General features: G+C 25.1%; 3 protein-coding genes across 3 annotated transcripts; 1 reads left to right on the top strand and 2 right to left on the bottom strand.

The window, feature by feature from the left end:
* The first annotated feature begins 15,003 nt into the window (after positions 1 to 15,003).
* LOC114123452 (uncharacterized) lies at positions 15,004 to 29,594 on the top strand. Its single transcript, XM_050204277.1, has 3 exons — positions 15,004 to 15,152; positions 25,919 to 26,149; positions 29,335 to 29,594. The coding sequence occupies exons 2-3, from the start codon at positions 25,931 to 25,933 to the stop codon at positions 29,488 to 29,490; spliced, it is 375 nt and encodes a 124-aa protein (XP_050060234.1). The 5' UTR covers positions 15,004 to 15,152; positions 25,919 to 25,930; the 3' UTR covers positions 29,491 to 29,594.
* A 7,158-nt stretch (positions 29,595 to 36,752) lies between these two features.
* LOC114123465 (ATP synthase subunit d, mitochondrial-like) lies at positions 36,753 to 37,830 on the bottom strand. The gene is made up of 3 exons (XM_027986458.2): positions 37,601 to 37,830; positions 37,317 to 37,485; positions 36,753 to 37,234 (listed from the first exon to the last, which is right to left on the bottom strand). Exons 1-3 carry the CDS (start codon positions 37,720 to 37,722, stop codon positions 36,974 to 36,976), a joined length of 552 nt encoding a protein of 183 aa, XP_027842259.1. The 5' UTR covers positions 37,723 to 37,830; the 3' UTR covers positions 36,753 to 36,973.
* A 1,510-nt stretch (positions 37,831 to 39,340) lies between these two features.
* On the bottom strand, positions 39,341 to 52,652 carry LOC114123462 (UDP-N-acetylglucosamine--peptide N-acetylglucosaminyltransferase 110 kDa subunit-like). The gene is made up of 8 exons (XM_050204530.1): positions 52,451 to 52,652; positions 49,758 to 49,850; positions 49,169 to 49,254; positions 46,653 to 46,788; positions 46,565 to 46,586; positions 43,349 to 44,495; positions 40,733 to 41,668; positions 39,341 to 40,429 (listed from the first exon to the last, which is right to left on the bottom strand). Exons 3-8 carry the CDS (start codon positions 49,246 to 49,248, stop codon positions 39,355 to 39,357), a joined length of 3,396 nt encoding a protein of 1,131 aa, XP_050060487.1. The 5' UTR covers positions 49,249 to 49,254; positions 49,758 to 49,850; positions 52,451 to 52,652; the 3' UTR covers positions 39,341 to 39,354.
* Between the last annotated feature and the right edge of the window lie 993 nt (positions 52,653 to 53,645).

Genomic DNA, 53,645 nt, shown 5'->3' on the forward strand with positions numbered 1-53,645 from the left:
ATAATTTGAATCACATTATTATTACTCCTCAAAAAACAATGAATATTTATTTATTTACTTTGAGTATTTGACACTAATTCATATAAACTATAAGCATGTATATATAGTAGGTGTAGTGTATTCAACCTATAATATATAGTTTATAATACGTATTGAGCAATTCATATACGACCCCGAATTGTGATATGCGGTTATGAATTTTAATTATTATTTTTATTCCGTATTTTAAGAGACGTATAATATACATAATTCATTATTGGTAGCGTAAATCGTAAATCTATTGAATTTAGGAAAACCAAAAGAAAAAAAGTTGTTTTTATGACGTGCGTACGTTACAGTGTGTACACTGCATGACGCATATTACTGCCTCCAACCGAGTTTACATCGAAAAAGACTTTTCACCCATTAGCTATAAATATCCCCTGCCGATTTGATTAAAACGTCTCTCACTAACATCATCATAGAGTAATGAAATGTTCATTCATTGTTATTTAGTAAGAAAACAATTTTTCCAACTTGACCGTATGTGATATACGAGTTATACCATAACCTAGTACTACAACTCAGTATAATATTATACATTAGATTAGGTACATAGGCCATAGTCATATGAGCATGCATATATTAAAATTAAATCATAATCAATTTTATAGAACTTTTCAAAGTATACTAAATTATTCAAGGGACTGTAAAATTACTTAAAAACTTGACATGTTAAAATAAAAAATATAGGTTGGTAATATTATAATGACTAACGCTACAAGTTTCATGAAAATTATGAAGTATTAATGTATAATTACAATATATGTTACTTAGTTGGTATACTTAAGAAAGTTTTCACATTGAAAAAAAAATATTTATAATTTTTACTTTTACGTTTTCCGAAAATATTCTGTATACACATTTTTTGATCTGAAACTGTACAAGTGTAAATTTCCGTGAAAAAAAAACTGAAAGTCTCTTGAATTAAGATATATCAATGCTAACTTAAAAACCAATTTACAATATTTAATACTGTTACAAGTCATTAAATTATTATAAAAAATTAGATATCATTTTAGATTACAAACAGATGAAATTTTGGATTTCAAACCGAACACATTTCAGCATATGTTTTAAAAATTGAGCCAACAATTAAAGGTTATACTTATATATTATAATGACAACAAAAATAATATTTTCAAATTATTTTATTATATATTTTTAACTATATTATTTGAGTCGTTCTATGTGAATATATCAATTTCTTTTTATTATTATGTATATTGATAGTTTAAATTAAAAAAAAAATAAATTAGAAAAAGTGTGTTAGCTTAAACTGGACTACTCACTAGTTAAGACTATGTTTTAATGGAATAACAAAAAATAAAATAATCTTATTAATACACAGCAATGCTATGCGAATAATTCAAATAATTTTCTTGATCGTGTTATCATCTTTATAATTATGCACGTATCAATATAAAAACAATTTGATACACATTTATTAATAATTAAATAAAAATTTAAATTTTCATATATAAATGATCGCTTGAGCGACCATTATATAAAATATTTTTAATAATAAATTAAAAAATGATGATGTCCTACATTAGCTAACTTTCTTGATTAATGATTTTTAATGATATGTAAGTAGGTTATCAATCTCAAAAGTTACGTATACCACAGATTTTTGAATTTATGCCAGCCATCAACATCCACTCAAACGTCCCTCGCATCTTTTGTCTACTCATTTTTATCTTACACTGTTCAACATATTTCAGTACTAGTTCACCAGTTATGCACTCTTATTATTTGCAACTAAAACAGCAGAATCTTCTGCTGATCTCGAAGAGTTGTTACTCCAGCAGTGATAGGAACTACCTTATATACTTAAACGAATGCTACGATGACCGTGTTACAATTTTATTACTCAGCTGCTGTTGAATTAACTTGAACCGTCTTCGGTGGCTTTGAGCTTCAAGCCGTTGCAGTATTTCCGGTTGTCCCTTCCTGAACTATGTCGACCTCCAACATCTCAAATCGTGTTGACGAGGACTTCAGCTGTCCCTGAGCGTTTCCTAAACGAATTTGTGACGAATTTGGCTGTAGCCCGGAGCACTGTAACAATATCTACGGTTAGTATTATATCCGCAGGAGACTTAAACTATTTGTTCATACAATATGGGTCAAATCATTATTGTTGCTCTTTTATCAAGGAATATCAAGCGAACTCAAGCGATCAAGCCCCTTAAAATTTTTAACGCTATACCTATTATCGTCTATGGATAAAAGTTTATATTATCAAAAGGTACCAACATAACTGAATATCTCTATAATAGTCATTAATGAGGTTAAAATATTTTCATCCTAATCACAATTTTGCATTGATACAGCTTTACAAGTACCTACAAAAAGCGCCGATATCAAATCGACAACATATTATATAGTATATTACATTATATTATGCTCTAACAGTTTGTTATAATTAATTGGACAGCTAGTGACCCTAGTTTATGATATTGTATATAATGCAAATATTTTAATATAGTTTTTATTTTTAATGTAATTTAATATAGGTACTTATACATCACACATTATCACGTAGGTATTATATAACGAAATATAGGTACCATGGTTAAAGGCGGGCCATTTTCGTAGGTATATTACATTAAAACAAAAAAAAAACTACATTAAAACAGTCATACTACGTCTTAAACTAGGGTTTTAACTTTTCAACTAATTAATACACTGCAGTGTGTCTGCATAATAATATTAATAAAATTTAAAAATTCAGCATTTGTGCTAAGGCAATTGTTTATAATACTTATTTACATAGTTTGAACGAACGAAACATGCAATGCCCTCTTACAGTATACAATTCAACTAAATTTTCAATAAGTTCTTTGACGATTGATAATACTCAAAGATTACGTGATGTAGTTCTTTTTTAATAAATATGGTTATTACTTATTATTGTCGAATACGTCTCTGTGATATAGATACTTGAAACTTACCTATCATTATATTTGTGTTAATGCATCTAGGTACTATTAATAGTATAATAAACATTTAGTTTTTAAGAATATTAATTTTCTGATTTAGTGATTGTTTTTTTTTAATTTAACAAATACCTATACATACATAACCAAGCTTAGGTTAGGTTAGGTATATAGGCTACCTACTATTACATTTTAAAACAATATGAACGTTTAAATTTAATATACCTTACACTTGTTTGGTTACAATAAACATAAATTAATATAGGTACAATTTTAATATATTAACAAGTCTACATATATATTAATAATTTAATTTTCAAAAATCTACAACACTTGTCATGCACTTTAGTAGTTAAATATTTATAGTCTTAAAACACAAATGGACTACCTATAATACATATATTCCGATACTCGTAGGTATAGTATTTATAAACTATTTTTTCAATAAACTCAAAAGCTTTAATACCGCGTTAGTGTTTTTATTGTAAAGAGTATTAGGTTAGAGATATTTTTTTACTATATAGAATTTTATAAATACTCTCACACTGCTTTTTTTGTATATTTAATTTCAGGATCCTCCACTTCGTATTCTTATATGTAAATTTAACAAAAAATCCTTTGGCAGCTGAATGCATTAATATTTTATTTATACCTTTACATATTCCTAATTCCTACAGACAATATGGCAGTATAGGTACCCACTTAAATTTATGTTACGAATATTTACTTGTACAGTTGTACTGCAGGATGTAGGTAACAGAAATAAATAATAAGTGTAATTAATTAATTTATAATAACTTTCGTATTTACTCATCAATATTAAATATATAATTAACAATAATAATCGTATAATATCTGCGATTAAACCTTTTAATTAAAAAAAAACTTTAAGAATAATACAGTAATAATCTATTAAATAAAATAGTTAACTAAACGATATAATTAACTAGGTTAGGTTACCTACATCCGTTAATTTTTTAGTTATACTTATTATGATCGAATTAACACCAGGTTAGGTTATAATAGATAATAATAGATTATTCTTAATTTCAAAAATTAAGTAGTGAATAATCGTGATTCGTATTTTGTGGAATAAAATTATTTAAACTTTAGTTACGCATTTACGCTGTATTGCATGTTTGAGACTTTCGATTATAGGTACATATACGAGTACTTTATGTATGTATTACATAGATATATTTGTATTTTCAGCACATCGAGTGTTTACTATTACAACGAAATATTTAAAAACGCATTATTTTTAATAAAATTATGTATTTTAAATCATTGAATATAATGTTAAGCTAGTTTTTAAGTAATAACTAAATGCAGTCAAATAAAACTGCACCATTATTTATATATTTATTTATGATTATTCTCATTTTCTCAATTAAAATTTTTCATTAATTACGACACATAATAATATCATATAATATAATAATATTGTAAATTGACATTTTAAACATAATCTGTTAGTGTTTTAGATTCTAAAATAAAACATTGACAATTTTATATTTTTAGTATACCACAGAGTTAGGTTAAGTTTTATATTTTAAGTGTAATATACTTCTTATTGGTATTAAAACAGAATGTGTATCGCTAAGACACATTTATTTTTTAGAAGATGAAATCAGGTACTAATATTTTTATTGCAGTTAAAAAATATTAACCATAATATTAAAAATGTTATTTAAATAAAAAGGTATTTATGTTCCACACAGAAGAACTTAATTTCACTATATGAAGTCAAGGAGTAAAAGATATTTGATACTTAATATGAATTCAGTGATCAGTAAATAAGAATTTTGTGAGTATATACAATACACTATATAGTGTGATTAAGCCAATCATGTTCATTCTTCTTTAATCATATAAGAATATATTTATTTAAACTGTTTAAACTAAGTTTTTAATAGTTTGTTTTTAGTTTTTTCATACCAACTTAAAAATTCTTGAATTATTTTGTTTTAATTTTAAGGAGTGTAGTAGCGCATATCTTTTTAAAATGAGAATCACAGATTTTTTTTATTATAAAAAATTGTTAAGTGCATGATTTTTTTTAAGTTGAAGGCATTTAAATTGAAATTCAAACAAAGAGAGGAATTATTAACCTTTAATTACCAACCAACAATAATAAAAGTCCCTATTTCCTTAATAATGATTTTTCATAAAATTTTAAATATGTATAATATTAAGTACCTATAGTACTTATTATATAATTATACTCATTATTACTCGGACAATTTTTAAATAGAGAGCGAGATTACTTACTAATTTTCATGATTTTCCTTAATATTATTATCTGAATAAATTGTATTAATTTTAAGGATTGTTTTCTTGGATATCTAAATAGATAATTTAATTTAAATATTTGTATTATCAAAAAAAGGTTGCCAAAACGTTTATTTAATTTTGTAAAAATATAACTTTTCGCCCCAAAATGGGTTATGAGATAAATAGTTACATACCCTAAGTAACTACCAATATGATTTATAGGTACTTTAATTTTTAATATATATTTTTAAATAATTATGAATATAACTACTATAAAGTATAATCAAATTGAAAAAATCAAGGATGTGGATTAACAAATGTAAAATATGATTAGGTATCTAAGTCAGAAATTTTCAACTTTTTTGAGTCCATCCGACTTTAAAAACAATTAAAACGTCTCCCACGTGAATATAACGATAATATAATAAAATAAATAATTCTATATTATCTATTGCAGATAGGACTCACTTAATAATAACCGGTGACGCCCCTGGGAGTCACGATGCACAGGTTAAAAACCCCAAATCAAAGTTATAGGTAGGTACACTAGAGATGGTATGAACCACGATAAATAAGGTTTTTAGAATGTCGAACAATCTGAATAAAGGGAGATGTAGTAATCAGTCCACTCTGATAACTTCTAATAATATATGTAATATATTTAATTAATAATGAATAACAAGCCATTGTTTTAATTAAACGTTTAATTAAAACATAATTTATTGTAATTTAAAGTGCATATCGTATATACTAACTATATAGTATATAAAGAGATATACAAGCTCATTATTATATCTAAACCTAAAATCTGTGCTTCCCATATAATATAATTGATTTTCAACGCAATGGTGCGTATTTTTGTTGTGAACACACAACATAAAAAATGTTTTCTTGAAATAATTGTAATCAGAATTATTGAAAACGCTTTGGTTAAAATCCAATGTAAGAAATATAAATATTATTTAAGGAAAATTAGAATATTTGTATAATAGTTGAGTGGCATCATTAAGTCAGGCTCACAATAATATTGCTCAACTTACACTTGTAAATGTTGTTCGCTTTACACATCGTTTTACCAACTCAAAAATTACATATTTTGTATACTTGATATACGTATAATGTGTAATTTATTTTAAATATTAAAAGTACTAAAAGTGATATTTTCGCTATACATGTTTGATTTATAATCAATTCGCGCAATGGTACGAAAAATGACTACTATAAGATTTTAAATATTTCTAAGAAACTAAACACTTCAAAAATATTCTAGTTCCACTAATGCCTTCAGTGCATAAAAATATTTTATAAGTGTTCAATGAAAATTAAAAATTACCTATATTTTAAATGTAAGTAAGTTTTTGCGTGAAGCGATCATTCTTTATTTCTTATTCATATATTCATATAAAATGGGAAATTACGATGAACTTGGCGGAATAACGTCACGCGCTATTTTCCAATTTCTCATAACTCATTAAATAATGTGAGTAGATGTTAAAGCGACATAATTTTCTTAGAATTATTAAAAAAAAAACTTATTTTCTGATTTTGTGCTGCTTTAATAAGGTTAAAAACTAAACATTATGGAACTCGTAAAAAATATTTAAATGTTTTAGTAATGTTTTATGGAGCATGGAAGTATGTTAATTTATGTTATGTTAAAAAATCAAATACTAATGTATTTGATTATGTTCAAATTAAATTATATTGATAACTATTTTTTTTAATTTTTTTTTTTTTTTTGTAATTTATAATTTTATTTATTCCTGCGTACTTAAATTTTTGAACGTTTATTATTTTATTTTATGCATACAATGACATTTTCCAATGCAATGTTTTTAGCAAAAATTATGTGTTTATTTATTATGTAACAGAGCCACTTCAATTACTAATATTAAAATAAATTACTTTAATTGAAAAATAAATGTATCATAAAATACACTTAAAAATAATACGGGTTGGACAAGACAAACCGTCTTTACTCAGCATCGTGTTTTGTATTCAATGGTTTATTATTGAACTCAAAATTAACAAATACATTACAGTGACTTACTGCAGACTTACTCCTCAATGATTACATACACTTAACACCTACTATACAGCAAAACGGTTACTTACTTTCCCCCTTTTTAATCTCTATAATATGCTACGAGGGCTGAAAAATATGTAATATTTGAATATATTATCATTAATGAACATGATGCAATTATGTATTTTATACTATAAAATATACGATGTTATAGTGTATAATATACATTTACTCGTCCTCATGAGAAGAGAAAATATTGTTTAAACAATTTATATTTTTCAATAATACGCAGAAACGAGAGCACATCTATATACTATGTAAACAAATTAAATATACATATCATATATGTATATTGTGACGATACGTACACCCCACGTACATGTATTACAAGTCTTATCCGTGTACAAATTACACATAAAATAATTTTAAATTTTTGAACGAATAGAGTGCTTTGTCACCGTGCAAATATATACATACACTGGGTGATCTATTTAATGTAAAACACTTATTATTTCAAAATACATCAACGTTTTTGAAAATATTCCTTTCATAATATAATTTTAAGCTGCTATATATAAAAATTAATAAAAACATTTTTGGAAAAAATGATTTTTTTTACTAATTTTTCATCGTTACCTACATGTTATACATTTTTAATTTCATGTGCCAATGAACAGTATTATTCGAAGTATTTTGATTTATAAGAATCAAATTTTAAACAAGTAGCTTAATAGTTATAAGTATATATTTAAACTTCAGATGAGCGGATTAGTGGATCAGTACCTATATTACGGAGTACTGCATTCCACTCATTTATACTTCAAATACTTAGAAATCATAAACTACGCGTACATAATTCAATTTTTACATATTATTATATAAGTACTTCAAACAATATTCTGTTTTTGGATGAAAAAATTCATATAGTCATTAAAAAAAGGTCGTAAAAATTAAGAAAAATATTGTTTTTTAATGAACTAAAATTATTTTTAAAATAAGTATAGTTTCCAAAACGTTAATGGTTATTGGGAGTAATTAGTGTTTTACGTTAAATGTATCAGTGTATCACCCGGTATAAACAAATAGCTGACGAAAATGTAACCACTGATATTTATATAGGTACACTATATTATAATATGTCCATCATCGATATAGAGAAACACAAGTATATATTATCTTGTCAAACAATGAAATACTGCGTTGCAATATAAATATGTGGATTAAGCATGTGGCTGGCGCCTTGTCGCGATGATTTATGCAGGACCATGCCATTTTTGAATTATTTTCTTTGACAACAATATGAAAACTAAAACAGACAACAGTATAGTTGTTAATCTAGCCTATATACATACAGAGTGATTATTTTAGAGGTAACAAGCTCGTTTTATCGAAAAGTTTTAACGTTTTTGGAAATATCCATTTTTAGATAGTTTTAACAAATCATTATAAAACAATACTTTTAAACGCAAATTACAATTCACTACTACTATTTATTTATTTTATTATTTACCATCTCGGAGTATAAAAAAAAATGTACGTAGGCTTACTTTTTAAATAAATAATAATTTTTCAGTGTATTATATAGTATTTAACAGTTGTATATAAAATTATTAAAATATTATGTATTGTTACATCTTTGTGTCATAACTAAAACACTTTTGTAAGTGTGACAAATGAAATAATATGTTCACTTCACGATAATCTCCAAATTCTAACTATTTTGGAAATAATTGAAACCATTTAAAAATGGTTTATGAAAAAATTCAGTCGTTTAATCAAATTTAAATCTCAACTATCTATAATTTATAATAGTCTAATATTCTGAGTATAAATTAACTAGAATAAATAATAAATACACACGACTCCTATTTTGATTTGATTTTAAATCATTATAATAAGGGTAATAAATTTATAATTTATAAGTAGACTATAAATACTTTGAATTAAATAAATCAGAAATTATTGGTTTTAAATTTCGATTTATATACGTCGATATTTTCAAAAAAATCATCTTCTTTACAATTATAGTAAAAAAGTATTATTTTCTTTTGAAAAAAGAGTTCGTATTATTACTGCAGAATATACCTATATCCTATAGGTATATCTTAAATAGTAAATAGCACTTGGTAATATGGTCTTTCAGTTATACTTAAAAATTATAAAAATCAGAAAAATTCATCATTTATGAATTATGGATAAGTTGAGTAAGAGATACAATTTCCGTTTGTGCAATAATTTAGTAGCTGGATTTATATTTTATAAATAATTTTTACACTTTATAATACTTGCATATCATAATGCACTGTGATGTCTGTGACTGTGTTGGTTGAGACTCGAGAGAACACTATTAATCCGCTTGCATGGTTTACGTCTTACAAACTCATAACATATCAAATTTGGGTACCGTCAATTTTTCGTTGTTATGGCTTAAATATTATTTAATCAATTTAGGTATTTATTATTAAATTTATATAAATAAAAATATTATTTAAAGCGTCTCAAAGGCTTTTATTGATGTTTGTTATAAATTTAAATTGAGTATTAAATAACTATAAAACATTTCGATTTTCAAATGGTCATAACTCGATGTAAAATGTATAATATAAATAAAAGCCTACGACTTTCTTTAGATAATATGCTTACTTAAAAATGTGATGAAATATCATATCAAATTAATAACATAAAATGGATTCGGTTGAACACTAATTTTGTTATGTTGTACGTTTGTACAGCGGAAACAACAGTATTATATGTAGGCGTGACGTCCTTTTAAGAAAATTCGGTGGGTAAAATAATTTAGAAGTTTCTTCAACCATCAATTTATGCATTGTAATTTGCGTTTGCTAAAAAGTATTTTTAAATATAGATTTTTTCTTTAAATAATTGTTAAAAATACATTATGGACATTGTTTTTTAAAGTAAGCATACAAATTACTGCAAAGTTTAACTAATTAGGCAACATAAATCTATTTTGTGAACATGAAACCAGGATATTTTTTTAAGGCTTGGGGCATTTTTTGAATATATTTACCTAATTATTATAATAATTATTATACATTATACTATTATTAATATTAAAAAAATATTGTGTGGAAAGAATATTAATAGGTGTTTAGAGAGATTCTGTATTGATGGGGAAACGACAATACGACATATAGGTATTTAATGAAAAACATGACATTAAATAAGAAGGTTAGATACTTGTAAAAGGGACGTAAATACATTTAGAACGTAGAATGACAGACAAGTTTAAGGACAAAGACTCCAGTGAAAAATATGAAATTGACTTTTAAGTAATCCATGAAGAGCTTATAGACCGTATAGAAAGGATTTTTAGATTTGTTTTAATAGAATTGGTAGTTTAGGATATTAAGCCTTGAATTTTTAACTCTTATAATATTCATTACTGTGTTCAGTAAGCAGAGGTACTAAGAAAACCAATACTTTTTTTTGTTGAAACTTAAATTTTGATAAAAGACCAATAGACAATAGAGAAGGTTTTACTCAATATCGTTCTACAAATTTAATTATTTATCAAACTTTCAAATTAAATATAACAACGTAGGTACACTTCAGTGAAGACGTGCAGTTGTTGTCGCGTAATTACTAAATGGTTTTTGATATGTTATAAATATAGAGATAATATAGCACAGTATAAAAAACAGTAAAAAATGTAAAAAGAATAAAACAAATAAATAATACATCATAATTAATGAATGCGATACACTCTTTTAATTTTATCATTATTCTTCGGGATACAGCTTTTTTTGATTTCATAAACAAATTATAAAACAAAATGTTTCTTGGGAAAAAATCTATATATTTTTAAATTTAATTATGAACTTACAAACATATTTTTGAAATCAATTAATGATGTTTAAATTTAAATATTATAATTTCATTTATTTACTTTCTTCCAGTACAATACATTTACGTATAACTTTATTAAGTTGTATTTGGAATAATTATTAATAATTATAAGCATAAATTACTTATATAATAAATACGCGTTGTTAAAAAATGTGAGGACACGAATACAGAATCCGGGAACAGGGTGTTAAATATTTGTCTCATTTCGTTTACCTCGGTACAGTATAGTGTTAATGTATTGTTATAAATTTGGAAATACTTAATGATTAATCATTGTTGTCTACCGTCAACGATTCAGAGCAGATCTCAGTTTACTGTAGAATTTATGTCATTATCCAAATTTTAAGTGTTCATAAAAAGTATACTAATAACTGAAATAACGATGGCACAAAAGACCCAATTATTCTGTGTCAAATTACCAATCGATAGAACGCTGTATGAAACTTTAAGACCACATACTATTTTTTTACCCTAAGGTGCAATTATGAATAAAAAAAAATACAATTTGCTGTATAACCAAACTTCTTTGATCATGCTTAAAATTGTGATAAGTAAACGCTAATAGTAATTAATTTGAATAATATATTCATAACTATAACATAAAAATAGTAGGTCAGCGCATTTTGGTGGTGGATGTTTGTCCATCGTCCCTTCAGTCCTCGGACAGGATAGTGTAATTTTACTGAAGGTATTCGATTTGAATGTAATGATTGCATTCGATTAAAAACGATTCTGAGCTGATGAGGGGATTTTTTTATTTAATTTTATTTGTTTCTATGGTGATAAACAAAGCCGTAATTATTTAATGTTATAAAATCGTGATATTGTACATTTTTTCTCCTTTAACCGCTTTTATTTCGAGTACTGTTTCGAAAATCCAAAAATGACTTCTTTAAAGTATCAGCTCAAAAACATTACCTTTCAGAAAATATGCTACACTTGTATTTTTGAGCGAGTTTAGAGGGAGAAAAAGTGTTTACAAAATAAAAAAGAAATAAACATTATTGTAAAACCAATACATTCCTCGGCTCCGCTCAGAATCTAAAATAACTGTAATATAACACCATAAAAAATCATAGGCAATATATTTTCGATGTAATTAAAACTCATTTAAAATATTTTGTTCAGTATTTTTAAAAGTGATAAAAATATTAATTTTGTGGATACCTAATTAAATTTAAAATTATATGTACTATTATAAAAAAGTTTTTGAGCACTTTCATCCCGTTAAAAAGTATTTTATATAATAAACTTAGTAATTACCAAAAATTTCAAATATTTTATTTCTAAATTAACAAAATATATAGTGGATAATTCCGATAGTAAAAAAAAAGTATTTTATTAACTATAATAGTGCATAATCTTCAATTTTCTAGGAAATTTTAAAGTTTGATTCTTTATATTAAAATATATTCATAGAAATTGAGATTTATTTTAAAATGAACTAATCTATATTGTAACCAATAAGTTTATCAGTTTATGTAGTCATGGTAAAATGAAAAACTCAATACGTAAATATATAAAATTGAAATAAAAAAATTTAACATTGATTGAGTTTAAATTATTTTTTTTAACTGGATCTTTAAATTTGCTATCATTGATTTTTAAACTATATTAAAAATGAAAAACTTACAAAGAGAAACTACACAATAAAATATGTATATATTTAAGTTATTATCTAACATAGATGGGCACTTAATTTGTTTTTTTATTTTATTGAATAAAATTGAAAAATATAATAATAATTTTTTAAGTGGGAGATGAATTTATAACTCATAATAAATATAAATAGTTAATTAAATGTATAGTATATAAGTAAAAAATGTATTCTTATTCGCCTGATTTATAATAACTAACATTGATAAATAACGATAATACTAATTAATAAAACATAAACTGCTTTAGTCGCTTGATGAGAGACCATTAATCGTAACTTAAACATCCATCAACAGTAGGTACACCTATCCAAAGAGTTTATTATTTTATTTTTTTAATTACAATTAATAAATTTATTTTTTTTTTTTTTTTTAGGTAGAGAGTATTTTCAGAAATAATAAATTAAAATAAACATTATGTTTATTGAATTTATTAAATTGAAAATGTAGTGTCACAGTAACTGAAAATTGATTGTCATCGGCATCGAATTATATATGCATGTATGATTTGTTACACATCATCACGAAGTGTCGCTTGTAAACCTCAATATAAGCTCTAATACTTAATTGCTTGGGTAAACGTATGCGTACCTGTATGAAAGTTTAACAGAATATTTATTACTAAGATACTTGAATCCTGTACGAATTTCATGGTTGGTATTATTTATCATGTTAGTTGGACTAATTACAGATTTCAAAACACGACGAAGCATACTGCTACAGGTGGAGGCTTGTATTGATGTGATTTAGTTTTATATATATTTTATATACATATAGTAAGTAAGATTGTGAAACCTAGTTAATTTTTTAGGAAATATTAGTATATTACACACTATAAGATGAAATCTTAATATTATTGTTGAGTTATTATTTTATGGAAGAAACGGGTGGCATCATCAACCCCGTCACGGTAAGTGAAATAACTTTGACGGATTTGTCATAATTTATTTTAATTTTCTAGTTAAATGCCCTACGTGAAAATTTGGTTTAAGTATGATTGCATTTTTCAGTCATTTTTTTTTAAGATCAATTAGTCGCGGTCGTCACGTCAACAAAATGTAGGTATAGTAAGTAAAGTAGTGCTGATTGTCATCGTAGTGTGTATTTCAAGTATAATAAACTAGAAACGTAATTATTTAAGGGATTTGGAATTTTATTGAACGATAGGAATAACGTTTTTATTGGTATATAATTAATAGTTACATGATACTTTTAAAAGATTTATTTTCGATAAATTATTTTAAAAGTAGATTAAAAAAAAAAGTACGAAACATTTCAGTATAATAGATAAGGTAATGTATTATGGCTTTTGTTGTGTCGAAATTAATTAAATGCCAGATAGAACATAATATTTTGTAGAATAAAATCTTTTGGCGAAAAAAGCTATATTTTAACAGTTATTCGTTTGATTTGATTAATTTTGTTATGATTTGAGTGAATGTAAAATTAAATATGATTTTGTCGATTATTGTATTTAAAATTTAATAAAGCTAATTAATTTTAGATGTTATTTTATACGATAATAATTTACCAAAAGTGGAGAGTATACAAATCGTGAACGAATTTTGACACTATGGGGAATTTTGACAATCATAAATTATTGTTATTGTGTCTCATAATTACATAAAATACTGAATAAAGAATATTAAATTTACGAAAAATGGTGAATACTATCAATTCATATAAAAGGTGATAAATAATGAAAACACTAAACTGCACATTTTAAATTGAAAAATTGGTTATAACTTATAAAGTTATAACTATTTAATTTATGTGAGCATAGTATTTTGTTAATATTTAATTAACAATTAGCGAAGTATAATGTTAGAAAAATAAATAACCTGTATTTCTTTTAGTTTAAAAAAGAACTATTTTCTGGCACTACGTTTTATATAACATATATGGTTATGACGTGTGAATTACATTTAGTTTATAATTTATAATTTATTATTGTCTTATAGCCTACATATTTATCTTGAAATGTTTTTTTATGAACCGAAAATACTGCAGTTATCTATGTAGGTATTATATAGGTATTATGTATTATTTAATAGGTTTTCTTTTTTTTTTTGTAATATTATTAATATTTTTACAATAAGACGGTGGACAGAATTTGCATTTGGTAAATTGGTATTAATAACAGAAAATAACACGATGCCGTACATGTATATTGTCGTGTGCACCAAATTGAAAAAGGCGTATTTTAGTCGGTAGATAGTGTTTAGCTTGAAGAACATGCGCGACACCCCTATGAGGTTCCGCGCCCATTTGGTGCTTATAAAACGTCTCATCTACTCATTTTGTTTTACTTTTACACTAAACTCAGCCGCCGACTATTCATAAAAGGTACGTACGCAGCACAAGTATATAATAATAATATATTATTAGTATGATGATGAATATTTATTAAATAGGTATATAATTTAACAATGTGATTTTCTTTTACTGTTTCAATAGTACCTATACTGTATGTTTGTATTAATTTTTTTCGCACAAAGAACCAACAATTAAAATACAGGATATTATATTTTAAATTTTAGTAAATATAAAACACAAAAAAAACATTTTACGTTTAAATTATTAATACAAATAACTGTATTCGTGGAATTTTTTAACATAACAATTTTGTATCAGTTATTTAGTCATTTTTATTTTATTTCTATCTTCATAGTTAAAAATTTATTTTAACGTATATAGCTTGTATAAGTTTACTAACTAATTTTTTAGCAAAATATTTATTGCTTAATCTTCAAAGTTAAAATTTAACTACGCCCTAATAGTTTAATTTAAACTATATAATCATAAAACTTACCTATACGTAGGATATTTCTATATTTTGTGATCAGATAGGTCAGTTATGCATGTTATCATACTCAACTGTAATACTATTATAACAAAAATATAAAAATCATAGTTTTTATAAATATCGAAATATTTTTTATGTGTGTTATAACATATTATATAAGAAGAAAAGAACCTCCGCATTGCATTTGATAATATACAAAATTGTAGGGCATAGGTGTATTTATTATAAATTATAGAAATTATGAACTTAAATAAAAAAAAAAAAAAAATTGAATATATAATTTTATAATATAATATTATAACATATTATTGCATGCATAAATTAAACTTGTAGCAACTTATTTTTGTCAATAGTTGTATGATAACATTAAAATAATATTTTAATGATCCTAAATAAACTCTTTGGTTGTATGCATAATATTATGTTAGAAATAACTTAATTAATTCATTTTCTTTATTGACTTATGCGAATAAACATTACAGTTTTATGTGAAATTTATATTTCAGCGATTTCTTGTAGTTATTTATTATTATTATTATTATTATTATTATTATCATTATTCAATTATCATTATCCTCAGTTGTTGCGTAGTTTAAAATGTATTCATTTGTACACATTTAATATGTATATGTATTATATAGTTCAAATTTAAAATGGAAATGTTATTGTTATAACCGTATAATATATTATTGAAAGATAATAATTTTTTGGTATTATTTATAACATAAATGAATAATTCATTTTATTTGATTAATATCATTATTTTACTTTATTTGTAGTTGAATCGTAACAGCTAACTCAATATGTAATACTCAATAGCTAATGTTATCGAAATACGAATATACTTATTACTTATATTAGTTATAGCTTTATAAGCCAACAAAAACTTGGGTACAATAACACTTGAATCTTACTTTTTTGAAATTTCATTTTACATTATATTATCATTTCTATATCCACGAGTCTCGAAATTCAACCAGAAACCTAAGAATTAAACTAAACTAATTTTGTAATTCATAAATAGCTATATTAATAATAATTATTATGCTTTATATTCACAAGCTTCAGAGCAAGTACAATAAATCGAAAAATTAAAAAAAAATACTTGACAATATAAAAATATATGTGTAATAGACAATTAAATATTGACCTCTCTGAAAATCAGAAGTATAGATAGTATATTGATAGAGCAATACTTAAATTTATTTTGTTAATATATTACTTATATGAGACTGCTTTTGAGATCGGATTATTACAAATTGAGTTTTTTGTTTTACTTGATACTGATCGGCAAACTCCTTCGAAATTTTCTTTTCGATTTTTAACGATGACACGCTTTGTTAGAGTAACGAGAGTCTATGCCGGTTTATTTTTCGAAAATAGTTTTTGGTATGATGAAAACTATAATTGACGGTCCCGGGTCAGTATCGTATAAACGTATTAGTGTATCCACTGGCTATACACATTTTGTCGAACATCGTATATGCTTGATACAATATACCTCGGGGAACTTATTTTTATTTAGTCTCAAAAGACCGTACACGTATGTATACCACTTACGTCCTACATATTTCGGTTTACTCTTAGATTGTACCCTTCGAAATAATTTCTATTTTCTATCAAATGTTACGACACGATAAAAAAAATATATTTTTAAGAAATATTACCTTGGGTGTATTGATATAAGGTGTTTAATATATCACATTATAATACGTAAGAAGTTTGTATTCATAGGATTTATGGAAATTTATTGTTTAGCTTTTGAACTGAACGAAAAAGCTGCACATTTATTTTTACGCTCATTTTGGTTGGTCTTTCATGTGTGTACATGTAATAAAAATTATTGCAAAAGTATTTGAAAAACGAAAATTTGACAAGATAACTCAAAAAAGTTTTTTTTTTTATTGAACAAAAATTTATATATTTTCAATCTGTATTTACAAGTTATACAATAAGTAAATTGGATGGATTTTGATTGACAGGAGGGGGAAGTCACCCAGTGGTGGCACCCCAACTCAAAAAAAGTTATACTCAATTTTTTAAAAATATTTTTCACTAAAATCGTTTGAAAACATATTGTATAATCGAATCGAATTAATATATAATTGTTGATATTATTGAATTTATAGTTTATACTAAGGTAAATAAAAATATACTATAGCTAATATATAGAATATTGTCATTTTTAATTATAATTTTACAAAAAAAAATATCGATTTAATAAAAATTACACAAAAAAGACATATTTTAATATTTGGTTAATTGTTATACAGAATACTTTAAAAAAAATGTTTAGCAAAAAATATAGCTATAAATTATATAGTTACTTAAAAACGAATATTCCGTAAACCTTAAAAATTAAATGATTCAATAAATCATTTAAATTTAAAACTTTCAATTACTATAACAAATGTATTAAACACTTAACGATTAAAACAATAAACTTGTTAATACCTAATGATTTTGTTTGTATTTAGTTTTTATTCTTGTAAATCGTACAATTTAATTTTCGCATATTAAAAAAATTCATGGTATTTAAATAAAGACTAAAATAGTAGTTAGTTATTTTACCTATAACTATAGTTATATTATATTATTAATAAAATAATTATTCTTGTTCTTTAGGGCTAAGACATATTAAACACCATTAAGGTTACTCATTGCAACAAAATTGTAACTCCAGTTGACTATATTATTATTCATTTAATACTTTATTTTATTTTTACTTCAAAAAGCATCATTTGATTTTTGTTTCGTATAATGAACAACTCGTATCAGTTGTTCAGTCTACATTAATCAAATACAATAAATTATCAGAAGCTTTTATTCTTAAACCAAAATAAACAATTACTAATTTGTACAAGAAATCGGAAACTTTATTGTTTGAAACAAGACCTTATTGTAAAACAAGTCGGTAACATTTTAATGACCTGAAAATCTTTATTCAACTGTTTGTTAAATTAAAAATGAAGTTTAAAGATCGACTATCAAATTTCGTTTTAATAATGTGTTTTTATTCATTTTTTATTTTATACTTACAATAACTCAATATATCTAACCTTACAATAACTTTATATAATATAATATATATAATTATTTAAACAATTAGGTTGATATTTTTCATAACTATGATTCTGAACTTTGAGTCAGAACATAATATTTAATTACAATAATATATAGACATTAATAACATTTATTTATAATTAAGTTTTTATTAGAAGTTCTAAAATAAACTAAAAATATTATATTACAGCAGATAATGAATAAGTAATCGATATAATATTATAATGTAATGTAATTTATCGAAATATGAACATAGAATATTCATACTAATATATTATGTAGTCTATTATTCACTAGTTGTGGAATGTATTATATTATAACATGTTTGACTGTTCGAAGCCCCAAAGTTTAGTATCAAAATAGTTAATGTTTTATTTTGTGAAATAATTTCAAATAAACAATTTACGAGCTTTGTATCCGTGTCGATTATAGAACACTTTGAGACACATAAGTATAAAACAACTTAACATGAAGACATTGAAAACATACAGAAATAACTTTTAATATAATATGCATATAAGACATTATTTTTTGAGCGATTCAAAATACTTAAATTAAAAATTGTAATCGGTCGTTTTAAATTTAAATAATAATACGCACCTTGTTCGTATTATTTACGATAATATTATTACATAATTAAATCATTATGGTGTGATTGGTGTACGCTTACATTGAATAAACAAATTTAAAATATTAACGAATATAGGTGCGTTGAAAAAAAAAATTATATTAGTTTAATTATCTTATTGATTTTTGATTGATTGTAACAATAAAACACTATATTGTTTTTTAACGTCCAAGTATTATATTATCGACTAAAACAAAATCAAATGCATAATATATTACATATAATAATATAATTATCTTTAGTACCATATACACATTACGCATCCCTACAATATCAATATTATTATTATTCTACTAAATTATCTATAAAATAATTGTTTTTCTATCGTTATTCATGGCAGAAAATTCTTAACTGCAATGAAACATTTTCTATCTCTTTTTTTTTACAAAGAATCGATATAATTATTAACTGCGGACTAGTGGAAACTTTAGAATAATAAATACCTTTATCACACTTGTACACGCACGTATCATTTTCCGTGAAATCAAAATATTTATATATATCATGAACTATATTAATATAATATATTATAATAAAAATAAAAATAAAAATAATAATATTTAAAAAAAAAAAAAATAATAATAATAATAATAATAATTGTATTATTATAAAATTTTAATATTATATTAAAATCGAAAAATGACCTCTTTAAAGTATCAGCTCAAGAACATAATCTTTCAAAAAATATGCTACACTTGTATTTTTGAGTAAGTTTAAGGGGAGAAAAAGTGTTTACAGAATAAAAAAGAAATTAACATCATTGTAAAACCAATACATTTCTAGCTCCGCTCAGAATCTAATATAATAAATATATGTATTGAAGAAAATTATTAAATTATCATTGTTTATAACGGGATTTAAATAACTATTTAAGATATAACTACTATAATATGTGTTCCGTGGAACCCGGCGTTTACTGTAGTTTAACTGCAATGCAGCTGAGACATTTTTCGACAAATTTTTTACAACTTGATTGTCATAACTCACAAACCCATCATAATTATAATACACATGCGAGTAAATATATAACACATAAATATAAACATATGTAGGTATGATTAAATTGAACTTAAAAAAATAGACCATTAAACATTTCAAAATTGGGGTCGATCATTGTAGACATTTCTTATGATAAATGTATAGTAACCACTACGAGTATAGTTGAAAAAGAACGGAGACCTCACAACTCTATATTGCAAGCTTTAATCAAAATAACAACTTAATAGTTAGAAGTCACTAAGGTGCTGTATTCATTATTGTTATGTATATCGATTTTTTATGTTACCTGTGTATAAAATAGGCGTATTCACCCATAAATTGTACTCGAAATTTTTCCCAATATTCACTGTATAGGATGCAATAAGTGAAAATAATCAGGATAACGTGTTAGTACACACAATAGACGTATAGAAATGAAGAGAAATATAAGAAAACCTAATAGTATCATTCAGAATATTGTGAAATACCTATTATATAAACGTACATAATCAACATACATTTACCTATAGATTTGTAAATTGACTTAAAATTAAATTCAAAAAGACGAATACATTTTCTACATGGTTTAACAGATGGATTTATTTTTGTGCATAACAAATTACATTTTTTTTATAAGAATATGTTTAAAACTGAATTTCAAAATTAAAATACAATCGTAAATAATATTATAAGGTTTTATTAAATATTTTTTCTATTTGAATTAGATATCATTAGTAACTGAATTATTTCATGCACTTGCTTTTTTATTCTTATAATGAATTAATAAATTTTCATTATAAATTATTATGATGAATTATATCAATTTTAGCGACAGTCCAAATATTAAAGAATAGCAATTGAAATCTCTTTTTTATTTCTTCACTTTACAAGAAAGAAAAGCAAAAATAACAATGACTATAGCAACTTCATAGTACACTTTAACATACTAAGTCTAAGTCGTCTACTCGTCTATATTTTATTTTTATAAGGTTGGTTTCATTATCGCCTACGTTGAATACTACAATACATGTTCATATAGAATTGTGGCATCTTAATAGTAAGTGCCATTTATAAAACAGACAAAAACGAACTTTTAATGAGATTTTTGATAATCCTAAATAAAAAATTTAATAACCTTAATTAATACACTAACATTACATTGTTAAATTAATTAATTTTTTATTTTGTTTCAATAATACATTTTTAAAATGAAAATAAAATTTTAAAATATATTCATCCTATACAACAATTTAGAAATATTATAAAAATATATAATATGTAATAGGTATTTCTATTAGATATTTGGTTTTATCGTTATTTAAAAACAGTCCAACATGTCAATATACTGCTTGTATATCTAAATTCTCCTCAATGTATGTTATAAATATTGTTATATACGATATCCCTTTACATCATTATATTCAAAATTTTATTTAAAAATAGTAAATACCATTCTAAATATTGCGGACATATAATATTTAGGTTTGTCCAATACATTTTATGATAATATCAAAATATTTTAATATATTTAAGAACATGGACAATTGATCACAGTGCTTAAATTGTGTATAAAAAATAATTCCTTGAGTTTTCACGTACCTATATAAAATTTTGCAAATTTAATGAGGTAGGTTTATGAAAACCCGATATTCCTATTTTAGTTCAGATTTAAATAATGACCAAACTAAAAGATAAAACATTATATATATCAACGTGTCACCTTTGCCAAGAGAATGCATTTATTATTAATCTTTCTGTTAAATCATTTATCACAATTCCAAGTTCGTTGTACATTTTAAATATCAACACAATAGTGATGGGTATATTATGTTAATTTAATTATTGGAACAAATTATCCATTTTTTAATTTATCAATTATTGACTCTTTAATAGTTATTTTAAAGCAAATAAAGTAAATAAACAATCCTATATAATATTACATTATATTATTATAATTTATAATCTACAGAATATTTACCAAGTTCAGTCACCCCCCTTTTATTGTTAAATAATGTAGTTATTCAAAAATTTTGATTCAGCTAAATTTTTTAGTACCCATATTTAAGGTATTATTTTTTACTTTTTACAAATATTTAGAGATGTTATGGTATTTAAAGAATTTCCTTTTAAGATACAAACTTATATTTTGTTAATGAAAACCACCCTATGTAAATGACTAATCGAATAATCTTTTTTAAATTTTAATGCATCTAAACAGAATGAATAGTTTTTAAGGTATTATCGTAAATACATGAAATTCATAATATTGGTTTCAAATTAAATATAAAACATAAAATTCTAATTTCTAATACATACACAATATATTTATATTTATTATTTATATCATATACGTAGTTTAGTTTAGTAATGTGCTATTATGGAACAAATTTCTTTAATTTTTTTTTAAAGGATAACCACATTTTATAAGCTGATTATTTTATTGAAAAGGTTAAAGTATATAAAGTAATTCAAATTTTGAACAAACAGTTAATAAATTATTTTTTTTATTTACCAAGGATAATAGTGAATTTATGTCTTTTCGATGATAAGTTCATAGATATGGAGGTTACGGGATATAACTTTAAAACCACCATAACCTCTATATCTGTGAATTCATTATCGAAAACTCACTATTATCCTTGAAAAATTAAATAAAATAACAAATTAACGGTTTGTTCAAAATTTAAATTACCTATATATACTTCAAATTTTTCAACAAAATAATCTGTTTAACAAATAACAATTTACAGTAAAAAAGTATGGTTATTGTTCAAAAAAAAAAATTTTAGAAATTTGTACCATCACAACGTATTCTTAAATCATATATAAAATACACACATTAGAAAACAATCGTCAAATGTACATGATAAAATTTAAAAAAAAATTAAAATTAGAATTAGAATAAATTCATTATTAAAGAAAAAAGTTGGTGAAGTCACAATATATATTAGTAACATTTTTGTAAAATAAACAATTCATTATTAATACTTTTCAAAAACTTATTTAAATTTTAAACTACTCTAATATTTCATCAAAAACAATTATAATCTTTTAAAGGTTTACACTTCATTTAACTTCTTTAACTTATAGGCATCTGGCACTTTATATAGTAATTTTAGTGTTGGATTCAAAAAATACTAGCACTTTTGTTAAAAAAAAAAAAATGAAAGATATGGAAATTACACAAAAATTAAATTTGTCACAAAATAAATAATTAGTTAGATTTCAGGAATTTACAATTAAAAGAAAATAAATTAACAATTAAACTTCACTTTATACGTCTATACTATTGATTACAGATCTTTTATAGTACCTATATAAAAGAAACCTGCAAACATGATTTAAATTCGAGAATAATAAATATAACAATTTATAAATAGTACATCATTTTATAAAAGTTCTCACTAATTCAAAATAAGTATAAGTATGTATTGTAAAAGTATATCTGTTTAGCATTTGTAACTTTAATTTACGAAAAAAATAATTAATATTTTTACATATTCTCAATTATTTTCAAGAAAACTATGAATTTCCATCGATCTGCCATGATATGAATAATATTGCTTAATTCGCTTTTTATCAGTTAATCAACATACCTATCAGATCACTTTTTATGAACACAGATTATAAAGCATTTATTGCGGTCATTAGATTTTATACGCACTGTTCAGACCATAAAAATTAATAAATACATTAATACATACATGGAAGATTTTTTTGAAAAAGTATCGTCCATGCACAAACGCGATTTTATTATAGAATAACATTCTATATATGATGGCCACTGGTGAGGATTTTCTTAATTATATAAACTGCACAACGGAATATTAAAAACTCGATAATTTAAAATTATGATTCAGGTCTTGAGCAAGAACCTTTTTTTTTTAATAATTTTAATGGGCGCGGCGTGCCATGCGGTCTAGAGGTGTATATGTTGCTTGAGCGGTTAACCTGTTAACAGAGAAACGAATTTTACTCGGTGGAAAAAACATCATTAAAACACCAACATATATATAGCTTCATTATTTCCACCAGGAATCCAAAAAAGCACACGTATTTAATGGAGGATGCTATTACAAAATTGTAATAATTATTAAAAGTGACGTAATAGTTCAAATTGGTATTAAAGAATATGTTTGCCATACGGGAATATCGGTAATCCCATTAATGTATGCCTTTGGCGTTCTAGGGATTACAATGCAATATATGCAATGTGACAACGAGAACTGTTCAAAAATTAAAAGGATGTTTTATAAAATTTGCAGTTAATATTTTAATCTAGATTTAGGAAAATCTCAAATATATTTCGTATTCGTTTTCCCCGGCACGTCGTATGGATACGAATATTTAATTAATGAACAAAGGTCGAATCCCTCAGCCGTTTGTTTTTCTACTATGTAGAGATTAATACTCTTTAATTACGTATGCGTAAGCATGTAAGGAAATTAAATATTTAATATGCAAGTTGAAAAAAAATGTATTTAATGAACTCGGTAATGTTATTGAGAATTACTTGTTTTAGTGTATTTATATTATTATACATATCCTACCCGGGGTGTATTTGAATAGAGATTAATGCAAATTATTATCCTCAACTCTCGATCTATACATTATATAATACGCTCTTGTGGTATGTTTATATTTTAAAATACAACGAACGTCTTTTAATCATTTAAAATTATTATACGTGTTTATATTTTAAAATATTACTAAAATACCAGCCCTATACCTGCAATTCAATTTGCATTCCTGCGTTATTTTGCTTTAAAAGATAATAAAAATACTTAATATCGTTTGGTGACTAAATGGTTAGAATTAAAATGAATGAAAAAAAAAATAAGTATTGCTATTTCATTTTTTGTAATTTTAAACTTTTTAGTATAACAAAACAACATTAAGCTTGTATAAAAATGTAATTGTATGCATATACTTAAAAGTTAAATTAATGATAAAAGAGCTAATCAAAATCATAAAGCCAAAGCATAGATTAATTGTGTTCTTACAACGCTACGGTGGACATAGAAGTACAATCTTATCTTTAAAAGGCATGTAATATTATGATGTTTAACTATCATACAAATTATAAATAAAATTAATTATCATTGATAATTAAATTTTATAGTAAATACACTTATGATATTATATTTAACAATTATTATTACGTAGTATATATTGTTCTTAATTAAAACTAAATTAAATTATGTATAAAACATTTTAACTCCTTTGACTTAAAACCCAATTCCAACGTATTATTTTCGGTACCCATACGAGTATTTTACAAATTAATAGAAACTTGACTTCTAATTATTTTAATAAAATAGTGCCTACTCAGTAGTCAGTACCCATTACAAATTCATTTCTATTAAATTACTTACATATACTTTTTTTTTTTTTACTAAATACCTGCGCTTAAATTCTATAAATAATATTAGCCGTATAACTAATATAATAACATTATTTTATATTATATTATAGTTAAAATACTTCACTTTTATATTATTATAAATTTTCATTCGTGTTTTTATTATACACTTTTTTTATATACTCAATAATGATAATTATTTATTATTGTTCAATTTATCTATACATATTGATTATACATTATATATTTTTATCTAACCATAAAATGATTTTCAGATACACTTTAAAATGGCTACACAAATGGGATTCATATCTTATGGAGTAATTTTGACACTCGCTGTCCTAACTGTATTATTGCCAATACTAACCACAGGAAACGTCATAGATCAAAGAGTACTTCAAAGAGAACTTGGAGAAAACTCTCCTGAAATAATGTCAATGGGCGATAAAGATGATTTCCGTGAAATTGAAGAACCTGCCATCAATGATTATACTATAAAAACTAAGGTTTTTAATTTGATTAATAATTGAGCATCATTAAATATCTCCTTATTGACTTTTAACAGGATATTAAAAAATTCACAGAACCTGTTAGGATTTTTTTTAGTGTTATTATATTTTAAACACTATAAAACGCAGCGTAATGGGCTAATAATTTCAATAAATTTATCACGAAAATATTGACATTCAATTACTACCTCACATTCCGTACACAAACAGACATTAATTAAAAATCTGATTTACGTACATAAAATAAAATAAAATCTTTTTTTTTTGTCCCTGTTTTATAACCTGTGTAATTTGAATATTGTAATTTAAGAATTTGTAAATAATGACATAATTTAATCATAATTATCATTTAATATGAAAATAATCTAGTAAATAAAAAATAATACGTTTAATAATATTTGAATAAACATGGGTAATTTATATGTGAAACAATGTGTACTTAAAGTAATGTATTAACTTTTCATTAAAATAAAAGGGATCAATATCAATAAATAATAACAAAAAAAAAAACCATTAGAAAATTAATATTTGATACCAAAAGTGTTGTACATAGGCATAATATTTTATAAGTACATACAGAATTATTAATTTATCCTTTTGTCATAAGTTATTAACTATAATATTATGGACCCGATTCACAGATTATATTGCTTTAACTATATAGAACTATTTGTAAATAGCTTTTCATAATAATTAGGTGAGTAATTTTAACACTTAGAATAATTGGTATAAGTTACTCGTATTATATTATAGTCACATAACAAAAATGAAAATAGGTACAGTAGAAACGTATAAAATACACTGGTACGGACTATATGTATAATAATACTAATAATATGTCATAACATTTTAAAAAACAGTATATAATATTATGTACAAATTATCAAATCGTGTAGCATTGGACTAAGGGCAGTTAAAAATAAATTATTACAATTATTAGAACGGTATGTCTCAATAAAGTTGTAAAGCTATAAGTAGGTATACCATGATAAATATAAATTTATATCCTGCAGGGGCGGCCAAACAGTCGATCGCGATCGACCGGTCGATCATGGACAATTTCAAAGTCGATTGTGTTAGAATTTATTTTTAGAGCCACTCGCCCTATATGTTTCTTAATAATTATAGTTATTCAATAATAAAAAAAAAATTTATATGAAAGTCGATCCTCAAAGGTGAAGTACATTTTTAGTAGATCGTGACAAAAAAAAGTTTGGCCACCCCTGTTATATCGTATATAGATAGCCAGGTAGCCAATGCGCTTTTCATGTTTAAACACCGTCGTATAAATGTAGGTATAACCGTATATATACATTAGGGAATAGCTATTATAGTTTATAAGTACCCGTACTAGGTTTTTTATTATAATATATAGGTCCAAAGTTTATTGAACCTGATTTGAGAAGTTTTTACTTAGACATTTTGACGTGCAGAACCTATTTCAAGTTCGACAAAATACTGTATAAACATACCTTAACTATAATTTTTTTTTTAATTAAAATGTTGTATATTTACATATTATTTTCACCGTAGGTACAACGCTTGAATATAGATATGAAATTCATGAAGTGTAGATTGCCATCTCATCCTCACCGTCAACTGTTACATTATACTTATTTTGTTGTACACATCATTCAATCAAACTTCCAACTTATCATTAGATCAATTTTTAAGCCTTGATACTTTTTTCTATTCAACAGTATAACTCCGTCCGCTGCAGATTCATTGCTCGTGATGTTCCACATAGATACCCGAGAGCTAAGACTACTTTATATATACCTAACACTTATAAAATGTATAAAACAAGATTCTTTTCTATATTTCTTTAATTATAATTAAAAATAAATGAAGACATTTTTTAATTAAAAATTTAAAAAGGGAAGATAATATATTCTCAATATATTTAATGTATTCTACACGAACACTACATCACTACCTATCAACCCACAAACCTTTTCACAATTAGTACCTAATTAAAATTGGATATTCATCTTTATTTTAAATACAAAATGTACCTAAAATATATATATATGTCCTTTTCTATTCAAATTTTTCTAATAGGTAGTTACACTAAAACATGGATATAGTTATATCATATTACAATGATGAAATTACATATTATATTGTTCCTCGAGTCCTATGAAAATAAAGTGAGTTCCTTTCCGAATTCAAAGAAATAATTATTATTGCTTAACCTATAATTATTGGAAACACCATTATTATTATTCATCCTTTGATGTATCTGCCTAACTCCATTTTTATTTCTAAACATTAGTTGTATGTAATTTAAGTGCAATTTGATAGTATGTTGATTAGATTGAAAGATGTCAAGATAATCTCAATTCTCAATTGCCTTAAGAGGATGTCAGCACACTGTATGGTTTTAGATGAAAGCGTTTTATCTGCATTGCACTTGGGTCTGAGAAAGAAAACAAATATTGCGCTGACATGCTCTTAATCTAAAAAAATATATTGTAAAATCAAAAAAATTTAATTTAATGAATCATAGCCTATTGACGAAAATGAACAATTATAGAAGGTGCTAAAAACTGAGAGAACGTATGCAGATTACTAAATTTATAAGTCACTTTTTTAACTCGTAGTTAGTTGAACCTAAATACTATGTCTTGAGTCTTGACAAAGATAAGTTTACGACAATAATGTTATAAATGATAATGATATTATAAGCTGTATACTACCTTTAAAACTGTTATAATAATTGTATGCTTGCGTGTACGAATAAAATCATTCTTACGACACTAAAAATGAAGTATAATATAATAATGTTTATAGGTAATAATATATACATTGTATACCTTGTACCCACTAAAACAATTTAATCAGTTTAATCTGAACTAGTCGTTGTCAAAAGACGATGAGTATAGATTATTAAAATATGGTTAACGCCAAAAACATAGACATTCGAATGGATTAATAATATAAATCTGCTAAAGAACAGTAAAATAATATTATATTAACTACCTACGTTTACGTTATATTATTATGTACCTACGTCCTACATATTAAGTCATATTATTTTCTATTTCGAGATTTTTTTGGCGATCAATAAGTACATATATTTACTATTTTTGTAATACTCCGTAGTTGTATAATAATATTGTATAAATAATACATTGACACAGAATAATTTATCAATGTGCAGTGATTTACACGTGTTACAGAGCGATGATCAGAACCTCGAGATTGCGCTGATTGACTATCTATTTGCCAAACAAATGATGAACAAAATCCGCGCCCGGACAGATTCGTATCGTACACAAAAGAAGAAAAGTTATTGGAAGCAATGTGCTTTCAACGCGGTGTCGTGCTTCGGTTAAGTTTAACGTGTGCGCTCGTTGTCCACATAATAATATTATAAAACATAAAATTATCATTTACGGCAGGATATTAGCCTTTAATATAATATAATAATAATACAGAATGCTTTTTAATATTCAACTATTTATTTCGATTATAATATATTATAGCTATCCATACCTAGTTATTTATCCATATAGTTTCAACACCCCCAAAATCCGCCTATTTTATTAAATTATTCTCGTGTTGCAAAAATAACAATAATAATAATAAAAATACTTAAATAATTAATAATAATATAATATTATGTTTTAATATATACCTACTACACGCCTATGAAATTGTCATGATTAATAATTATTAATATTATAATAATATATATATATATATATATTATATACGTTCGTTTATAATATTTCCTACAGTAACAATATATTATTATATACATTATGTTAATTTAAAATATACTGTAAAATAGTTTGAGTATAATAAAGTTGAATAAAAAATCGTTTTAATTTGTTGTATAGATACTTACCTCTTGCGAATTAATTACATTTGATGTTTGTAATATAACTACAAGTCAAACTTTATTACATTTACGCCTTTTTTCCTCACTGTAATCCCTTGTGCTGTGTAAGTTATAATTAATGTGTTTTGTAAAAAAAAAAAAACAGTTATTTTGAATACAATTCGTATGTTGTACGTACTTACACATGCAGTTTTTGAAACTTTTTACATGTATTAATGCATTTAACTAGGTATATATTTCCATGATGAAATGACGAAAATGAAATATTTTTCAATTGAAACCTTTTATATTCTTTTATATCAATCGATACAAATTTTCAATAATAATTGTGAAGAACACTTATATGTGATTGGCACATTAGAAATGAGCTGCCGAATTTACTCCCATTAGGCAAAATTGATTCCCATTTGAAAACAGGTATTTTATTAAGGTGAGTTGAATTACTTCCCATTTGCATTTGGAATGTATACACACCTTGGTCGACTTGGTTCCCACTTTTCACAGTAACATATTATTTAAATTAAATATATTACTTACATATTCTTTTCCTTTTTTACATTCTTGAGACTGCATATGTATGTTAATGTATTGTATTAATGTTATTATTGGATTATTATTTTATTCAAATAGGTATAGGTAATTATTTAAAATAATAATATTTTTTTTATATTATGTATAAAATTAGATACTTAGATGAAAAGGAGTTAATGGGGGCTAATCCTGACAAATATTTCACAAGTCTCCTAAAAAATTGTTAAAAATATTATGTTTTAATTATAGTCTCAAAATTATATTAAAAATGTTATCCCCTTGAAATTTTTATGGATTTCTATCTATAAAATATAAATTAAAATTCTTTTTTTCATAATAATAATATGTTGTGTATATAAAATTAATTTAACTATTGGCTTGAAGTTTATAATATACTCAAATATAAATAATTAGTACATCATATATTCATATATGTACAATAAATATACATATTATGTATATAAGTAGTATGTTGTAATATCATTTCCAGTGTAGTCGTATTAAATATTATATAAACTAAGACAAATAGTTGATTTTTACTAATTATATTAGGTATACCAACGTAATTTTATATTGCAGGGTACCTATAATTGTATCGAATCAAACTAAAACATAACATTAACATTTAACAACAATCCTATAAACTTCAAGCCAATAAAACTATGTATATATATGTATGAATCAGGAACCAATTCGGCCACAGATGTAATTAAGACAATTATTAAATAGATGAAGTGATGTGGAAACCAATTCGATTCTAGCAAGTAAGAACTCTGGAACCAATTCGGTAACAGCCTTAAAAATAAACGAACCAAGTTTTACTCAAAACTGGAGTAGGTATAGCGGAAAACACTAATTTCTTAATAATTCTAAAACTATTTTATAGCTTAAAATAGAGTAAAAATAAAAATCAAGACTAAATTTCGCTTAATAAACGTTTAACTATAATAAACGATATTTTATAATGTAATTTTTAGTATACAAGCAATTATAATCAATTTTTAGTGCAGCAAAGTTCGTGAGCCCTATATATTTGTATTAATCACGAAAATAGTGATAGATCAAAAAAAGTTAAGTATACAGTATTAAAGTTCAAGTACTTAAAGTTAGTAAAAATATGTGTATCAGCACGGTAGTAGTGGTAGTACACGTCTTCTGAGTACGACGTCCCATGGTGTTCATCGTTATTTTTTTTCTTAATTATATTTTGGCGATGAATTAATAGAGTCACCATATTATAACCTTATACCGTAACGTTACTAAACAAAAAAAATAAAAAAAACCTTACACAACGGGATACTCTATACTTACACATATATAATAATATACAGCACCGATTACACCGATATTATCACAGTACGCACACCGTAATAGGGTATGAATTGGCGTAGGTGTTCCTTTATAAATAAGTAGGTACCAAACAAATACCTACTTACCTTTTTTCAGTTTGAAACCGACAGCGCCGCGGGAACAGCTTTCGCATTCTTCCGTGACCTACCCATAAAATAGTATCTATGTCCAATATACAATATTATACACAATATATATATTATATATCGTATATATAAATATAAACGTTATATAATATAATATAACGTTTTAAAAATATAATTTTTTAAATAAAATTCGATAAGTAACATTTTTTTTTATTTTTACTTTACTGGGAAAATATACAGTCTGCATCAATTTCAAACATAATAAGTAAATACGATAATATTGTGTACAATAATAAACGGCGTACCTATAACAAAAAAACATGATATGGGTAGCCACTATACAAGGTTTATAGATAATAAAAAATTATCTATAAACTTTGGCCACTATAGCTAAGGCTCTATATATACAGCCATATAGTATATGTATACAGTATATATAGAGCCCTACTATAGCCATCCGTGATCCGTCCATTGATAAAACTATTCAAGACCACGGATTAATATGTATAAAATATGTATTAATCCGTGTTCACTGTTCAGGGCATGTGTGGATTTATGGTTTGGATTTAAATGTAGGAGATTAGGACGAACTCAACGATCCAGGCAAAGGCGATTATTCAATATTTTGTGATCGGACTTTAAATGAGGACCCTAAGTTAGTATAGTTTGGCCAGCATAATTCTCAGATATTTAAGCTGTGGCCAACGCCATACCCGAGGGGGGGTTCGAGGAATCTAGACTACCCTCTGAAATTTCTGAAATAGTTTACAAATGTTTAAAATAACTATTTATTTTTAATATCAACATAAATATTTTCAAGTATATTATTATCTATATTTGTGCTAATGTATATTGACTATCTTGTATCGTATTTTGCAAAAATAATTATATAGAGTCTAATAATAGATTGTTATTGTTCGGTAACGACCGTTATCGAGCCAGTCCACGACGATTAGCCATTAGGTAACAACATCATATTTGTTTAAATTAAAAATTTTATAATAATAATAGTGTAGAGTGTAGACAGTGTAGACGTGTATTGTGTAGTATTCCGTCGTCCGCCAAACTGTGACATACACTTTTAAAAGATTAAATGTAAATTTAATCTTTTTATTTTTTTATTTTTTGGTCTTATTTTTAACCAAATGTCTAAACCTAAATTGTTTAGGAAATATTCTAGGTATACAAATTATACAAGTTTTGGACACCCCTCCCCCCACCACACAAAAAATTTATGGATATGGCCTTGGCTGAGACGTATGGTAAGTATCTCAGAGTTGATATTATATGAAGGAAGGATATTTTTTCTAAATGTAAATCGTAATTTTTTTAAGGTATATGTATGTATATAATATATTATTATTAGAATTCTCCACCTATAATAGTTGACTAGATTTTAATTAAGTTGGGGTGATTTTTCGAGATATCGTTTGACACTTAAACGGGATCTGAATTGAATGCTACCTGTACTGTCAGTATATAGGTTGCTATAATCGTGTTGTACCGCCTTATTCTGTTTTAGGAATATCAAATGATTCAGATGATTTATAGTATTATGAATTATGATAATTGATATTATCTATGAGAAATTAATAAAATTGAACTAATAAAATAGCTATTTTAAATTCTGTATAGTTGAATTGTTTAAATTAGCATTCATTAACATACTAGTAAGTAGTAGGTAGTAGGTAAGTAACGATTCGTTACTTCGTTACTAATGAATAGGTACGGAATAGCTGAAGAGGGTACGAGACAGTGGAATAAATCTAACCTAAAACCAAAAAAATAAGTTTTTTAAGTATCTAGATACCTATTAATTTTTTTTAGGTAGGTACCTAACCTATTTTAAAAACAAAAAAAAAGTCATAGTTGTATGAAAAAAAAAACAGTTTAGATGAGGCACAAGCCCTTTAAAATCAAAAGCCTAATGCTCTATTGACACTTATGCTTGTGTATAGATAGTTTAATATATAGGTACACAGGCATACATTCATTATTATCATAATAATATTAGCTTTCGGTTTTCACAATTAAAATTATTACATTTTACAAGGTACCTAATTAGTAGTTTACTAGGACGTATCATCGAGTGAATCAACACGACAACACATGGCAGCAATACAAGATAACCAAGAATTAACCAAGTTAAAACGACTTAAATATATTTACACAAAACAAAGCAAAAGGCATTAAAAAGTGGTTTTAGAGTTTATGAAATATTTTATACAGAACTATTTACTTGTGATAACATTTTTGGGGTATTATACTTTTTTAAATATACAGCTCGTTAAAAGTGCATATTTTTATACTTTTTTAATATAAATAAATTTTATAATTGGTTACCTACCTAATAATTTCCAAAAGAATACCGATGTTGTCGAATCATAAATATTAATCTCTACTCTATAAATTTCATAAAAAGTGTTTTACTTTAATAGGTATCATCATTTCACATTTTAAAACAACCTGGAAAAAAGAAGAGAGGATTTAGTTCAAGACCACTAGGATAATATACACTATAGGTAAGTACTAAGTACCTATACTAGTTTTTTCATTGATTTGTATTTGATATTTGGTTGAAATTAAAAAATAACTATCCTTAGAATTTAGACAAGACCTAGCTGAAATTTTTACATTTTTTTTTTTTTTATATATAAAGGTTTAAGTTGGTTTTTTTAGTTAGTAAATAATCATACATTTATTATTTCAATACATAAAGATTGAAGTTTAGCACATTCATTTTTTTATGAGCATATTATGCAATTATAACAGATTCAAATGACAATAACAATTTATGTTATTTTTGTCATTATTAAAAAATATTAATCATTACTAACTTGAGAATACAATTCATTATTATTTACATTATGATTACCTTTACAAAATATTATTCTAAGAATGTTTAGATTATTTTAAGTTAACGTACATGGTGTCGATTTTTTAAATTTAATTCATTGGCCTAGAGCTGTAAATTTTCATGAAAATTTTTTTAATTTAAAAATTTTCAATAATCCTGAAAATTTTGAAAAAATATTTCATTTAGATTTTTAATTACAGATAATTTGTTAATTGTACATTTATACCCCAAAAACTTAAAAAACTTACCAACTTACCTACTTAAAAAAATAAAAATACTAACTTTTTAATAACTTTAATATATTATAATTATTTATTATGAAAACCACAAATTTCAGTCATTGAAAATGTTCAAGTTTACATTTCTACATGGGCCTATTCATACCTTTTTAGTGCACATAGTATTGAGTTTATGAGTTAATAACAATGATATATTACAATACAATATTATAATAGTTAATAATATAATAAATGTAATCTTATAGCGACAATTAGTTCTATAAACTACATTAATACTAGGTAACAGTTGTCACTTAATATAATAAATTAAATTAATTATAAAATACTTAAATACTCTTAAAATTGAGACTGGCAATAGGTACCACCATCACTCAGCATTGTTTTTTCAAAAGCAATAATTTATCAATAAATTGAAATTAACAAGTAGGTACATAACAGTGAGCTGTTCACGACACAGTATACTCAAATTTACTACCTATTATGTAGAGACTTGTATTGAATTTTAATTTATAATTTTATTATATTACAAAATATTTGTATAATTTTATCAGATCTATAATGATATATTATGTATTTGGCGCTTAATAGAATGTAATTATTTTTATTTAAAAATTATCAACTTTAATAGAGGACTTACTGAACTTTACCATTAACCAATATAGGTTTATATAATAGGTATATGTCAAATCTACTATTAAAAGGATAAGGATTAAAAATGTAGTTAATTCATCATTGATCAATGATCATATTTTACCTGAATGAAAATTGAAATTTGATAATATTTAAACAATTGGTAGAAAATAAGTTGGAAATTTAAAAACATTAAACAATATAATGTAAATTATTATTCTTGATAATTGATATGTGCACTTAGATTATCTTTATAGCATTTGTTATTTATTTTGTTAACTAGGGCATTGCTATTTGCTATCCACATTATCAAGTATGCATCCTTTTATAATTTTTTTTTTTTTTTTGGATTTAAAAACAATGTGATATTATTTAAGCCAAAAATTTTCAAAGAATTTTAAACAAATAATGTTGGCTTAGATCGGCCAATTAGTTGTAACTAGCAGTGGCGGGATATAGCATAATTTGAAGCAATTGCTTCATGTCTAATATAGCCTATAGGTAGGTGGTATAATTATTACACATCAACATTATAACTGTCATGACAAATATCAATACAATCTAATCTAATGTACAGTGTCAGCCTGGCATACAAAAGGCCTTGGCCGAAATTTTTCTCTGGAGCCTCAATTAATTTTTTTTTCATTTACTATGAACAAGAGTGATCATAGGGCAGTGAATTAGTGTACATACAAACCCACCACGATTATAAACTTAAAAATAAATTCTAAATTCCACGTTTGCTCTAGCCAGGCCGACAGCTAATATATTATTATATTATTATTTTGGTGTAATAAAGAGAATGGTTGATGATAAAAATATACAATTTGCTTCAGACTCAAACATTTCATGCAGCCACTGGTAGTAACTTGTTATTGTATCATAATAACATACTTGCAATATAAACCGGATAAAACAACGAGATACGTTTACTCCATAGATAAACAATTATAACTAATAAGGAACATATAAAATAGATGCCATACTATATTTTAACTATTAACATCAACCATAATTGTACCTATTTTTAATCAGTGGAATATAAATAAAAAAATGGAAATTATGTTTTCTTTCATAATTTATTCAACACGGTTTTAAGCAATATTATTATACTTTTTATGATCTTACAAAATGTATGTGTAACAGAATTCTAAATAAAACATGAAAAAAAAATCTAAAATTTTAACCATCAATTTATGTAGGTATATAAATATATTTCTAAATGTTTATGGAAAAACCATAATATAAAATAGAACTGAAACTAAGAACCATTTTATTTATTTAATGAGCTGCATCAATTTTTTTCTGTTCTTCAATTTGTGGAGTTTCTGCTTCTGGTTCATCAAACACATAATCAATCTCTTCATGAGGCCAGAATGATGGTTTGTTCTCCAAGTCCAATGTTAATTGAGGTTGAATATAAGCAGCATCTTCATATGTCATTTGGCTGAATGGCAATAAACTGTTGATTTCTGCAATCCTTTTTTCAGCTTGTTGAATTATCACTTCTGATTCTGCTTTGAATTCTTCAACACCTTTGGCCTAAAAATACAACCAATACACCATACATATTAAGACTGGTTGATAATTTCAATAGTATAAAATAACAGAACAAATTAATTACAATTTCTTTTTCATGTTTATCGATAGCAGCACTATACTTATCTTCTGGATATGGAATTTTAATAGCACTATATAATTTCTCAAAGTTGTCGACTAACCCAGGTACAGCCACTTTATTTTTATATGCCGCCCAATCGATTTTCAATGGTTCGGCTGGTGAGGCCAACATTCTGAAAACATTTATTAACAAACAAAAATCTTATAAATAACAGTTTTTCAAATATTATAAGTTTATAAAAATCGTTTTAACACCGGGCGTGTGGCCTTTAAATGACCTTAACGTACTTGCGAAGATATCCATCGGACTTAGCTTTAAACGCCAAATAGGACGCTTTGTCCGCTTCCGGTACTCGTTCAGCAATCGCGGCCCAGTTCACAGATGATTGAACTATGCGTTTAGAAGCCATTTTTAATCAAAATTAAACAGAAAAATCGAGATAGAACCTTCGAGAAATTGTGAGTTGTTTCACCAGAAAATGGTTAATGCAATAATACCTTAATGGTTGTCTGTAATCTGTAAAATATATTTGTATTATCAAATTTGCAGCTGTGTCGAAGAATTATCAGTTTCAACACTTTGAGAAACATAAAATTATCTATGCACAATAATTTATGATTGTTCTCGACCCTTATGTCTCGACCACGGCTATAGATAATATTATCTATAGCCGTGGTCTCGACTACGAAAACTAAAAACCGCGGGCTTAGATAATATGATTGAATCACGGACTAAAGATATAAGATACCTATAATAACTATATATTATATTAAGTATTATTACTGTAAGAGTCCATGATTGGATGGTGTATTAATCCTGACAGGACGTTTATCGTCCAAGGTCATGGTTACTAATTTACACATCATGTTCTCCCGAAACCAACTTGCTTATTTTATTCAAGATTCTGTAGCGAGATTTATCTGTTTATTTAAAAAAACCTTAGATGAGTTTCAAATTTCAATACTTGATGATATAAATATTTGATATTAAAATGCCGCCTAAAATGATTATTGTGTAGTAAAAAGCAATATGCTAATATAGTTCATTTTTTCTTAACACTATAGACTTAAAATAATAGATTTCAAATAATTTAGAGTACCTACATTTTTAAAATTGATGTTGAACAAAATGCAATGTACATTAAATTTTATATTGCGTCAATATAAAATATAAATTAATAAATTAATCCCCCCCCCCCATAATTACGCCACTGCAAGACCATAGGAAGTATACCTAGTACCTATAATAACTTCGTTTTTACTGTTTTTAGTCTGTGCTCAGTGCTTCATGCCTTCATAATAAATTAAACCATTGCATAGCGGTGTATAGCACATGCACATTGCACATCTATAAATATTAAAATAAATAGAATAAACTACTGATCCTTTAATTTATTCTATACCGAATTATATATGAAATTCACCAACTAACATTTTAACATCTAAATATAATTCTGTAAAAAATATTAATTTTTTTTCAGGAAATCTTTAAATGTTTTCACGGTAAAATATCTTAAGAATTTACATAACACATTGGTGACTAGGTAAATTATGAAAATAATTCTAACAATCTAGCATTCTGTGATCAATTCTGTTGAAGAGTGTTTGGTTTTTGATATGTTTGACTGTATTCTATTTTTTATTTTCAGTGCCAATATCACTATAATATCCTGTTAACACCAATTTGAAAAAAAAAATGGCAAATTAAACTTAATTAAACAACATCACAATACCAGAATACCTCTTCCCATTAAGTCACATAATAAAACAAGACATTGTATATGCAACAACATAATAAGTATGTATTTTTGACAATTTTTGTGATTTATGAAACTTTTATCACTTAACAACAATACAAAATAGAATTAATTAATATTTATTCATAACAAAACTTTTTAAAAATAATTAAATATTAAAATGATACACATTATGTGTAACTAAAAAATTAAACAAATAAAAAAACTATGTTTAAACTTAAAACCAATAATATCAATAAAAACAAAATAAAAATAAATATATAGCCATTGATAATAAATAATAATTTAATTTATCTGGGCATTCATTAAGTATTTCATAATTTCTTGAGCACAAAATTCTAAATTAATCAAATTACTATTCTTTACCAAATTCAAAATATTATTTTTGATTTCTTCCAATAAGTTTTTGTCATGGCCCAATTTTATTGCAATATCAATATAATTTTGGTCATTTTGTGCAATTGTATCTGTAACCCCTAAAATAGTCAACTGTGAAGCTGTTATACGAGATACATATGTTTCTCCGAGTAATGTTATTACTGGAATCCCTTCAATTAATGCATCCAAGGAAGCCATGTGTCCATTATATAAAATTGATTCCAAATAAATATCAGCTGACTGGATTCTATTCAAATGTTCACATTTTGGAATGAAGTTAGCAAAAATTATACGTGATGAATCAAAGTTTAAATCATTAGCAAATTTTTTTAAGTTATTGTCAGCAGCATCATTTAAATGTAGAAGCCATAGTACAGACTTAGGGACATTATTTAAAATATTAAGCCATGTACGGAAAGTAAATGGGTCTATTTTATACAGCTTACTAAAATTACAAAAAACAACAACATTATGTGGTAAGTTGTATAATTCCCTAGTATATTTATTACAGGGAGCTTCTTGAATAAATTGTGTAATAATTTCTACAAATGTTTCATTATTTAAAATACTATCGTATTCTTCAAAATTACTTTGATTCAATTGAAAATTAGTATTTTCTTCGGCTTTGAGTCTAGTTAACTCTGAAAATTTCTGCCCGTGATTGCCAGCAAGAAAAGTTGAATGTAATAAAAACAATTTTTTAATATATTCATTTGGAGGATTACTATAAAAATCTGATTCAGAAGTAAAAAAGTAGTCTACAAATGGCATAGCACTGGTATTATTGGTATTAGGATTACCAATCCATGAAACTTGAATTGGAGCTGGCCTCAATGAAAATATTTCAATTAAAGAACCCTCAGTATAACCACACAAGTCAACTAATACATGAATTTCATCACTATTTATAGTTTTAGCAGCATCAATTACTTTAAGCTGCGACAAATTTTTAAAGCTGATATTTTCTAATGTGGGCTCCATCCTGAAATTCAAATAAAAGGTTTTTATACCATTAATATTATAATCAATAATAATGTGTGACTGACTAAATTTTATTTAAGAGTTTAATAGCAAAGTAGTATAGATAATTTAATTTTTGAAGAATTTAGATAAGAAATACAAGAAATTTCTTTCTAAAAAATTTGAAATCACATGATAATAAAATAATTTAAGTTATTTTTAATTTTCTTTTGTTAAAGTAATTGAAGTAATTCAATGTATTGAAAATGGTCTATATGTTTTAAACTATATTTATTAATTTAAATGATTAAAATAAAATATTCACCATTTTGGAATATTATCATTTGAAGATAAGGTGTAAAGACAAAATTGTACTTCGCTTGAGTAATTTAAAAATGAGAATGCAACAATGTTTGTTACTGGATGTTTACTGAAGTTGTTTGATACAAAACCAATCCTTAGTTTTCCTCTTAAAGATGTAGGATAAATAAACTGTTGAGGTTCTTCAATCGATTTTTTCAATTTTTCAAGACAATGTTTTACATAATTAGAAGCAATTTTGTTTTGTACTTCAAATGATAACGGTAAAAACAATGAATCATGAGGTAATAAGGACAAGACTTGATCATCATTGAGATGTTTATTAACTATTTTTTTTAATTTTTTCATGTGAGAATCGTAGTCTGACCAGTCACAGACTTTTTGTAAACATATAACTAAATTACAATATATTTCTGGAAAATCTGGTTTTAATTTTAATGTAGCTTCATAAGCATGAATTGCATCAATGAAATTTTCATTGTCTTTTTGTATAGAACCTATGTTAATGAAAGCTTCTAAACACTGTGAATCAAGTTGAATCGCCTTATAAAAATAATTCAATGACTGTTTACTCATGTTTAATTCGATACATATGTTTCCCATACGTACATAAATTCCGACAGATGTATTGTAATATGTCAAGGCTTTTTTATAATGAAAAAGAATATCATTAAGATTTCTAAATTCTTTGTATAAAACATTTGCATCCAGATCATCAATTTCAAAAAGCTGATTAAAGGCTTTAATATCATCACATTGGCCCAATTTTTGTTTAAGAAATGACATATTAATCAAAGCATTTAAATGGTCCGGTTGTAATTGAAGGGTCATTTTATAATATTCTAAAGCCATTCCGTACAGTTCTTGTTTTTCATAAATATTTGCTGAACAATAGTAAACATCGACTAACGATGGTCTCAACTCCATAGCTTTTCTATACCTGTTGAAAAAAAAATTATTATACAATTAATTACATAATTGATGTTATGATTAGATGCAAAATCATGAAAATTTTTGCGTTTATATCTATAAAAAGGATAAAACATTCAACACTAAGTTTTCCATAAGTTTTCTTTCAAGTATCTAACCTAACCTAACAATAACAATTTATCCTTGAACAATTTCAAATATTAATTGTTATTATACAAAAAGCATAAGTCGTAGATACTTGAAAATATCACCAGTTATTTAGACTGGCATTTTATTTACATAATTTAATTTTCAAAACATTTTGACGTCTTAAGCTATTTATAGACAACTGAAATTTTTGATTTTTCTGAGAATTTTTTTTTTTTGAAATGTCAATAAAATTTTTTTGGTCCAGTCAAAATACTTGAAAATTTAGCACAAAAATCCTCTTAAGTTAATCTTATAGTGATTAAAAAATTATACATTTATTTATATATTTATATATATTATAAAATATACATATAATTATTAATTATTAATACATAGACACAATTTTTTTTTTATTAATATTTGAAGTTCAAATATTGACAAAAATTCGTCAAAATCAATTGAATATTCAATATTTGCAAATTATTTTGTAGGTATAATTTATAAAAGTGTTTGTATAAGTAGCTAACAGTTGAACATTTAATATAAGATTTTCCATAAATTTAGCTTACAATAATTATAAAAGAAATTAAATTTTGGTGTATTTAGGCCATTAAAACATAAACCACTTTTTTTACCAACCACTGGAATTATATCCTAGGCTAACAAATCACATTCGTTCAGAATCAATTTTTTGGTATAATGATACTTGTGAATGGATTCAAATTTAACACTCCTGTAGTACAGCGGTTCTCAAACTATGCTGGGGCTCTACAAGACTAATCTAAGGACTTCGCAGGCACATCTGAATGAAGTACATATATTATTTTTCGTTAAATTGTTACAAGTTACATTTATATTGTATAAAGTTTGTATATTAGCAATTTATTAATCCATAATTGTTTGAGTTGTAAAATTGATATTTCAAGTTTTTGGGGCACCATGAATTTTTTTTAGCATATCAAGGGCTTTGTGAAAAAAAAAGTTTGAGAATCGCTGCTGTAGTATATATTAGTGATCCACACGACCATATAGCACCTAATGTACAGCAGAGTGGTACCCACTTACTCGCATTTTTAATATTTACAACTATCTTCCGAAAATTAATTTTGGTTATGGCACTGATTATTTTTTTGTACATAATATAATATTGATCTCTTAAGTTAAGATATAATAACATACAATTAACATAAAAGGAATTCCATACAAAATATAAAACTTTAAAGTAACATATGTTGTCAATCAAATGAAAAATTATAAAGGTTGGTATTTACTAATATGCAAACAAACATTAAATTATAAGAAGCAATAGTTTACACAGAATAAACATGAAGTATAAGTCAAGTAGACAATAAAAGTCAACACAAAGGATAAGATGTATTTCACTAGAAAAGTTAACTGATTTTGATATTGAGCTCAATTTCTTTGATAATGTATTTTTTATGTAGTGGAACTCATAATTAAAATTAAATTGTTTAACTTAGGTTAACTAAGACACTGCAGATGATTAGTATATTACTAGATAAACAAGCATTTAATAAATATTATGTTAAGTAATAATTACCGAATTAAAGCAGAATCATATTGACCCATATTGTGTAAAGCAAGTCCAAGTTTCCAATGACTCTCAGCATTTTTAGGGTTAAAATATAAGGCAGTAGCAAATTCATGTATTGCATTTTCTATATCAAATTTATCCAAATATAAATTACCTAATGCTATACAAATATCTGATGCATTTTTATGTTTTTCTAACTCTCGATATACTGCATACAGATTCTTGTATATATCGTCTCGTTGAGGTTGTAATTCGATACATTTTTTTAAATATACTTCTGCTTCCTGATAATTATCCAGGTTATGAAAGTAGATCATAGCCAATTTTAAATTAATTTCTAAATCATCAGGCAGTAATTTTAAATATTTCTTGTATGTTTCTGCTGACATGAACATATTATCTTGATTACAATATGCAACTGCTAAATTTTTAAGAGTTGATGCATTTTCAGGATCTAAATAAATTGCTTTTTCAAATGCTTGAATTGCTTTAGGGTAATTAGTTATTTTTAAATATAATTTCCCCAAATTAAACAAAGTAATTTTTAGATTAGGATTTATGATTAAAGCTTTGTAATAATAAAGTATTGCTTTGTCATATTGATTAGCCGAATAGTATAAATTTCCTAAATTCCTCAAAGTGACTTCACACTGTGGAGCACTTTTTAGAGCAATTTCAAATTGTTCTTCAGCTTTTTTTAATCTATTTTGGGACAATAGAAATTTAGCATATTTATTTCTGATTATATACGAATCTGGATAAATTTTTAAAATTTGAATGTATATGTATTCAGCATTTTTTAAATCATTTGTTTTAATTAACGATTCCGCGTAATAAATCCAACAATCATTATAAGATGGTGACTTCTTAATAGCTTCTAGGAAATAATGTCTAGCTAAATCATAATTAGATAGTTTCCAATAATTAAATGCAATGTTAATCAACATTTGGAAAGAATTTGGATTCAAATTGTTTGCCATTTTCAAGAAACTAAGCGATTTATCATAGTTGCCACACTTAAAAAATGATTCAGCCATTAGAATTATAACATTTAAATCATTTGGTTTTTGCTGCAATAATTTTTCACATATTTGTTGAGTTCTGGTAAAATTTCCATTTTCCATTTCTAATTTTGCAGATTTTTGAAGATCATCTAAATAAAAAAAGTATAATATGTATTTACAACATTGAAATTTTCAGCATTGAGTTATTTTAGTAATTAATAAATTTATTTATAACATAAATTTAAATGGAGTTTCGTTCTGTAACAAATTGTAATAGAACAGAAGCTTCAACCTAGCAAAGACTCAAACCTAGTCTACAGATTTTTGGAAAACTTATTAAGCATTAGGACTATACTACTGTTCTATTAACAGTACATACTAATTATCTATATGATGACTAAGCGTTTGCCGCAACCTCATTTTCACCTTAAAGATAACTAATTGGTTAAATTTTTTTTTCATTTGACGATAATTAATGGCTTATCTGATAAACCAACCAACTATCAACAATAAAGGCCTATAGTTGGTCGAGTGATCTCAGATGAAACACCTTGTTTAGTGTCTTACAGATTGAAGAAATTATTGTTGAGTATAGTTAAAGGATGATGTATTTTAAATGCATAATTTTACTGAAAAACTATAAATAAGTAGAAAACAATAAATTTAGTAAGATAAGAAGTAAGGAAACTACCAAATAAATGTAAATTTTAGTTTTGATAATGATTTAAAAGAAGTGTAACAATTTTTAATAATTTGTAAAATTTTTACCCTACAGGTAGGGTAGTTGAATAATATATATTATTTAATTGTGTGGACCAACTATGATAAAATTAATTGAATTTATACCAAAGATATTTCTTTATTTTCCTAAAATTTCAAAAAGAATTAGGATATCAACATTTTTTTTTTTAATATTAATTACAATTAAATTGGGGCCTACAACAAACTTTGTTGAATTAATTTTGGATTTCTGAAAACAAAAATTGTTGAGTGTACCTGGTCCTTCAGTTAGTCACTGTAATGTATATATTTCAATATTTCAATGGTAAATCAATACATACAAAAAATGATTCAAAGCAAAAGTGGACTGTCAACCTATATAACTTAGTATAATCCATAATATAGTTTTTGATAATACTACTCAAGTAATTTATTTTACAAATAATAGTATTACGGTAGGTTGATTTAATTTTAGCCAAAAATACTACATTTATTTTATGAATATGTTATAATACTGAAATTACATTCAACTTTTTAATATAATTAACTTTTAAGTCAATTCGCCTTACTATAGAATAGTGTAAATAGACCAAAGACTTACAGTATAAATAAGTTGTACCTTAAAATTAATCTTAATGTTTAGAAAATATTATTGTGTATATCAGCAGTTCTCAAATTGTGAGATGCGCCTCCCTGGGAGGCGCGAGCACTTAACAGAGGATGTATGAGCGCTGCGGTAAATAATGATATTTTTAAACTAACAATAATTTGGCCTATAATTATTTTGTAAGATTATACCTAGTTTGGAAATTTTTGGAAAGTTACTACATCCACCCAGTGTTTGATAGAGAATGGTATTTTAAAAATAGTTATATATTATGACAAGTTTATATAACACACTATTTAAAAAGGTAGGCAAGTGTCAAATGTGTTATTAAGGATGTGTTGAACTTAAATTCAATCATTGGATCATTGACCATTGTATATATTCTGAGTGGAAACTCTCTGTCAGTCTATATCACTAAGTATATTTCATGATACGTCTTTTTGACTTAGCTATTAGTCATCTATTTCAATTTTAACATTATCATAGGTTGACATATATTTTTCTGAAAATATTGCATTTATTATATTATTAGTATTTGCTATTTAATTATTATAATAATTTATATTAATACCTTATTTATCAACTTATAAAACTCAAAATATATTATTATTATTCTATAAATACTGTAAAAAAGTAAAAATAGATTCATATATAGTAGTATACTTGTATAAATCTATGTATCTAAATATGTAAAAAATATTGTTGCGAATAGTAAAATTTATAATATATCTAAAAATGTTTAGTTAACATTACCAATGATAGTTAGAACTTAGAATCATGGTTCTAAGTAAATCTGTAAATCCTTAAATTATGTATGCAATAGGCAAAGATGGCCTATTACAATGGATCATCTAAATAATAAATTAAACTTAAGAATTGATAATAACTTACCTAGGTGTTGTTGATAATAATTCTAAAAAAAAAAAAAATCATTAAAAAAAGTTTAAAAATGTTAATTGTTATTAATATTAGTATTTACCTCAAAAGCTCCATAAAACAGTTTTATTGAATCATCCCACAACTTGATAGAGTCAACTATTCCAAAGGTTGCTTGTGCCAAATCCTTTACTTTTGTAAATCCTAATGCTTCTAATTCCTTAGATATATTTTCAAATCTTAAAAAATGAAAAAGAATAATTATAAAATAAATTGATAATATGAAATTAAATGAATAGATTTGTTAAATTTGTGTTACAATAATTAATTACCTACTTAACAAAATATAATTTTACATTTATTTTAGATTTTGAAAACACTAATTTAATTTCTTCAATCTGCAATAAATATTACACTTTGTCAAATCATGAAAAAAAAAAATGAACAATAGCTTGAAACTATTAAGATTAGTAATAGTTACTGACTATAATATGAAAGAACAAGAATGTAGTATTGTAATTCTACAGAATTTTGTGTTCTAATTTTAAGTAAATTATATATTTTAGAAAATGGTGTGGTAAAATCAAACACACAGATAACGGAGCTTTGACAAAAAATATTATGAACTTGTAGCTCATTAAATATTACCATAATATTATTATTATCTCGATTATTTTACATTTGAAAATTTTTAGATTCTGAACGGAGTGATGAATGTATTGATTTTACAATGATGTATGTTTTTTTTTTGTGTCTGTGTACAGCATAACCAGTCGAAATAATGCTTAAATTTCAAACTTCTGGGGTGGTTTCCGATGGAAAAGTGAATATCCTTTGTGCATTATAGAGGTAAAAAGTAAACATTTTCCAACAGTTTTCAAAAAAATCGAAAAAAAACAAAAAAAAAAAATTACGGAAAAACGGGAATTTTTACGCAAAACCAATTTTCGACCGAATCGATTTTTTTATATGGTTGTAATTCAAAAACTAATCATTGTAAATACTTGAAATTTTCACCAAATGTATATGTTAGTGTTATCTATATACAGTTAAAATTTCAAAAATGTTTGACTATTTTTGAGCTATTTATAAACAACTGAAATTTTCAATTTTTCTGAAAATTTTTTTTTGAAGTGTCGATAAAATTTTTTTGGCTCCATCAAAATACTTTTTGAAAATTTTATACAAAGTTCCTTATATGTTATTCTTATAGTGATTAAAAAATTATAAGAATTCATAGGCACAATTTTTTTTTATTAGCATTTGAAGTTCAAATTTCGACAAAAATTCTTCAAAATCATGAATATTTGCAAATTATTTTGGAGATATAATTCATAAAAAAATTTGCATAAGTAGTTAAGAGTTGAAAATTTAATACAAGATTTTTCATAAGTTTAGCTTATAATAATTATAAAAGAACTTAAATTTTGGTGTATTCAGACCATTAAAACATAAACCACCTTTTTCACCAACCACTGGAAATTATATCCTAGGCTGACAAATCATCTTCGTTCAGGATCGTTTTTCGTATTCAATGATAACTATCATTGGATTCAAATTTAACACTCTTATAATATATAATAGTGATCCACACGGCACCTAATCTACAGCAGAGCGGTACCCACTTACCCGCTTTTTTTTTTTATTTTGACCCCCCCCCCCCAAAATGTTACCTATGGGCGCCCATGTTGGAAACGTGCCCACCCAGCCCCTCCTGTAAACACGTCTATGTATATACAATAACACAGAACATAATAATAATCCCTAACATTTCTTTCACTGGTTCCAGAATAATAGCTTAAAAATAATAAACCATCAGAATATTATTAATAAAATAATAGAAAACATCTTGAAACTTCACTTCATTTAAAAACAAAAAGCGGGTGAGTACCGCTTTGTTGTACATTAGGTGCTGTTACATACATTAGGTTTTTTATGAATTAAACCTACAAAATAATATGCAAAATGTTGACGAATTTTTGTCAATATTTGAACGTCAAATGCTAATAAAAAAAATTGTGCCTATGTATTCTTATAATTTTTTAATCATTATAAGAATAACTTATGAAGAAATTTGTATTAATGTTTCAAGTATTTTGACTCCGCCAAAAAAATTTTATCAATATTCATAAAAAAAAAATAAATAAATTTTTTGAATTTTAATAAATATTTGATTTCGTTTGAAGATAAATCGTTATCGTTACGCGATTTCGTAAATATTTAGAATTCAACCGCACATCACATTTTTCCTAGTATGATGTTTCGAATTTTCTCTATAGTTATTTGAAGGAAAATTTATAAAAAATTTAGTGTTGAATTTTTCAATCTTAGATATAAACACAACGATTTTTATGATATTTCTACTATAAATTTACTTGCAATTAATATTCGTGAGTTTGACATATTTCGTAAAAATTTGAACTATAAACGCTTATAAAAAAAAATTTTGACTAGCGGTATTTGATTTTTTTTTTTTTAACTACAATAAGAACAACTCATTAGGAACCTTATATTAAATTATATTAAATCACTCTGTTCAGAATCTAAAATTCTGTTGACAGTTAAATTTAGTAGCATAAATGGTACATTCATAATATAATATAACTGTAAATTATTTACTTTATTGGGTCATTTTCTGACAAGATATTTGTAATGACAGATATTGGTGCTTCACAGTTTGAATATTCTTTGCAAAACATAATATGCTGTAAACAATATATTTGTTATAATTAATAAAATTAGTTTTTACTAGTTCATCAAAATTCAGAAAATAAAATTAACATTAATTTAATAAAGATCTTATGATATTGCATTATGTAGAATTTTTATACAACTTACTATCACATTTAATAGGATCAAGAACTATTAAATGAGATACATTTTCTTAGAAGAAAGTATACGTCCTGAAACTTATGTTTAATTAATATTCAATTTTTATATACAATGTATACGATTTTCAGTTAAAGGATGTCATACTATCATCTAAAATTCACATTAATTGTTATGTATCAAAATGGGAGTTTTAAAGAATACAAAATCTATAAAAGGAATCTATTTTTTTATATAACTATTTAAAAAATCTTAAATTGGAAAATAGGATTATTAACATATATATCATGTTTATAGTAAGTGTAAAAATTCTAGAAACACTTCATGTATTACATTATATATTATAATAGGTGATTTATTAGTATACCTAGGTACTTACAGATTTTAGTAATGGATCTATAATTAAGAATATTACACTCGAGTGATTTTCATAGGCAGCTTATTATAATCTTTAAAAATTTGTGACAATGAACTGCAAAAAAATAAAATATATATTGTAATAAGTATGTTAGAGAGATTAAAATGTTTATAAATTGTGTTTATTGACTATATTAATGAATACAAATTAAATAGGTAGATCTAGATACATAGCCAATAACCATTTATGAAATTTTGTTTGCCTGAGCCATAGTTTTTGACAATATCTCCAAGTCATCATTTGCATAATTTTAGAAGGGACAAGGAAGCTTTAGAAATTAAGGTTTTTAAACATTTTTAAGGACAAGAAGTAATAATGCTAATGGAAATTTGAAACTGCTAAACATTTAATCTTAATCAGATGTATTAAAATTTGTATTAAGTACTTAATTTATTTTAAATATTGTTACAATTTCTTTTTTAACCAATAACAAAACAAATTAAGATTAAAGTTACAATTGCAAGTGATTTATTCTGAACTAGATAGAGTTAGTCTTTTGATTAAATTCTATTAGGTTTTATTATTGTTTATAAATGTAGAATAAAAACTCCTAAAATTAATACCAAACATTGAATAAAAAATATATTATAATTATTTAGGCCAATAAGCATAATAACTTATTGTCTATTACCCTGCACCTGGCTGGTCAAGTTGTTGTTGATGACCATTATTAAACAGTAGCCTAAAATATATTCTAGCATAATATAATATCATTATTCCCATCAAGTATCCCGAGATTAAAGAAGTGTTATTTACAATTTCAGTTCTTGTAACATTTACAATTTTTTGTTATGAACTAGGTATGCTGAAATAGTTATGCTAACAGGTATTTGACAAGTGTAATTTGTACTTTTAGAAGACTTTGAACTCTCATTACTTTGTCCTCATCTTACTTATACATAGACATACCATACAACAATTTACAAAATAGAAGATCCAATTTTGTATTATTTATTTAAATATTAGAATTAATTAACCAAGTATAAAACTTTAAGGTGAAAACATTATTTGTATTCTCTTGTTAGATATTTACAATAATTTAGTTTATAAGTAAGTCATGAGTAAAATATTGGTATTTAAAAATGGAAAAAATGCTAATAACTTGATTATAAATTAATAAGAATAGATAATTTTCTTCCCTTTAAGTTGGATAATGGACCCACTCTAATATTAAAGCTAACAACACTAAGTTGGATTTGTATATTATTATATTTTAGTTCTCGTTTTGTTTTAATAATACTGAGACAGCACGCATGCATATGATTCTCTTTATGAGGTATACAGAGTATTTTTGTGTCTACAATAAGTTGTTTATCGAGTATTGTCAATATTACACACATATGGCTAGTGACAATCCATAATGATTAGGTCTGTATTTTTATCAATATTGGCATGGCATCATAAGCAACGCACTAAAATACCATTTACATTGAAAGTTTAGAAAGACAATAAGTAATATTAATAAATATGGAGAAAAATAATATCAATAGTTTTATAAGTATCAACACAATTATTAAAATAAATAATGTGTACTAATACTAATAAATTAATAAATTTAGTAACAAAACTCAAAAGGATACTTGGTATAATTTAAAAGTAATTTAAAATACACTGTAAAAAATAAAATAAGAAAGTCAACAAAATAATATAATAGTATGCAATGTTGTAATTTACAATTGTAGCACGCTAATGCCAGCAATAAAGATTATCCAATGTGCTATAAAATAAGTTGGAAAAATTATGCTGTTATTATTGACATAAGCTTGAAACTATGATGATTTCTAAAGATAATTAACGACAATTCAAAATTATGAAAGCCAAAAAATATACATTAATATGATATAATTGCATAAAAAATGTATTTTATTCATAACAATTATTTATTCTACTCATTACTTTCATTATCAACACATGTGTCATGTAAATTTAAGATCATTGTTATAGTACCTAATAGATTCATCAATACCAGACATTTATCAAAACCACTAGTTTTTTAGTAATTGTAAAATATTAATTTACTATAAGTTAACATGTCCATACTATAAAATCTTTTTACATGAATCTTAGTCAAGATACCAAAGACTAGAATAAATACCTATGAGTATATCCATTAAAAAAATACTATTTACTAATAGGTAAGGTCTACCTAATTGAAAATAGAACTTGAGTGTTGTATTATTTTGTATAGTTTTTAGTTCTTTTTTTTTTTTTACTGTGGAAAGTTTTTATAAAAAAACCATCAAACTATAATATTATGTTGTTGATCATATCATTGGAATAGTAAACAGTAAACAGCGCTATCGGAATAATGTCACATACTTTATAAACTTGTCATTTATTGCTGAAATCAAAATAGGTACCTATTTAATCATTTAAATAAAACGACATGGCCGGGAGGAAGTAATGCGAAAGCAGTCCCCTCCCGGTTGTCGGTTTCAAACTGCAAAAAAAAAAAAATAAATAAAACGACATACAATAACAATGTAGACGTTCATACCTACTTACAAAAAATATATCAATCCTGAATTTCAGATATTTAATGATAAAAGTCTTCAGCCACGACAAAAACATAATAATATTTTAAAACACAGCCATTTAGTAGACTAGTAGAAATCTAAATCTTATAAACAGACTCTATTGCATACACTACTTACTATACGACAGAACCGTGAACAGTGTCAACATTGGAAGCACGAATATATTAAAGATCTTCCGACTCAAACATTCAAAATGAACTGTAGTTTCAGACTCTAGTCCACTAAAAAAAAGTATAAAAGTCTGGTGAAATGAACTAAAATACACACTTGGTCTTGGAGAAATTGAAATAAATAAAATTCTTGGATTAAATGAGAGTTGAAAAATTTACTGGAAACGTGTTTAGCATTATAATGACGATGTGCACCATAGAACAGTAGAGCAAATCTTCGTTGTACGTGTTCGTACATATGTTTACAAACCGGTACATATCAAGCCACCCCATTGGTTGGTGATCTGCGTGGCGTATGATGTGGACGCCGATGCCTCCACGAAAGGTCCAAACTCCAAGTGCGGTATAAACCACTCGTGGCGAGGTACAACACCATGGTTATATGCTATTGACGGTTATTGTAGACCCGTTGCATGCTACCTGTAGTTCCTGTACATGGGTCAAGTATACATCCAGTATATACAATTCAAGGCCATAACTGGTGGGGTCCAGGGATCCAGACCCTCCACCCCACCTTTGAATTTTTTGAAAGTAGAAATATTTTTATATTATTAAATAATTGACTATTATGTGAATTGAATATTTTAATGACGACTTATGTTTTAAATAACGATAATAATCAAATTTTATATTTTTAAAGTAAAAATGACAAAATATTTTCAGTATCTATATTTCAAAATTTTTTAGATGTTTATTATGTTAACTACAAAATAATTTACAAATGTTTAATATTTTAACAAATTTCGTCAAGATAAAACATTTTAAGAGTTGTATGAAAGTTTCTGCTCATCGATTGTAGTCTTTTGCCGATAAATACTCATAGATATTTGATGGCCTTTTTGGAAGATTTTTGATTGGTCTTTTAGAAATGATGTCGTTATTTTTTGTTAGCTGTGAGGCTCAAAAAGAAACTGCAATATCGGCATCTTTTCAGTTTGTATCAAAGACTCTCCGAATCTCGGAACAGGGATTTAACCACCTCACTGACATTTTCGAAAGAGAATATCGACATAGGTAGTAGTAGACTCGATTCTAATTTTCACGAACAATGAAATGGTTTTAAATATCTCTACACCTTGCTGTTACGGAGAAGCTGAAAAGTTATCTAACACAGTAGTATTTTCCTCTCTGAGTTTCAAAAT

Source organism: Aphis gossypii, chromosome 3, assembly GCF_020184175.1.
Source record: "Aphis gossypii isolate Hap1 chromosome 3, ASM2018417v2, whole genome shotgun sequence".
Lineage (NCBI taxonomy): Eukaryota > Metazoa > Arthropoda > Insecta > Hemiptera > Aphididae > Aphis > Aphis gossypii.

Bases quoted from the DNA above. Each gene is read 5' to 3' on its own strand.
- LOC114123452 (XM_050204277.1), top strand. From the start codon at position 25,931: ATGGCTACACAAATGGGATTCATATCTTATGGAGTAATTTTGACACTC. The intron at 26,150-29,334 runs GTTTTTAATTTG...CACGTGTTACAG, and splicing joins ATTATACTATAAAAACTAAG to AGCGATGATCAGAACCTCGA.
- LOC114123465 (XM_027986458.2), bottom strand. From the start codon at position 37,722: ATGGCTTCTAAACGCATAGTTCAATCATCTGTGAACTGGGCCGCGATT. The intron at 37,486-37,600 runs GTACGTTAAGGT...AAATGTTTTCAG, and splicing joins TCCGATGGATATCTTCGCAA to AATGTTGGCCTCACCAGCCG. The intron at 37,235-37,316 runs GTAATTAATTTG...TTGTATTTTTAG, and splicing joins ATAAACATGAAAAAGAAATT to GCCAAAGGTGTTGAAGAATT.
- LOC114123462 (XM_050204530.1), bottom strand. From the start codon at position 49,248: ATGTTTTGCAAAGAATATTCAAACTGTGAAGCACCAATATCTGTCATT. The intron at 44,496-46,564 runs GTAAGTTATTAT...TTTTTTATTTAG, and splicing joins TTATTATCAACAACACCTAG to ATGATCTTCAAAAATCTGCA. The intron at 40,430-40,732 runs GTGAATATTTTA...TTTGAATTTCAG, and splicing joins AATGATAATATTCCAAAATG to GATGGAGCCCACATTAGAAA.